Source organism: Arachis hypogaea, chromosome 13 (genome assembly GCF_003086295.3).
Source record: "Arachis hypogaea cultivar Tifrunner chromosome 13, arahy.Tifrunner.gnm2.J5K5, whole genome shotgun sequence".
Lineage (NCBI taxonomy): Eukaryota > Viridiplantae > Streptophyta > Magnoliopsida > Fabales > Fabaceae > Arachis > Arachis hypogaea.
Genome location: NC_092048.1, coordinates 118152225 through 118224313, shown reverse-complemented (window position 1 = coordinate 118224313; position 72089 = coordinate 118152225). Strand labels below are relative to the sequence as shown.

The window sequence follows — 72089 nt, the reverse complement described above, 5'->3', positions numbered from 1 at the left end:
TGAAGGAAATTGATCGAGAAGTGGATTCTATCATTAGTGGTTTTTTGCCCACATTGATCAATCCCCTAGACGATCTTGTTGAGCCTTCTCCTAGTGGACTAGAAAGCAAGGTTGAGGAGGATGTGCAACCTCCAAGACCCATTGTGAGTGAAGAATTGGAAGAAGTGTCCCAAGCAACAAGCCCCCTTATATACGATGATTCCGCATCAACATATGACCCTTTCGAGTTTGAAGAGTCCTTCCCCAATATGCTTAGACTTGATGATGAGGTAGACTTCACTATATAATTTTAATTATTTAAATTCAATAATTTTTAACCTAATACAATTTCACAATTTCACATAATATTTAACCAGACCACTAAACCTAGTATTATTAACAAAACTAAAAAAGTATTAACAGAATCTGAAAATCAGCAACTCAATATTATTAACAACAATACAAATTACAAAATAAGCAAAAATAATTCCAAGCAACAGTGCTTACCGGTAGCGAGGGAGGAAAGGATGTGACGGCGAGGGAGAAAAGAAATGACGACGACGACGTAGGAGTGGAAACTTCCAACAAAGACAGAAAGAGCTCGAACAGAGGAGAAGATGACTACAATAGAGCTTCCACACGCGACAAATCTTCCTACGACGATGATAGAGCTTCCACACGTGACGCTGAATTTGAAGAGGGATGGTGGCTACGGGGCTGCAGGCTGCGTTTGGGGACTAGATTTCTCCAATGTCGAATTGAATTTTCAGAGAGAAAGAGAGGGGTGGGACTGAGGGGCTATGCGCTGCAGGCTGCGTTTTGGGAATTAGGATTTTTTTTTTTTTTAAGTGAAACGGCACCGTTTTGAGGGTTTCTACCGAACCAAAAACCAACCAGTTCCCACAGTTCATTGGTAAACTTCCGGTTCGGCCGGTTATTTGACAGATTTTTTGCCAGGCAGCTTTTAAGGTCAAATGAGACCAGGTGACCAGTTCCTGGTTAACCAGGTTGAACCAGCTAGTCCGGTTCGATTTTCAAAACCATGATAATAAGGGAAGGAAAAAGAGTAAGGTTGACATCAACCCTTTTGGGTGAAGGCTCTTTTTCTACAAACTGAGTTTCTAAAAGGTCTCCTTTCTCTTACTTATCTATAGGGTCAGTTTTCCCAGCAGTTTGATTAATTTATTTTCATCATGCAAATAATGTGACATGACATGTCCACTCGATAAAGAAGATGACGAAGGTTCCTTTTCTTTTTTGATAGGAGATTTAGTTTCGATTGACATTGTGTTCAAACTCGGAGGTAATTCTTGAGAAGGTTTTTCGACCTATAGCATTTGGTTTATAAGCGTTGAAATTAGCTTTAAATTGTGACAATATGTTTTTGTAAACTGTAAAAGTCGGAGATCATTAGAATATCTTAGTTTCTCGAGGTTGAGAGCTCAATGAGTGCATTGAATTTGTCAAAGTTTTGAAGTCAAAATTTGAGGTGCTTGAATTAGTTAAAGATTCGCTAGAGTTGTTGGGAGTTTCTTTTGGGGTTGAGATGGTAGATCTATCAATAGTTTCTTGAATAGAAGAATCTCCCAGGATTAATGTTTGATGAAATAAGCACATAGTTATCAAAAGAGAGTAATAATAGAATCTTCATAAGAAAATAGATTCAAAATTGGGTAAGTTACCTTGTTGGTTTGGGAAACCTTTGAGACTTTTGGTATCTTTTTGTCTTTTTGGTGCTTCGATGGCTCAATTTTTCTTTTTGAAGTTTTTGAAGTCGGCATTTCAAGGGTATCTGGAAAAGACTTGACAAGTCCCTTGAAGATGTCCTCTAGTGATTGATCAGAGCGAGAATAATAGCTAGTTCACCACTCAATAAAAGATTTAGTAACATAACTACTACGGACAAAAGAGAGAGGATAGTAGTAACTTCGACGTTTCTCATTATGATCGAGACACTTGTCAATTCCTTTCTTCCTGTTGAAGTTTATTTTGCAGAGAGGAGGGTTTTGCTAGGAAATGGTGTTGCAAGAGCTTGACAGAAATCCATTTGTCTTGCAACATAATAGGGATCATAAAGAGTGACTCGGTATTGGTCTTTTTTGTATCGAGGAATTTATGTCGGTATCACTTGAATGGTGAGGAAGTTAGACAACATTTCATTATTCAGATGTTGTGCATCTTCATCTTTATCTTTTTGAACTATGAGGTGTCAAAACCAGGTTAGTCCACATTTATGGTTGACAAAATGGAGCAAAATTTAGGTCTTTGTTTTGAAAACATTTTCTTGAATGAAGTTTTGAAAAAACTTCCCAGAAAAGCTCATTGGTGGAATGTAAATGAGCAAAATTTGGTTGTAAAGTAACCAATCTGACTCCTTCAATACTTTTTCTTTCAGAAAGAGCCACCCCTTTATGCTTAATTTATTTCTCGAAAACCATATTTAGCCAAAGTTGTAATAGCCAAAAAGGTCCTCCAGTGCTAATCAAAGATTTGTTACGGAAGCTATTGACTATTTGTCCCAATTTATCATAAAGATTTCCTAAAAGTAACTTAGCCAAGTTAAGTTTGTGCTTCTCATGAATAAGAGCAGCCAAAGTGATATATAGTTTTTGCATTGAAACACTTCTTGAGCAAAAAACTATAGCATTTATCCAATGACATAGAATGGTTACATGCTCATCATCTGTGATTGGATTGTCTTTTCTCCCATGTTTTGCCTAATGAATTCTCCATAAGAGTTTTTTAAGACGATTTTGTAGTTGTTCTCTGGTATCATATCGAAAGTAATTATAAGCCGAATTGGTGAAAGTCCCGTGATAGCTGCTATGTCAAAAATTGTGGGTCCGACTATACCACATGAAAGATGAAAGTTATTGGTGGTTTTATTCCAAAAACAAAATGCAACCCCAATCATCCAATGATGTGTTGAAGGTGGAAATTGTGAGAGTTTGAGAAGGTCATACATCCCTCAAAATTTCTAATCATCTTTCTTAAAGGGTTCTATTCTCTTAAACTAAGTAAGAAAATTCGCATTTTTAAAAGAAACATTGGGGTTGTTGCGAAACTGTCGGGCATGATTGACGAAAGGGGCTACGAACAAATCTTGTTTGATTGGTAGGTCTTGGTTTTCACTACAAGAAAATAATAAAAGACCTTTTTGCTTTTTCTAGGGAGTTCAGGGGAGTGAGGGAACAATAAAGTTCGTTTTTAACAAAGAAAGGGAAGAAGACCTTCTTATCATTCATGGTATTGACTGGATCTTCAATGATGGTTTTTGTGATAATTTGCTCTTCTTCGTGCTTTGCCGATTGTTTTCCTTTAACCTTCGCTGGAAAAGTTATGAGGGGAGTTGAGGCATCCATTTCGATATAGCATGAATAAAGATGAATTTAATCCCCAATTTTTTAAACGTAGTCAAAATGAGAGATAAATATTGTTTAATATGTGTGAACCACGTAAGTATACTTTTTGGGGTTTATTGTTTAAGACTAGGTTTTACGAATAAAAAGTGACAGAAACTAGTGAAAGTGATAAGGTAGTTTTGAATGAAAAATGAGAATAGAACAGAGAAGAACTTAGCAGAAAAATGCAAAGAAGTTATAAAGCTTTGAACTTGGAGGTTATGTGACAACAATGGCATAGGAAGAGAAGGAAGAGTGTGAAAAAGGAGCCTGCTTTGTTGAATGTAACGGGTTTGGAAAATTTTTTTAATTTTGAAGATGAGAAGTTTTTGGGGTTTATATAAACCTTGGAAATTGAAATTCAAAAGAGAGAAAGGAAAAGCAATTAATTAGATATATGCTATATGCGCGTACTAAATGGGATCGTGATTATGAGGGCGATTATCAAGCATATTAAAAAGAAAAGGAATTCTTTATTCATATTAAATTAGAATTTAAAATGAATTTTGTTTAGGATCAGTCATTGGTTCTCGAAGATCTCGATGATAATAACGACCCTAGGGAATAATTTGTTAGTCAAAGAGTTGTTGTTTGAAATTTTCAAGAATGACGATTCAAAAAGAATTTTTTTTAACAGAAGGGATCTCGATTTGATTTTTCACATTGAAGAATGAACTTGACAGTTAGCATGTCAAGTTGAATGATGTAATGCATTAGACAATTATATATCTAACCTTGCATTAGGCAGGAATAAGTATTTTTTGGATTCTTTAGAGTTGACACTTGGAAGCACCAGATTGGTCTATAAATTAACAAGACTCAGAAGAAGCAGGATGAGAATTTTTTTTCAAAAAATGCTCTCACACACTCACATTCCAAGCAACTTTCTGAGTCTGTTATGAGCCTATTTTCTACAGGGTTCATTTCATATCTTTACTTTTCTTTCCAAATTCTTGTAATTTTCTTTCATGCAGTTTATTTCTCTTTGGCAAAGCCATGTTTCTTTTTCTTTAAGTTTCAAATTGTCATTTCAATTTCAAAGTCCTTTGACTTCATTGAGGGCTCTTGTTTACTTTTTTTTCTCACTTCAAACATTTACTTTTCTGTAATTTCTCTCTTTCTTACTTTTAAGATTGTTATAGTTTGCAATTTATTTCTTTTTTCTCTTTGTTTGTTCAAAGTAAAGTCTTTGGTAGATAAAAAAAATTTGATACTCCCTAAAAATAAAAGTATGTTTTGCTCTAAGTTAATAGATATCAAACCAACTAAAATTACGAAAAATTTGTATAACAGTAATATATAAATACGCATAGATCTCACTCCTTAGTCCCGTTCCAATCTCTCAGTCTTTCTCGCTCCACTCTAAACTTTGTTCTCTCTTTCTTGGTTTATCTCTAGGAGTCACTCTCTTTTGTTTTGCAAAGAAACCGGTACGAAGGATTTGCTCTATGGTTTTGACGAGAGAGGAATAACATTTAACTGATTGGTCTTTTTAACGTTCTGGTCATGAGTTAATAGTCAAAATTGTCCTTGAAAAATACTCTGATCTCCATTTTGATCCTCGAAATATAAAATTAATCAAAATCGTCCCCGAAAGATACACGACTTGGTCACGTTAGTCCTTCCGTCAGTTGGATGATGACGTGTCACGATAAGTGCCACGTGGCATGATGACATAGTGGGTTAATGCCACGTGTCACAAGATGATTGATTGACGTGTCAGATCAGTGACACATGGCACGTCACATGTCAGATCAGTGACACGTGGCATGCCACGTATCACTTGACATGTAAAAAAGTTATTTATAATCAAAAGTCCTTGAAAGTTCAGTTGTAAGTCATTTTCATCCCTAAAATTTAAAAAATTAATCAAATTAGTCCTTATATAATTTTTTTATTTTTTTTATAATATTAAATTTGAAATATTTTTTATACTACTAATTTTAATAGAAATGTAATTGACAAACAAAAAATTAGTAATTGTATCTTTTCTTCTTAAAAAATTTTTCAATAAAATTATCTCTCTCCTTTAATTTTTCTCAAAATCTCTCTTATTCTTCTCTATTCTAAAACTTGTTTCTTACATTATATATATATATATATATATATATATATATATATATATATATATATATATATATATATATATATATATATAATGTATGTATTTGTTAACCTAAACAAAGTTATATGCTCAAAATCAAAATTTATGTCTGTTAAGCTAAACAAAGTTATACCACTATTTTTTTTTACTACATCTTTTTTTTTTCATTACGGTATTACTTACATATAGGATGTAATGGTAGTGATATTAAAAGTCAAAATTTAAGAAGATCCACAAATTTTACTTCAATTTCAAACTTTACAAAATATTAAAAATTTGTTGCTTAATCATTATTATTATTATTATTATATATGTTAAACGAATTGCTTCTTAAGCGTACTACATGCAAAGATCATAATAAAGTTTTATATGTTTCATATTTTTGAGATAGATTATATAATTTTTCTTTTATTATATAACTTTGTTTAGGTTAACAAATATATACATTTCAATTTTGAGTGTATATATATATATATTCCAGCAAAATATAATAATATAAGAAAAAAGTTTTAGAATAGAAAAGGATAAGAGAGATTTTGAGAAGAATTAAAGGAGAGAGATAATTTTATTGAAAAAAATTTAAGAAAAAAAGATACAATTACTAATTTTTTGTTTGTCAATTACATTTCTATTAAAATTAATAGTATCAAAAAGTATTTCAAATTTAATATTATCAAGAAAAAATAAAAAAATTATATAAGGACTAATTTAATTAATTTTTAAAATTTTAGGAATGAAAATGACTTACGTCTATTTTTATTATAAATAACTTTTTTACATGTCAAGTGACACGTGGCGTGCCAGGTGCCACTAATCTGACACGTCATCATCCAGCTGACGGAAGGACTAACGTGACCAAGTCGTGTATCTTTCGTGGACGATTTCGATTAATTTTATTTTTCGAATACCAAAATAAAAATCGGAGTATCTTTTAGAGACGATTTTGACTATTAAATCGGCCAAACAATTATATTCTCCAATACATACATATCGACATTAGAATTAGGAATTATTGTAAGATTCAATGAAAATTTTATCTGTATTCTTTTTTTTATTAGAAAAGAAAAAAAATAATACATGTATTAGAGGTCAATAATCATCCTGGAACCATTCATTATATATATATATATATATATATATATATACTCATGGCTTATTCAAACTTTATCTTTTTATTGAAACTGAAATAAACAACATTTTTAGTAAGTACATTATCATTAGTGTAAGCAGATGACCTTAGTTCCTCTTATGCATTCTCTTTATAGATTTCTGAAAAGACAACTTTAATATTTTTTGTAATTTTTTCTATTAACAACAATAATAATAATCCCATAAAAAATATTAACATCAAACACAATAATAATAATAATAATAATAATAATAATTTAATATTAAGTACTCCAATTCAAACTACACTAATAATAATAATTTAAGTACAATCATCACATGATTATTTCAATGATAAAATCATTCTCTTATGACATGAACATATACTGTGTTTCTAAGTGTGAAGATAGAAGAGAAGAGGAATGGATTCAATTTTTTTAATGGTATGTCTAAAACCTACACTACAAAGACCGAAAGACTTTTGTTTGAGATTTTTAAAAAAATTATTTTTTAATTTTTTCTGCTCAAATTTTAAAATAAGTGATTTCAATCTTATGTCAATCTAAAAATTAATATGCCACCTAAGATTTTTGTGAATAACATTACCATTTTAATTTATAATTAAATGTCAAAAAATCAGTACTTTGTTAGTGCTTTATTAGGATTTTTAACAGAATCTTTGCTGCCGTCAAGGCTACACTGTCAACGTCAATTAAATTTCAACATAAATCTCTGACTACTAGTTTGACAAAGATAATCTACGTAATCTGCATGGCTGAGGCAAGGAGGGATGAAGATCGGACCGAGGAAGACAACCGAAAAGGAGGTAGGAATGTGATTCTGCTGGAAGAGGCAGACATATCAAAAGATATTAACGCTTGCTCCAATAGTCTCTATGGCAGACTCTTTGCTTCCAAAACCTTCTCAGTTGGAACCATCGGGAATACTTTAAAGGCTATATGGAGAAATCCAGAGGAATTTAACGTAAGTGACAAAGGGGACAATTACTTCCAATTCTTTTTTAATAAAGAGGTGGATGTCTTGCGTGTTGAACGTGGTTCTCCATGGCTATTCAAGGATTACGTGCTCCATGTCAAGAGATGGAAGGAAGATCAGAACGGTGATGAAGAGATTGTTTCCAATTTTCCAGTTTGGATTCAATTTTAGGGTTTGCCAGAATCGTTTAAAACCTTCGAAGTTGGACGTAAATTGGGAAAAAGGCTGGGCACAGTGTTGAAGGTAGGTAAATTTCAGATGAGAGGCAGAGAAACTAGGATTGTAAAGGCCAAGATCAATATTGAAGCTACCAAGAAAGTGAGGGATCAGTTAATTGTTGCAGGACCTAATAAAAAGGAGGTAGAGGTGGCATTGCGCTATGAGAGACTTGGAAAGTTCTATACCTACTGCGCAAAATTAGGACACGAGGTAAAAAGCTGCCACGATCTGCTGAAGGACATAGAGAGTGATAGGGTAAAAGAGGATAACATTGGCGAATGGGTTAAAGCCAGCCAAGTGGGAACACAAATTAACTCTAAAAGAGAAAGAACATTCAACAACTTAGCCTAAAATCAGAATAAGGCTACTCAACGTAAGAAAAAGCCGGTCTTAAACTACTTATTGGAGGAATTTGCAGGGATGTCAATGCAAGTGGAGGAACAAAGTTTGAAACCACAAAACTCTGGCAACAAGGCAGCACCTGAGTCACCTCAATCAGCCAACTCTAGAACAGAATGCATGGAGGTTATCATAGCTGGTCAGTCCAATGCCAAGGAGGATGAAGGACAACCTATGCAATTCACTATTGGGCAATGTCTCACAACAGAGGAAGGCAGGAAGTGAAAAAAATTAGCAAGACAAGGTACTGGAGGGTTGGAGACTAAAGCTGGATCCAAAAAAAAAGGTTGATGAGTGGTATAGTTGAAAGATCTACAAAGAAAGCAAGAACAGAGGATGAAAATGCAGTTGAACAGGGGGTGGAGGGTGCCAGCCTACAAATGGCACCCAAGGTGCCATGAGAACTATAGTTTGGAATTGTCGGGGTTTGGGGAGACCCCTGACAATTTACACCCTAAAAGGGATATGTAAATCCCACTCCCCCGACATTGTGTTCATAAGTGAAACAAAGAACCAATCTCGACAGGTGGAAGCAAAACTCCAGGCATGCAACTATGAAAACTGGCATATTGTTAACCCGTCAGGAATGGTAGGAGGACTTGCACTAGCTTGGAAAGACAGCATCAATGTTCAAATTATAAACAGCGGGGAATTCTTTGTAGTAGCTGAAGTTAAGGAGTTTGGAAACAATGGGGTATGGACGTTCATTGGTGTCCATTTGAGCTGTTCGGAATAAATTCGAGCTTTACAGTTTGAGGAGCTTACAACAATGAGTCAACAACTGGAAGGAAAAGTGGTAATAGTGGGAGATTTTAATGCTATAATAAGTCAAGCGAAAAAGGAGGGTGGAGGCCAAAAATCAGCAACTACCATTGCAACATTCATTAATTTTATTGATAGCAACAAATTAGTGGATATTGGATTGGTGGGGCGGCCTTTCACGTGGACAAACCGAAGACAATGAGAGGATTTGGTGAAGGAGAGGCTTGACTGCTATTTAGTAGGGATGGGATGGAAGCTAAAGTTTCCGAATACAGTGGTGCACAGGCTCACAGAATCAGGCTCGGATCATGCTCCTATCTTGATAGAAACTGAACCTCAATCCTGGCATAGTAAAAGGCGTTTTAAATACCAGGAACGTTGGTGTGGAGAAGATGATGTCAAAAGAATTGTCAGCGAAGTGTGGAAAATTGAAGTAGTAGGCTCGGCTATGTTCTCCTTGGCCCAAAAGTTGAAAGAATGTAGACATAGATTAGTTCAATGGCAGATAACTCACAAAGTAAACTCTCGGAAAGAAATTGAGGACCTTCAAGCTAGCCTAGAGGAGCTGCGGGTGGCTGGAATCAATAGGGTAGAGGAGATTACCAGATTGGAAGAGAAGTTGGAGCTAGCATATATGAAAGAAGAGAGCTATTGGAGAGAAAAATCTAGAGTCAAATGGCTAAAAGAAGGAGATCAGAACACCAGATTCTTTCACCAGAAATTTCAATCAAGGGTGCGAAGGAACAGAATTTGGAGATTAGTTAGGAGGAACAATGTGATTGCATCGAAACTGGAGGATATTGCAAAGGTAGTTGAAGACTACTTCTGCGATATTTTTACTTCTTCTTGTTCGGTTGATTGATGCGTGAGCATCTTTCCTATCTTTTCCTAGTGAATTTGTATTTAATTTGTTGAGTTTAATCAAAAATTAATAATCTTTTAGCCACTATAGATGTTACTTTGAGTCATGTGAAATTCTGTTTATTTTAGGTAGCATTTGGCTGGATTTGATGGAGTTTCCGCAGAAAAAGAGAAGAAGGCAAATGATGCTGTCAACCCTGACCTCTCTGCACTTAAACCTGAATAACTCAAGCTATAGAGATCCAATGGACATGATTCTAGTGGCGTTGGAAAGCTAACTTCCAGAGTTTTCCAAATATATATAATAGTCCACACTTCTCTCTCACCAATTTGGCCAAGGCTGCGCCTAACTTGAGATTTCTCAAGTTAGGCGCAAGACAGCAACAACAACACGCACCAATTAGTTCGAACCCAAGTAAGGCGCACCAAAGCTGGAGTTAGGCACAAGCTCACTCACTCGAACTCCAATCCATGCAGCCATGACCAAGTAAGGCGCATGAGAACTCAAGTTAGGCGCATGATCTTCCAATTCAAGTGGTCCTAGCGTCCAAATTGAGGTTGTTTGAAGATTTCAATTAATTCTGATTTAAACTTTATTTTATTTTAAAATAGGAAAAGATATTATTTTAGTTTTAGAAAATAGATTTTAAATTAATTAGAATTAGATATAAAAGAAAAAATAAACTTCTCTTCTGGATGATTCCACCTCATTCCAAATTTACAGTTTAAGAGAGAATCCTAGTTTTCACTCTGAACTATGAGTAACTAAACCTCCACTGTTAAGGTTAGGAGCTCTGTCTATTGTATGGATTGATTCTATTATTTTTCTATTTTAATTCATTTATTGATTCATCTAATTCAAGAATTATTTTCGTTCCTTATTTTATGAAATTGGGTGGAACGAAAGTAGGACCCTCTTTCTAATTGAGTTCTTGTATAACTTGGAAAAGCTCTTTACTTGAACAACAGCTTGAAAATACATTCTCCTAAATTTCTAATTATCTGCATTTAACGGGATACGTGACATATAATCCTCTTATATTTGGGTAATTAGAATTTCTGTGGCATATAACTAGAATTGAACTTCACCCTCTAATTGGAATTAATTGACCAAGGAATTGGCAGTTGATGAGAGTTAGAGGAGACTAAAAAGGTCAAAGGAATTAGGGTTTAGTCACATATAGTTTGCCATGAATTAAATCTTGCATGATTAAAATAGTTAGTAAGAAAAGTCAATCAGAAAAATAGATAACTTTGAAGCCTTAACTGTTTCTCCATATATTATTCTCAACTTATTTATTGCCTGCCTTCTGATATTCTGAATCTACTGTTTAATGCTTTTGAACTCTCAAACACCATTTTCTATTTGTCTGACTAAGCCAATCACTCAATCATTGTTGCTTGATCCATCAATCCTCGTGGGATCGAGCCTCACTCACCTGAGGTATTACTTGGTACGACCCGGTACACTTGCCGGTTAGTTTGTGGTTATAAATTCCGCACCATTGATTCGAATCCATATTTGGAGGATTTGAAGCCTAAGGTTACAGCTTCCATGAATCGTAGGCTCCAAAGGCCGGTAACTATGGACGATGTCAAAAGAGCTACGTTTAGTGTTTATGCTCAGAGTGCTCCTGGTGATGACGGGTTTACAACTAAGTTTTTTCACTTTTTCTGGGATATAGTTGGAGGTGACGTTTTTAAGACAGTGCGAAGTTTCTTTCATAGTGGCAGAATTCTAAAAAGCTTCAACCATAATCAAATTTGTTTGATTCCAAAGGTGTCAGATGCCAGTGACATGACTCAGGTGCGACCAATTAGTTTGTCCTCAGTTATGTATAAAATTATTTTTAAAGTTATGGTGCACCGACTACAAGGTATTATGAATAAAATCATAAGCCCAAATCAGAGTGCTTTTCTCAAAGGTAGACTTATTTCAGATAATATTCTAATTGCCCACGAATGTATGCACTATTTGAAAAATAAGAGAAGTGGAGCAGATCATGAGATGGCTATTAAACTAGATATGAGCAAGGCTTATGATAGGGTTGAATGGCACTTCTTATGGTACATCATGGAAAAGCTGGGCTTTGATACTAAATGGATTAACTGGACTAAGGAATTGGTAACGACTGTTTCTTACTCTGTTGTTGTGGAAGGACAACCTTTTGGCTACTTTAGGCCAAATAGGGGCATCCGACAAGGTGACCCCCAATCTCCATATCTATTTCTTTTTTGTGCGAAAGGGCTTTCTTTCTTGCTACACAAGGCAGAGCAAAACAGATTAATTCAAGGAGTTCAAGTTAATCGAAGATGCCAAACAGTTAATCACCTTTTGTTTGCTGATGACTCAATCCTTTTTTGCAAGAGATCACCTAATACAAGCCAAAGCATTTTGGAATTGCTAGAGATCTACGAGGGCTTTAGTGGACAAAAAGTCAACTTGAACAAGTCGTCCATCTTTTTCAGTCACAACACACCTCAGAACACAAGACTAGCAATTGCGCAGACACTAAATATTGAACATATCGGAGCCCAAGACAAATACTTGGGGCTGCCCTCCATAGTTCAAAAATCAAAGAAAGCAAAATCTGGAGCTATCAAGGATAAAGTTCAGAAGAGGATTATGGGTTGGAAAAGAAGTTTATTGTCCTCAGGTGGCAGGCACACGCTATTGAGAGCGGTGGGGGAAGCGATTCTATTTATACACTCTCTTGTTTCAAGCTCCCAGACACGCTGTTAACTGAGATTCATAGCATGCTCTCGCAATTTTGGTGGAGTCAAAAAGGCACAGAATGAAGAATTGTTTGGATTAAATGGGACATAATGACAAGACCGAAGAAAGATGGAGGGTTAGGGATCAAAGATCTAAGGGCACAAAATTTGGCCTTATTGGGCAAGCAATGTTGGCGTCTAATGAAATACCCTAATTCTACACTGTCAAGAATGTTCAAAGCTAAATATTTCAGATATACAGATTTCTTACATGCAGAGATAGGAAGCATACCATCGTGGGGCTGGAGAAGTGTTCTTGAAGGCCACAAGGTGATTGAGAAAGGCTTGTTATGGAAAATAGGCTCTGGTGCTAATGTTCGCATCTTTCATGATCCCTGGCTCCCACCACCATTTCCCTTTAATGTCCCTCAAGCTGCAGTGACAATCCCACCAAATCTGCAAGTGTATTTTGTTAGTGCGCTACTATATCCTGATAGAAGCTGGAACAGAAACCTGATTGAGTCAATTTTTCTAGTTGATATATGCAATAAAGTTTTTTCCATCAAACCAACAGAGGAGGAGAATGAAGTTAATTGGTACTGGACAAAATCTGGTATATACGAAGTTAGGTCAGGATATAAAGTTGCTTATGGGTTCTTTCATTCTCCTACTTCATTGATGCCTCAGAACATACAGAATCACAGAGTATGGAATAGCATTTGGAAATTGAAATTACCTCATAAAATTAAGATTTTTTTATGGAAGAGTCTTTATGAAAAGCTTCCAGTTTTGCAACAAATCCATAACCAGTTTGCATCCACCCCCGCTACTTGCCCAAGATGCATGCTGAAAGATAAATCAATTTCTCATGTCTTGTTCCAATACCCTCTCTATCTTCAATAATCTGGAGTCTAAACTTAATAACCCCTGACTTATGGCAGAGAGAAGAAGAGGCCTTCATCAATTGGTGGCAATGAGTCTTATCTTGGGCAGCGGCTCAAATCAAAGGTAGACAAAAGATCCTCTTCATCGCGGTGCTGTGTTGGAGCACTTGGAAAGCGAGAAATAGGTGTGTCTTTGAGAAGCTAATAAGTCCAGCGCCGGAGATAGTGCAAGAAGCCAGTAGTCTAGTGCGTGAACTCAATAGCCATACCTGATGAATGCTAATAATTTCTCTTTATTCTTACTTTACTCTTTTTTAAGCTATTTGTCTTCCAATCACATTTGGTGATAATTGGGAATACCCCCAACTTCTTTTGTACTTCTTTATAAAAATATTATTATTTTATAATAATAAAATAATATCTATCTTTGAGAAAATAAATAAATAAATAAATGTCGAAAAACCATTTTGATTATTGAACTATATGGTTAATTACCCCTTAAGGTTTGGAACTAAATTATTCTTGACAAAACAAAACCAAAAGAAACTCTCTCTTCTCATCTTTACCTAGAACAAATAGATCAGAAGAGATGAAGATGGAAGAGAAGGAAAACTTTTCTATCAACAGTTAATAATCAAGAGTAGCAATTATTTACATAGAACAAAACACTTTCATAAACAATAAACTGTAAAGATCGAGAAAGGGGAGAAGAAGATTGAGCAAAAAACGGGAAGAAGAATAACATATCATCGGTAGCTACACCTTAGCCGGGTGTACTTCCGATTCTCCTCTCTGCAGCTTCTCCAACAAGGAAAGGAAGAGGCAAATAGCTAGATGACTACCGAAATAACATTCGTTTTTTTTTTACTCTCCTTCTCTTTGTCAATTCCTCCTTCTCCTTAGCTTGCGACAATGACTTTCTTCAACACCTTTTCTTTTCTTTTTTTCTCTTTCAAGCTTTTCTCTTTTTCTCAACCAGATTTCTTTCTCTAATTCTCCCTTTCTTATTCAATTTGTTTCTCTCCATTAGTCTTTCTCCTTCTTCCTTTTTTTTTTCTCATTTCTTGATGGTATCAAAGTTTTTCTATCAGCTTTATTCGATGGTATCAAAGACTGACGGATAGAAAATAAAATTTTATATAAAATAAAATAATTAAAAAAATATATTTTAATAAAAGAATAATTTTTTAAAAATAATTTTAATTTTAAGGACAATTTTTACTATCCCAAATTTTAAAGACTAAGACAGTATTTATTTTTAATCTTTTGAATTAAATTAAAAATAAAAAACTATTTTAATTGTTATTTGAAAAATTACAATCATCTAATTTGCAAAACACTTTTACTTTAAATGCATGCTTAGAAGTAAAAAGTATATTTTTTTAACTTGTTCAAACTTTGTCTTTCAATTAAAGGTGGGATAAATAATATTTTTAGTAGGTGTATTCAGGGACGGATACATGGGGGGCAAGTAGAGGCCTGGGCCCCCAACTTTTTTTAAAAAAAAGTAGTAGTTAGAAGCCCAAGTGCCCAACCAGTGAACCAACCCAAATAGTTTTTAAAATTTTTTAAATCCTTAAAATTAGTTATCTTTCTTCACGTTTCGTGTTCCCTCTTTCTCAATCCTTTTGTTTCCTCACAAGTCACAAGTCACGCCGCGTCCTCGTTAGGTCATGTCACTGTAGGGAAGTCTTCAATCATATTCATATCAACTAAAGCAAGGTGCCAACTGCCAACTGCCAAGGTATTTATTTTATTTTTTACTTCTTTTATATAATTACATAAAATTATTAATTAATAAAATCATTTTTTTATTATGAAATAATATAATTTTATTTCTTTGTATTTACATAGTAACATAGACAAGTTGATATTTAATTAATAAAATATACTTAGACTTTGTTTATTTATATAAGTATATAATTATTTGAGTTTTTTTTTTTCAGGTAAAAAGAAACTAGAATATTTTATGATGAGAAAGCAAAGTAAAATTGATGCAATTTTTAAGAGAAAGGTTACTGATGATGTTGGAGTTCAAACAAGTCAACCCTCTAATCTTATTTCACAAGAAGGTCAAGTAAGTGAGCTCTCTAATCTTACTCAAAATACACATCAACATGAAACCAAAGTACCAAGATTAGAAAGAGATGTTGATATCTATTTACTAGAAAGGGATCCTGGAAAGCGACGTCCAATTTGGCAATATAATATCAATGAACGTGATAAGATTCGTAGAGCATACATAATAGCTGGGCCATACCAACCAACAAATATTAGCTATCCAGCTTCTGGTAATAATAATCACCGTCGATATTTTTAATCTTCTTGGTTTAAGAAATTTTCAAGTTGGTTAGAATATTCACCAGAAAAAGATGCTGCTTATTGTTTGCCTTGCTACTTGTTTGGTAAATATTATGGTGCTCGCAATGATGGAAAAAATATATTTTCAGAGTTAGGATTTAGTAATTGGAAGAAAGTAAACAATGGGGTAAATTGTGCATTTGTATGTCACGAGGGTTCTATTCCTAATTCTTCCCATAATTTATGTGTGAAATCTTGTGATGATTTAATGGCTCAATCTAAGCATATAGACAAAGTTCTTGATAGGCATCGTGATGAAACTATTACAAATAACCGTTTAAGGTTGAAGACATCTATTAATACTATTCGATGGCTTGCATTTCAAGTATGTGCATTTAGAGGTGATGATGAAAGTCCTGGATCTTTGAATAGGGGGAATTTTATTGAGTTAATTAAGCTTTTAGCTTCCTGTAATCAGAATGTTAATAATGTTGTCCTTGAAAATGCTTCTGAAAATGCTCAATATATATCTCCCGTTGTTCAAAAAGATATATTGCATATCTTTGCTAGAAAAGTGCGTGCAACAATTCGAGAAGAAATTGGTGATTCTAAATTTTGTATAATTATTGATGAAGCAAGAGATGAGTCAAAGCGAGAACAAATGTCTGTGGTTTTGAGATTTGTAGACAAGCACGGTTGTGTTCAAGAAAGATTTTTTGATCTTATACATGTTTCTGATACATGTTCTTTGACATTGAAAACAGAAATTTTATCAGTTCTTTCTCGTCATAATCTTGATGTCCAAAATCTTAGGGGACAAGGGTACGATGGAGCTAGTAATATGCGTGGTGAATGGAATGGATTGCAAGCTCTATTTTTGAAAGATTGCCCTTTTGCTTATTACATTCATTGTCTTGCTCATCGATTACAATTAGCACTTGTTTCTGCAGCCAAAGAAGTTTGTTATGTTCATCAATTCTTTTCAAAATTTACACTAATTGTGAATGTTGTGACTATTTCTCCTAAACGTCATGATCAGTTAAGGGTTGCTCAAGCAAATAATGTTGCAAACTTAATTGCCAATGATCAAATTGTGACAGGTAGTGGACTTAATCAAATTGGTACTTTGCAAAGAGCTAGGGATACTAGATGGGGGTCTCATTTGAATTCTGTACGTAACTTGTTATGCATGTTTGATGCTACTTGTGAAGTTCTTGAAAAAAGCACCGAAGAAGACAATTTCTCCACACGTGGTGATGCTAGTGCTGCTTATGATGCTATCACATCCTTTGAATTTGTCTTTGTTTTGCATTTGATGAGAAATATTTTGGAAGTTAGTCATGATCTTTGTCAAGCTTTGCAACGAAAAAATCAAGATATATTGAATGCTTTAACTCTGGTTTCTACTACGAAAACTTTAATCCAAAGAATGAGAGAATCAAGTTGGGAGGCTTTCATAAAAGAAGTTATATTATTTTGTGAGAAACATGAAGTTGAAGTTCCTGATATGAATGCATTGCATATTCCTAGAAGAGGCCGAACTCGCAAAATTGTTGATCAAATTTCAGTGGAGCATCATTACCGAGTTAATTTATTTCTTGCTGTAATTGATACACAATTGCAAGAGCTTAATGGAAGATTCAATGATAATATGGTGGAATTGCTTACTTTAAGTTCAACTTTAGATCCCAGAGATAATTATAAGTTCTTCAGTGTCAACAAAGTATGTGAATTAGTAGAACGATTTTATCCATGTCACTTCAGTGACCAAGAGAAATTTCACATTAGAATGCAAGCTCAACATTATGAACTTGATGTTCCTAATCATGTTGAATTAACTAACTTGTGCACAATTTCGGAGTTATGTCAAGGATTAACGAAGACAGGAAAGTCTTTAACATATCCTTTGATTGATCATTTGATTCGCTTGGTATTAACTCTTCCTGTTTCAACTGCTACAACTGAGAGATCTTTTTCAGCTATGAATATTGTGAAGAATAGACTCAGAAACAAAATGGAAGATGAATTGCTTGCTAATTATCTTTTGATTTACATTGAGAAGAAGATTGCTGAAAGATTTGACACAGATTCTATTATCGATGAATTTTATGATATGAAGAATCGACGTGTACCACTTCGTTAGTAAAAAGTACACATTTTTTTTGTATTTTAAATATATATTATCTATCAGTATATTTTTATAATGCATCTTACATTATAATTTATTTGCATATATTTTTTTATATTATATATATTATTGGCCCCTATGATAACATTTCTGAATCCGTCCCTGAGTGTACTATCATCCAATCTTGATTCCTCTGATACATCCTCTCTAAATATGTTTTGAAAAGACAACCTCATTACTTTTTTCAACTTCTCACATTAACGATGATAAAAAAAAATATTAACATCAAACACAACAATAATAATAATAATCATAATAATTTATCATTAAATATTCAAAGAACTACACAACAATAATAGTTTAACATAATTAAAACAACACTAATAATAATAATTTAAGTACTCCCATAATGATAATAATTTAATTTCAAGTACTCCAATGTTTAAATTTAAGTACAACCATAATACGATTATTTTATTCAAAATATATGTTAAATTTGTTAGTGGCAAAATTATATTCTATGACATGAACATACACTATTTTTAAATGTTAAATTAGAAAAAAGAGGAATAGATTCAATTTTTTTATTGATACAAGTAAGAATGATATTACAAGAATTTTTTTTTTTGAATTTTTAAAAAATATTTTTTAATTTTTTTCCGTCCAAACTTTAAAATGAATTATTTCAATCTTAGACTAATTTTCACATAAAATTTTGATTAATAGCGTTATCATTTTAATTTATAATTTAATATGAAAGATCATTTTAACTATTGAATACGCGCTGTTCGAAATTATTAGTTTAAAAAAAAATCCTAGCAGAGAAAGAGTACGTACTCCGTACTCAAGGAGAATGAGAGAAGGAGAGAGCGGGGGTGAACGGTTGAGGGTGAATCACAGTGAGGAAGATGGCCATGCCATCGGAAGAGATAAGGGAGAGAGCGTGGGTGGGTGTGTATCCGATGTTAAGGAGGGTTCTTCTCGAGAGGGGTTAGAAAAGCCATCCAAGGTCTCTTTTAGAGATAAAGTCATTGGTGCAGAAAAGTCTAAGGCCTTTACGGTGACAGGTAAGCAGGGTGATTCTCGTCCACCAAGTGTCAATTTTACCAAGGAGGCAAAGAGTTGTCTAGCTGAACCTTATAAGGAAGCCATCGTGATCAAGGTGCTGGATAAGCATTATAGCTACATGGCTCTCATGCATAAGCTTCGGATAGTATGGCGCATCAAAGGAGGGTTTGATTTGTTGGATGTGGGATTTGGATATTTTTTGGTTAAATTTGATATTGCTGCGGATCATGAGAAAGTCATTCTTGGTGGCCCGTGGTTGATAGACGGTCACTATGTTGTAGTAAAGCCATGGGATGTGGATTTTAGGCCATGCGAAAAATCCTTTGGATCAACGCTGGTATGGATTCGAGTCTCGGGACTTCCAATTTGGTGCTACCAGGAACAAGCAATGCTACGAATTGCTTCTGCAATAGGGATTCCGGTGAAAGTAGATTTGGCTACTAAGCTTGCAGAAAGAGGAAAATAAGCCCGAGCTTGTGTTCAAATTAATCTTGAATTGCCTGTAATCAAACATATTATAGTGGAGGGTGTGACTTATGAAGTGGAGTACGAGAGTTTACCGTTGATTTGTGCTACTTGTGCACGATATGGGCATGATAAATCGTTGTGCATGGAGAAGGAGTCCTTGGAAGGAAACGGGAATTCCTTTGGTGATGAAAAAAATAATGAAGCCCCGACACTAGTGCCACACAACAATCATGAGATTCAACAAGAGGCTGAATCAGAAGCTCGTGATTTGGGTGAGAATCCTCGTAATTTGGGTGAGAAATTAGGAGTTGTTAAAGGGAAGGATGTGGTTACGAAATCATTGGCTCCTCACGTGCCTGATGGTCATGTTAATGAGGCATGCATGGATGATGGAAAGGGCTGGCAACAAGTGCTCCGTAAGGGAAAATTCACAATGGGCCAGTCATCAGGTTTGAAGGACCAAGATGGAAAGCAGCACAAGTTTGGTTCGAGAAGGGTTCCAAGACCCAATTTTCATGGTGATGGAGGTAAATCAATTGGCATTAGGATGGGGAAGCGAGAAAAACATGAAATTGCGCCATCTCCATCACGCAGAACTCCTGCACGTCGTGGAATTTCTCTATGGAAGCGTCCTCGGCCTTCCTCCTTGCAGAACTCGCCAGTTGATAAAAATGGTGGCACAATGGAGGAAACCTTAGTAGATGGAAGCATGCCAGGTGCAGTGTCAGGAGGTCCGAAGGTGGCAATTATTGAGGATCAGAGTGTGCCAGTACCGCAGGACAAACCACCTATTGAGGTTGGTGATTCTGTTTAGAGTTTTATGTTTTTATTTATTCTGTCCCTATTATCTATGGATAGTTTAAATATGATTGTTTGGAATATTAGGGGTGCTTCTAATAAGTTAGCCCGTGTGCATTGCAAGGAACTTGTTAGGAAATTTAGACCTGTTTTCTTTATTGTGGTTGAAACTCACTCCCCTTTTCAGCATTTAAAATTATTCTGGGAAAGATTAGGGTATCACTCTGTTGGTATAGTAGAAGCAGAGGGGCATAAGGGAGGTATTTGGTTTCTATCCTCTATGAAGGGTGTTTGTTGTAAGTTCATTGATGCTTTTGATCAGGGTGTTACTGTTGAGGTTCACTTTGATAATTTAATTTGGAGGTGTAGTGGTATTTATGGCAGTCCTCAATTTAATAAAAGGGTTCTCCTTTGGGATTATCTTGTTGCACAATCCATAGTTTTTCAAGGACCTTGGATTGTTCTTGGTGATTTTAATGAAGTCAAATTTTCTCATGAATCTAAGGGCTGTCAGTTTTCTCATCAAAGAGCAGACATGTTTGCTACTTCATTAGGGGATAGTGGTTTGTTTGATCTGAAGACTATTGGGAGGCAGTTTTCTTGGTACAGGAGGGTGAAAAATTATGTTGACGTGGCAAAAAAATTTGATCGAGTCTGTATAAATAATAGTTGGTTATCTATCTTTCCAGAGGCTTATGCAGAAGTTTTAAATAGGCTTCAGTCTGATCATTGCCCTATTCTGGTGCGTTGTAAAGGTCGTCCTCAGCCTAAAGGGAATCGACCTTTCCGATTTGTTGCTACTTGGGCTACTCATCTTGGGTATAGGGATATTGTGAACCAGTCATGGTGGTCTGGTAATAGAGGAATTCATGGCAAGCTTTCGGAAGTACAGAAGAATTCACTAGAGTTTAACTCGAAGGTATTTGGTAACATTTTTGTTAAGAAATGTGAATTAGAGCAGCAGATTAATTATTTACAAAAGCGTTTGGAAGTGGTGGATAGTATTTATTTGCGTCAGAAAGAGCGACAGTTGCTTGATGATTATAATAATACTCTAGTGCAAGAAGAGCTCCTATGGTTCCAAAAGTCCAGAGAGCAGTGGGTAAGGTTCGGGGATAGGAATACAAGATTCTTTCATATTCAAACTCTTGCGCGAAGGAAGCATAATAAGATTCATGGCCTTTTTCTCAAGGATGGAGTGTGGGAAACTGATCCAGAGGTTCTGAGTCAAGAAGCAGAGTCTTTCTATAAAAGCTTATTCTGTCATTTGGATGATGTTGGTTTAGGTTGCCTTGGTGATGTGCCTCTTCCTTCTCTAAATGAGGAAGCTTGCAATAACTGATGAGCGGATATTTTATACGCTTTTTGGGGTTAATTTCATATAATTTTTAGTATGTTTTAGTTAGTTTTTAGTTTATTTTCATTAGTTTTTAGGAAAAATTCATATTTCTGGACTTTACTATGAGTTGTGTGTTTTTCTGTAATTTCAGGTATTTTTCTGGCTGAAATTGAAGGAGCTGAGCAAAAATCTGATTCAGGCTGAAAAAGGACTGCTGATGCTGTTGGATTCTGACCTCCCTGCACTCAAAGTGGATTTTCTGGAGCTACAGAACTCGAAATGGCATGCTTCCAATTGCGTTGGAAAGTAGACATCCAGGGCTTTCCAGCAATATATAATAGTTCATACTTTTCACAAGGATAGACGACGTAAACTGGCGTTCAACGCCAGTTCTCTGCCCAATTCTGGCGTCCAGCGCCAGAAAAGGATCAAAAGCTGGAGTTGAACGCCCAAACTGGCACAAAAACTGGCGTTCAACTCCACAAATGGCCTCTGCACGTGAATTGCTTAAATCTCAGCCCAGCACACACCAAGTGGGCCCCAGAAGTGGATCTCTGCATCATCCATCATAGTTTACTCATTTTTTATAAACCTAGGCTACTAGTTTAGTATTTAAACAACTTTTAGAGACTTATTTTATACATCATGACATTTTTAGATCTGAACTTTGTATTCTCTGACGGCATGAGTCTCTAAACCCCATTGTTGGGGTGAGGAGCTCTGCTGTGTCTCGATGAATTAATGCAAGTATTTCTGTTTTCCATTCAAGCACGCGTGTTCCTATCTAAGATGTTCATTCGCGCTTAACTGTTATGAAGGTGATGATCCGTGACATTCATCACCTTCCTCAAACTATGAACGTGTGCCTGACAACCACCTCCGTTCTATATCCGATTGAATGAGTATCTCTTAGATTCCTTAATCAGAATCTCCGTGGTATAAGGTAGAACTGATGGCGGCATTCATGAGAATCCGGAAAGTCTAAACCTTGTCTGTGGTATTCCGAGTAGGATTCAGGGATTGAATGACTGTGACGTGCTTCAAACTCGCGAGTGCTGGGCGTAGTGACAGACGCAAAAGGAGGGTGAATCCTATTCCAGCATGATCGAGAACCGACAGATGATTAGCCGTGCTGTGACAGAGCATGTGAGCATATTCTTCACTGAGAGGATGGGATGTAGCCATTGACGACGGTGATCCCCTACATACAGCTTGCCATAGGAGGACGTGCGTGCGTGAATTAGAAGACAGAGGAAAGCAGAGATTCAGAAGACAAAGCATCTCCAAAACTCCAACATATTCTCCATTACTGCATAACAAGTAACCTTTAATTTATGCTCTCTTGGTTATTCGCAATTCAACTGATAAACATAATTGACTTCCTGACTAAGATTTACAAGATAACCATAGATTGCTTCAAACCAACAATCTCTGTGGGATTCGACCCTTACTCACGTAAGGTATTACTTGGACGACCCAGTGCACTTGCTGGTTAGTGGTACGAGTTGTGAAAAGTGTGATTCATAATTCGTGCACCAATAACCTTACGGCACCAGTTACTATGGAGGAAGTCAAAGCAACGGTTTTTCACATGAACTCTTTTAAAGCTCCGGGTCCTAATGGGTTTCAAGTTTTCTTCTTCAAAGAATATTGGGAGATCATTGGTCTTGATGTTTGGAAGATGGTTAAGCAGGCATTCTCCGGTGTTCCTCTTGATCCGAGAATGTTGGAGACTTTACTAGTTCTCATTCCAAAGGTTGAATCACCGGTATCTATGAAAGATTTCAGGCCGATTAGTCTCTGCAATGTAGTTTACAAGATCATCACGAAGGTCCTTGTTAATAGGCTTCGTCCTCATCTTGCGGAGATTGTTGGCCCGCTTCAAGGAGGATTTATTCCGGGACGAGGAACTCCTGACAACATCATTATTGCCCAAGAAGTCCTCCACTTTATGAAGAAGACTAAATCAAAGAAAGGCATACTGGCATTTAAGATTGATCTGGAGAAAGCTTATGATAGAGTTGACTAGAGGTTTTTAGCTCATACCCTTAAAAGCTTTGGTTTTCCTATTCCTACACTTAATTTGATTATGAATTGTGTCACTGCTTCTTCCTTATCTATTCTTTGGAATGGGAGTCGTCTGAATGGCTTTACTCCTAGCCGAGGTCTTAGACAAGGAGACCTTATGTCACCCTATCTTTTTGTGTTGTGTATGGAGTGATTGGCATGCTTTATTAGTCATCAGGTTGATTTCGGCTTGTGGGAACCGGTTGCTATTTCTAGAGGAGGACCAAGAATATCCCACTTAATGTTTGCGGATGACTTGCTTCTATTCTGTAAAGCTACAAAGAGACAAGTGCAAAATGTGATGTTGGTTTTAGAGACTTTTTGTAAAGCATCTGGGATGAAGATTAATGTGGAGAAGTCTAAAGCGCTTTGCTCTAAGAATGTCTCTGCAACAAGGAAAGAGGTTTTCACTGGGGTATCCTCTATCAGATTTGTCCAGGACTTGGGCAAGTATCTTGGAGTTACCCTTAGCCATTCTAGGGTGACTCGTTCAGCTTTCAATGGTGTCCTGGATAAGATTCGGAGTAGGCTAGCAAGCTGGAAAGGAAGTTTACTCAATCGGGCTGGTAGACTTTGCTTGGTTAATTCTGTTGTCGCTGCTATTCCCACGTACCAGATGCAGGTCTCTATTTTTCCCAAAGGAATCATTAGTAAATTGGAGTCTATGATGAGGAATTTTCTTTGGAAAGGACAAGTTGATGGAAGAGGATTGAATCTTGTTAGTTGGAAGGTACTGGTTACTCCAAAAAAAATATGGAGGTTTAGGGATTAGAGATCCTTATTGTGTAAATATTGCTCTTCTTGGGAAGCTAGTTTGGACTTTCTTCCAGCAGCCAAACAAGCTATGGGTCCAATTGTTGGATGCCAAATACCGATCATCTCTATTTGACTGTTTTAGTTATCCTAAGAACAAGGACTCTCCCATTTGGAGGTGTCTTTGCAAGGCTTGGGAAGTGTTGAAGGATGGGTTTGCTTGGTGTATTGGAGATTTGAACCAGAATTTTTGGTTTTCTAGCTGGAGGAAAGAAGGACGGTTATCTAATGAGATCGATTATGTTCACATTTCTGATTCGAATCTCCGGATACAGGATATTTGGTCGGTTGGTAGGTGGCATTTGGATACTCTTTATTCTCCTTTATCTCAAAATCTGAAAGATAATATTCTTTCTTACAATCCAGATGAACAAGCAGGTCCGGAAGTGGGTTGGTATTGGAGTGGGTCTGCTGCCAAAGTCTATAACTCTCACAATGGTTACTTGTGGTTGTGTAAGCAGCTGTTTGGTTGGGAGGAGCGGGAGAATTGGCTTTGGCTTTGGGGCCAGCTTGTTCCGGAAAAGCATAAATTTTTTGCTTGGTTGTGTCTTAAGGAGGCTCTTCCTACTGCAAGTTTTTGCTTTAGAAGAGGGATGTCGTCGTCGGATAAGTGTCCAAGATGTCTTTCTAGCCAGGAATCGGTTTTACATTGTATTCGGGATTGTCCCAAAGCTCAGCTTGTCTGGCATAGGTTGGATATTTCTTGTCATCCTTTGGATTTGAAGAACTGGTTCTTGTATCATAGCAGAGAGCATCCGTTCAAGTTCTTTTCGGGACTTTGGTGGATATGGCGAGCAAGGAATAATGACATCTTTAATCCCGATGAAACTTGGCCTCCAAAAAAAGTGATTTGTCTGGCATTAACTTCAGAAAATGAGCTTAGGAATATCTTTGAATTACAATGTATGTCCCTTCCCTCTACTCTAAATGGTTTTTGGAATCCCCCATCCATTGGTACTTTTAAGATTAATTGTGATGCTAGTTATTTTGGTTTAGGTGATAGTGTTGGTTTTGCTTGTGTTATTAGAGATTGTAATGGGAGCTGGCAAAGGGGGTGTTTGGGAATGATTGAGAGTAATAGTATTCTTCATGGAGAATTATTTGCTATTTGGAGAGGATATCTCTTAGCTTGGGATGTGGGTCAACGAGATGTTATTTGTGAGACGGATTGTGTGGAAGCATTTAATCTTGTTACTCAAGATGGTTTTGGGTTTATTGATCCACTGGTGCTCAAAATAAGAGATATCATACATTGGAATTGGCGGGTTAACTTTCGTTTGATTATGAGAGATGCAAACACGGTGGCAGATACTATGGCAAAGATGGCGATGAAGTTACAACTTTCGCATGTGGAGCTTCTTTCACCTTGGGAGGAGTTTAAGAGTAGTCTTAAACGGGACTGTCCCTCTATTTAGGCAGTTCCTTGTTTTGTTTGTTTTGTTTTTCTTTGTTTAATTTATTTCAGTCACCAAAAAAAAATTTTAACTATTGAATTAAAAGAATAAACACTCTTATGTAAAATTTGGGATTAGATTGTTCATGACAAAATAATATATATATAAATCAAATAGACGAAATGAATATTTGAAAAAAAATCTTACATCAATAGTTAATAATTAACAATAACAATTATTTATGTACATAACACTTTTGTAAACAGTAAAACAAAACAGACGAAATGAAAATGGAAGAGAAAAATGAAAAAAAGAAGATTGAGAAGAGGAAAGGGAAGAAGAATCACACATTATCGACAACTACTCTTTCCTCTCTACTCTTAGCCCTCCTCCTTATCCTGTGGCGGCAAGGGAGGTATCAGTGGCAACAATGGAGGTATCAGTGGCTTCTCTATCAATACCTCCTTCTCCTTATCCTGTGGCAGCAATGGGGCAACAGTAACTTCTCGTGTAGTCGCCTTTTCTTTCTCTTTTCTTCTCCTTCAACTTTTCTTTCCTCTTCCAACAAGTTCTCTTTCTTTATCTTTCCCTTTCTTTTTCTCTCCATTGGCGTCTCTTCCTCTCTTTTTCTCTCTGTCAATCCCTCTTTCTTATTCTGCGGTGGCAATGGCGGTAATCGTGACTTTTTGGGTGGTCACCACTTCCTTCTTTTTTCTTCTTCTTCAACTTTTTTTTTCACTTCCTTTTCTTTCTTTATCTCTTCCTTTCTTTTTCGTTCTTCTCTCTCTATTAGTGTTTCTTTTTGCTCCCTTCTCTTCTTTTTTTTTTTTTGGTTTTTTCTTTCTGTATATTAACTGCAATGGTGTTCCAAAAATATTTATAGACGATTTTAATTTTATTCTAAATTTAAAAAAATACTTATTTTAATTTTTTAAATTAAATTAAAAATAAAAAATCATTTTAATTGTCATCTAAAAAATTATATTGATACATGAGAGCGGCAAATTTTGTCTTTTTATTATAATTTCTAATTCTTTCCATGTATAACCTTTTATTATTGCATTTAGCTAAATTTAATTGGACCACGTTTTTAATGTCGCAATTTAGTATTCTCATATAATTTGTACAACATCATGTACAATAAATTTTTGAGTCATAAAAAAGCTCAAACAAAAAGAGAGACAGTATTGATTTTGGGATAAAAAATTTTTAAAATAAAAAATAATAAAATGATAAAATAAAAATTAATCATTCTTAAATTAAAATAATAGAGTACATATTTTATATAAATTACAAAATTAATAATAATTAATTTTTTATTTTATTATTTTGTTAATTTTTTATATTAAAATATCTAAATTTATGATTTTGATGATTGATAAATGAAATAGAATAATAAACCGCATTACTTGATACTATAAATACATAATTAATACACATTAATAACGTCTTAGTAAGATTTATTTATTGTGTTTTCAAATTTTTAAAGCAATTTGCATACATGACAGGTAACGAGGCATGCATGGAGTTTACGTGAACATTACAAAATAATCCCGATACAAAGACAGAGCGGAATAAATTGTAAAATTTGAGTCACGGCTTTTTTATGAAATATTGGCAGCGTTCTAAGAATGGCTGTATACGCCGATCGGCACTCCTTGTTTAGTTTCACAACTTCTCCCTCTATTTATTATCAGAGTTCTAGCCTACACCTGACCAAATGATGAGCCAGTTGGAATGCCTTGCACTTTTCGCATTGTTGTCAATCCAAACTTCAAACACGTGGTGTGTGCTCAGTTTCAAGGGAGTGGCATGTGGTGGATATTTTGACCGTCAAACAGGTTTATAAGGTGTTATAAATATTGTAGTTTGTGTCTGGCTTTTGGGGAAATATATATGGAAAAAGTATAGGTACACAATTAAAATATTAAATTGATGGTTTCAGTGGCTAAGAGAAGGGGGGTTGAATCTTAGCCTCCTTTTGCTTGATAACCCTTACTAACTTGTGAGACCAATTCAGGAAGCTTTTTGTCTTTTTATCTCGTTACTGGACACGAGACTTTTTCTTTTGTCTCGTTCCAATCCACGAGACTTTTCTTTTTGTCTCGTCCCTAGCCACGAGACTTTTCGTTTTGTCTCGTCGCTTGGCACGAGATATTTTTGGTTTTTGCTCCTGTGCAGTAGAGACAGAAATGGAGTAGAGAAGAAAGAGAAATTACACCCAGATATATCCTGGTTCAGATGCTAAGTGCAGTGCAACCTACATCCAGTCTCCATCACAAACATGATAGAATTTCACTATAATCAATCTGATTATAACCTATAAAGTGCTAACCCAACTTACAAGGGAATTCCTACAGAATCATGAAACACAACATAGATGAACAAAGGAACTCTAAGACATCTATGGCTTTTTCTTTTAATTTTGCACTCTCTGCCTTTTTCCGCTCTATGGCTTTTTCATACAAACCTCACTGTTTGCCTTTTTCCATGAGACTCAAGACATGACAAAATTAAACAAAAAAATACTAAACAGAATATATTGAAGGAGAAGAGAAAACTGTTAGCTCAGGTAGCTCTGAGAACTCTGTGCCTTGCACTCTCAAATTTTTCTCCTTGCTCCAAACAGTGGCTGTTCTCTCTTTTTAAAGAAGAGGGAAGCCTCCACACTTGAAGCCAACACCCAAATCAACTTCTTCCTCCTTCAACAAACATAACCGGTTCGGCCACATAGAGAGAGAAGAGATAACCATGCAAAACCCAACATGCAATTACCTCTAGTCCTTTCTTGATCATCACTCTTCATCAATCCGAGCTCTCCATCCTTGGCTTGCTCTCTAAGATGGATTTCTGGCCCTTGATGCTTCATGATGATGATGACTTCATCTGCTTCCATCTTTGCCTCAACCATCACTTCGCCACTCTAGCTACTTCCTGTGGTGGTTGAGCAGAATCAAAGACAAGCCATGCTTCAAGAATCTCACCTTGCTAGCCGAAACTTCATCCTCCATTTTTGGTATGGAGAGGCTAAGATATCATCACCATATCTTACCATATGTGATAAGAATCTTAGCCACAGCTCCTTTTTATTTTAGTATATTTTCTTGCCATCATTTTGATGGACTTTGGACTTGCTCTCCCTTCCTTTCGGTAGCTTATTTTTGCTTCCATGGCTACCAATGTTTCTTGGACAATGTCCGAAAGAGAGAAAGAAAGAGATGAGAGAGAATATAACTTTGGAAAGAAAGTGATTAAATGAGTTGATCAATTCAAATGAAAAAGTGCTTTCACTTCCCTTAGAGTGGTGTGTAGCTTTGAGCACATCAATCATGTCACTTCATTTTCTCTCTCATAGTTCCCATGCTATTAATGATAATTGAGTGCATTTGAAATCCATCATGTGGCAAACATTGAGATCCGTTGGAAGCAATGGAACATTGCTTTCTATGCTTAGTGGATTCGGATCATGTATTGGGAACTTTCATCAAATGTGAAGTTGGGCTTAGTTGCAATAACTTTTAATTTCTGGCCCAATTAGTAACATTTGCTTTCCTGATGTATATTTTTCGGATCATTCATTGAGCACATAAGAAAGCATTTATTTGGACTTGCAGCAATAATATTCATTCTGGCCCAATTAATAACTCAGCCTTATAGCATGAGAAACATGTAACAAGGCTTATTATTTGACACAATTTGGGCTTAAACCAGAGTTTCATTCTCGGCCCAACACAAAATCTGCACAACAAAATTATTAATTAAGCAACTATGAATTAAGATCAAATTAATAATTTTGTAACTAAATATTTCAATAATGTTTGTTCATCATCAAAAATTAAGTAGGAGTTTTCCAAACTCATCATAAATAATAAATATATTGGTGTTTAATTTATTAAGTGTGTAGATAATTATTTTAATATTAAGATTTAAGTGAATAATTTAAGAGTATAGTGTATTTTTATTTTATTAAACTAATTTTAGAATTTATTATTCACATTGTTCACAAAACCCATCATTTATGATTTATCTAGCAAAGCTCATATATATTATATATGGCATATGTGTAAATTTAGTTTTGTTTTAGACTGGGCCACGTAGTGGGCCATTTAATTGGATTCGCTGATGTTCAATTGTTTTCTTTAATCCCACATGCAGGCTCTTAAAAATAATCAATGCTATAGATTTATATGATGAATTGTGGATAAAAAATAAGTTATAAGAGGATTTAAACTTTGGTCCTTTTTTATAAAATGAATTGAATTTTTATTCAACCGATCTGTGTTTTATTACAAAATTAAAAAAAAAAAGTTTGTAGTGAGCTTTTAAATAAATTAAATAAACCCAGGTTGCTATTTTTGAATTGTAAAAATTTAATTATAAAGGTTTATTTTTAGTGGTGTTGTTTTAGGGAGAGGGTGAGAGACACTTTTTAATTTGAATATGGAAGAAAAAATGGTGTTGGACTCAGATGTGGGGAATACAGGTACTTCACAGCCATGTGGTGTCAGTGAATAGAACTCGGACCATGCGAGTTCTTCCTTTCATACAAAAATTGATAATAACAAACAACTCGGAGGGTCCGTTTTCTAGCTTCCGAAATTCATATTTGCCTAACCACAAGTCGGACCATGCGATTTATTAAGCAAAATTTTAAAATCAAACAACTCGCATGGTCCGATTTGTGTACTCTGAATTTTTTCAAATTTTTTAACACAAATCGGACCTTCCGATTTGTGTACTTTGAATTTTTTTAACTTTTTAAACACAGATCGGAGGGTCCGATTTGTGTAATCCCACAATTTTAAAAAATACCAAAAATTGACATGTTAAAGTATATCATTCATTTTATTTCCATATCAAAATTTTTTACCCGGTGAGAGACTGTTGATAATAAAAAAAAGTTCTTGGGTTTTGTGGTTATGGGCTGTTCTTAACCAGCTTTGGGTTTTTTTACTTTTTACCCATGGTTCTAATCCATGGTTAAGTTGTTGACTCAACTTTGATGTTAGAAGTAACCCCTTGTTGTATTGAAATTTACAGTGTATGCGCTTGAACGATGTACAAAAAAATATCTATTTTTTAATATTTATATATGAAATATACTTCTAAGATAAATTATTCATGAATATATTTATGTTATATAAAATAACTTTATATACTCTTTTGTTACTTATAATAATACCAAATAATCTATAAAAAAAATCACAAAGTACTTATATTTAATAAAAAAAAAATATCATATGTAGAACAAATAACTCAATGTCTATAAAAAAATAAACTAAAATATTTTAAAGGTGGATCTTAAATATATTCAATAAATATTATCAAATTAATAATAATAATAATAATAATAATAATAATAATAATAATAATAATAATAATAATAATAATAATAATAATAATAGAAAAAGTATAGGGTACCAATATACTATCTGTCAACTTATTGTCAGTAATAATTAATTATTATATTCTAAACACATGTATAAGGAGACACATTCAAGAAATACATATATAAAGACACTTCCATTAGACACAGCCATAAAAAATATTTTTATTAGACACATCTACAAAGACACTTCCATTAAACACAGTCATAAACAAGAGTTGGCAGAAATTGATAGAAATGTTGTTGGTAACGTAGCGGAATTTATAATAATAATAATAATAATAATAATAATAATAATAATAATAATAATAATAATAATAATAATATATTGATTTGAGTAGTAGAAAATAATAATATATTATTAAAACATATTAACAAATAATATTCTAACTATTTAGATAAATTTAATATAAAGAAATAAAAATATACTATATTCAAAATATTGTATAAGAAAGAATTAAGAATTATTTAAAAGATATACATAATATTTATAGAGATACAAAAAAGAATCAAGGTAATTATTAAAAAATATTATAGTTATTGATAAATTTTACCGTAATTAATCATTAAAGTTAATAAATCTAATTATTTAATACATAGTTATTTTTCAAAAATAGCATCAACATGTAGACTGATACCTTTACGTGCTATGTTAGTATACTTGGTTCTAAAATTTACGCTAGTGAATAATAAAATGAAACGCTATATATGACATTTACAAAAATACAAGAAAAAAGTATGATAATTTTTAAAAGATTATAAAATAAGATATTAAAATTATTGATTCATAAAAATATAAGAAAGAATAATAAAAATTACTAAAAAAATATAAAATAAAATATTAGAATTATTAATAAATTTTAACATAATCAATCATTAAAGGTTAATTTGCATAACATAATATTTTTCTAAAAAATAGTTGAAAAGAGAGAGGCGTTCAAAATGGTATCAGAAAGTGAAATATTAGCATGCTTGATCTGATAATATAACTTATTGTAGAATTAGAATTCTTAAATTATTGATTATTGATGGTTGACTCGTTAAAATATAAAAAAAAATCATAATAATAATTACTAATAAAATATAAAATAGAATATTAGAATTATTGATAAATTTTAACATAAATAATTATTAAATATTAATTTATGTATAATGAATTATATAATACTTTTTTTATAAATTGTTAAGAAGAAAAACATATACAAACTGACATCTACATTAGTATGCAGACGTTAGAATGTAACCTGTTATAGAATAATATAATGATTATTGATTATTAATGATTGAGTCACTGAAATATAAGAAAGAAGGGTAAAGTATATTTTTTATCTTTGAAGTTTAGCAAGAATTTCAAAAATATTGCTAAGTTTTATTTTGTTTCAATTTTGTCCCAAAAAATTTTTATTTGCATCAACTATAACCCTAGTCGCTAATTTTTTAAAAAATTTAGGACCAATTTAACAACAATTTCATAAGAACAACCTTCAATACAAGCAAATCAAGCATAATTTTCATGCATCTTTGTTGGATTTGTCTTAAATTTTTTGAAAATTTAGCTATCAAGGGTATATTCGATACAAATCGAAAATTTTTAGGACAAAATTGAAATAAAATAAAATAATTATAATAATAATACCTAAAAAGATATAAAATATAATATTAAAATTATTGATAAATTTTAATATAAATAATTATTAAATATTAATTTATGTATGACTGATTATAAATATTTTTTATAATAAATAAATAAGAAAGAGAAAATAAATATAAAATAAAGAAGTGAAAATAGAGAACTCTAATATTAATATTCACTAATATTATTATCTCAATATAACTGAGATAATTCATATATATTTACTAACATTATATGAGTGTCGTAGCGTACATCTATATAAAAAGAGAGAATATTTTATATTGATCTTGTGTGTGTATTTTGTTTGAGGCTTGCTCCTTATTTATACACCTACCAAGTTCACCTTTTCAAACTTTATTAAATTCAATCTTTTTTGATAACATGAGTCTCCCAATCTTGAAAAATTCAGCCGCCTATGGATATCCATATCACAACACTCCTTTTTGGATGTCCATTTAGAATTATGCTTCATTAAAACTTTACTAAAAAAAACTCTAATGGAAAAAAACTTTAGTTAAGGAAAAACAGTACAATATCCTTTGTGATGGAGACTGCCTAGTTAAAAATATTGTCAAAAAAAACTTAATAGGGAGAAAACCTGACCAAGAAAAAAAGAGTATAGCCTCCACCTCTTGTCAACATTATTTAATATATCAAAATTGGCACATCCTAATCTGATGTACCAATCTTTCAAAGAAGGATTTTAGAAGTGATCTTGTAAATAAATCTGCTAGATTATCGCTTGAACGGATCTATTGGATATCAATTATTCCTTCATTTTGAAGGTCATGAGTGAAGAAAAATTTGGGAGAAATATGTTTTGTTCTATCACCTTTAATATATCCACCCTTAAGTTGAGCAATGCATGCTGTATTATCTTCAAACAGAACAGTTGAAGCTATTTTTCTATCAATCAATCCACATGATGATAAAATATATTGGATTAAACTCTTGAGCCAAAAACACTCGCGACTTGCTTAATGTATTGCAAGTATTTCAGCATGATTAGAGGATGTTGCTACTATCGTTTGTTTCGTGGACCTCCATGATATATCTGTATCACTGGTGCACGAAATTGTGATCATCAACAATGGCGCCAAAGACTTGGAGCTCTCAAACGTGAATCACACTTTGTCACAATTCCGCACAACTAACCAGCAAGTGCACTGGGTCGTCCAAGTAATAAACCTTACGTGAGTAAGGGTCGATCCCACGGAGATTGTCGGCTTGAAGCAAGCTATGGTCATCTTGTAAATCTCAGTCAGGCGGACTCAAATGGTTATGGAGTTTAAGGTGATGAAAATAAACATAAAATAAAGATAAAGATACTTATGTAATTCATTGGTGGATTTCAGATAAGCGTATGAAGATGCTTTATTCCCCTTGAACCTCTGCTTTCCTATTGCCTTCTTCCAATCATTCATACTCCTTTCCATGGCAAGCTTTATGTTGGGCATCACCGTTGTCAATGGCTACATCCCGTCCTCTCAGTGAAAATAGTCCTGATGCTCTGTCACAACATCGGCTAATCAGCTGTCGGTTCTCGATCATGTCGGAATAGGATCCATTGATCCTTTTGCGTCTGTCACACGCCCCACAATCACGAGTTTGAAGCTCGTCACAGTCATCCCTTCCCAGATCCTACTCAAAATACCACAGACAAGGTTTAGACGTTCCGGATCTCAGGAATGGCTGCCATTAACTCTAGCCTATACCACGAAGGTTCCAATCTTAGATCAGAAACCCAAGAGATACGCATTCAAGCCATTGCTAGTAGAACAGAGGTGGTTGTCAGGCACATGTTCATAGGTGAGAATGATGATGAGTGTCACGGATCATCACATTCATCAGGTTGAAGAACGAATGAATATCTTGGAGAAGAAATAGACTTGAGTTGAATAGAAAAACAATAGCACTTTGTATTAATTCATGAAGAACAGCAGAGTTCCACACCTTAATCTATGGTGTGTAGAAACTCCACCGTTGAAAATACATAAGAACAAGGTCTAGGCATGGCCGTGAGGCCAGCCTCCAGACGTGTATAAGACTCTCAAAGATCAAAAGTATATCCAGTGTGTAAAAGAGATCAAAATACAATAGCAAAGGGTCCTATTTATAGAACTAGTAGCCTAGGGTTTATAGAAATCAGTAATTAATGCAGAAATCTTCTTCCGGGCCCACTTGGTGTGTGCTTGGGCTGAGCATTGAAGTATTTTCGTGTAGAGATTTTTCTTGGAGTTAAACGCCAGCTTTTGTGCCAGTTTGGGCGTTTAACTCCAGCTTTTGTGCCAGTTTTGGAGTTAAACGCCAGAATTCTTGAGCTGACTTGGAACGCCTGTTTGGGCCATCAAATCTCAGGAAAAGTATAGACTATTATATATTGCTGGAAAGTCCAGGATGTCTACTCTCCAACGCAATTGAGAACGCGCCAATTGGGCTTCTGTAGCTCCAGAAAATTCACTTTGAGTGCAGGGAGGTCAGAATTCAACAGCATCTGCAGTCCTTTTTCAGCCTCTGAATCAGATTTTTGCTCAGGTCCCTCAATTTCAGACAAAAAATACCTGAAATCACAGAAAAACACACAAACTCATAGTAAAGTCCAGAAGAGTGATTTTTATTTAAAAACTAATAAAAACATAATAAAAACTAACTAAAATATACTAAAAACATACTAAAAACAATACCAAAAAGCGTATAAATTATCCGCTCATCACAACACCAAACTTAAATTGTTGCTTGTCCCCAAGCAACTGAAAATCAAATAGGATAAAAATAAGAGAATGTACAATGAATTCCAAAAACATCTATGAAGATCAGTATTAATTAGATGAGCGGGGCTTTTAGTTTTTTGCTTCTGAACAGTTTTGGCATCTCACTTTATCCCTTGAAGTTCAGAATGATTGGCATCTATAGGAACTCAGAATCCAGATAGTGTTATTGATTCTCCTAGTTAAGTATGTTGATTCTTGAACACAGCTACTTTATGAGTCTTGGCCGTGGCCCTAAGCACTTTATTTTCCAGTATTACCACCGGATACATAAATGCCACAGACACATAACTGGGTGAACCTTTTTAGATTGTGACTCAGCTTTGCTAGAGTCCCCAATTAGAGGTGTCCAGGGTTCTTAATCACACTCTTATTTTTGCTTTGGACCTCGACTTTAACCGCTCAGTCTCAAGTTTTCACTTGACACCTTCACGCCACAAGCACATGGTTAGGGACAGCTTGGTTTAGCCGCTTAGGCCAGGATTTTATTCCTGTGGGCTCTCCTATCCACTGATACTCAAAGCCTTGGATCCTTTTTATCACCCTTGCCTTTTGGTTTAAAGGGGTATTGGCTTTTTCTGCTTGCTTTTCTTTTTCTCTCTCTTTTTTTTTCGCAAGCTTTTCACTGCTTTTTCTTGCTTCAAGAATCAATTTTATGATTTTTCAAATCATCAAATAACATTTCTCCTTTTCCTTTCATTCCTTCAAGAGCCAACAATTTTAACATTCATAAACAATCAAATTCAAAAATATGCACTGTTCAAGCATTCATTCAGAAAAACAATAGTATTGCCACCACATCAAAATAATTAAACTGTTTTAAAATTTGAAATTCATGCACTTCTTTTTCTTTTTCAATTAAAAACATTTTTCATTTAAGAAAGGTGATGGATTTATTTTCATAGCTTTAAGGCATAGACACTAAGACACTAATGATCATGTAATAAAGACACAAACATAAATAACATAAGCATAAAAATTCGGAAAAACAGGAAAATAAAGAACAATGAAATTAAAGAACGGGTCCACCTTAGTGATGGCGGCTTGTTCTTCCTCTTGAAGATCTTATGGAGAGCTTTAGCTCCTCAATGTCTCTTCCTTGCCTTTGTTGCTCCTCTCTCATGATTCTTTGATCTTCTCTAATTTCATGGAGGAGGATGGAATGCTCTTGGTGCTCCACCCTTAGTTGTCCCATGTTGGAACTTAATTCTCCTAGGGAGGTGTTGATTTTCTCCCAATAGTTTTGTGGGGGAAGATGCATCCCTTGAGGTATCTCAGGAATTTCATGATGAGGAAATTCCTCATGCTCTTGTCCATGAGTGGGATCTCTTGTTTGCTCCATCCTTTTCTTAGTGATGGGTTTGTCCTCATCAATGAGGATGTCTTCCTCTATGTCAATTCTAGCCGAATTGCAGAGGTGACAAATGAGATGAGAGAAGGCTAACCTTGCCACAGTGGACGACTTGTCCGCCACCTTGTAGAGTTCATGGGATATAACCTCATGAACTTCCACTTCCTCTCCAATCATGATGCTATGTATCATGATAGCCCGGTCTATAGTAGCTTCGGACCGGTTGCTAGTGGGAATGATTGAGCGTTGGATGAACTCCAACCATCCCCTAGCCACGGGCTTGAGGTCATGCCTTCTTAGTTGAACCGGCTTCCCTCTTGAATATCTCTTCCATTGAGCGCCCTCTTCACATATGTCCATGAGGACTTGGTCCAACCTTTGATCAAAGTTGACCCTTCTAGTGTACGAGTGTGCATCTCCTTGCATCATGGGCAAGTTGAATGCCAACCTTACATTTTTTGGACTAAAATCCAAGTATTTCCCTCGGACCATTGTAAGCCAATTCTTGGGGTCCGGGTTCACACTTTGATCATGGTTCTTGGTGATCCATGCATTGGCATAGAACTCTTGAACCATTAAGATTTCGACTTGTTGAATGGGGTTGGTAAGAACTTCCCAACCTCTTCTTCGGATCTCATGTCGGATCTCCGGATATTCGCCCTTTTTGAGCTTAAAAGGGACCTCGGGGATCACCTTCTTCTTGGCCATAACTTCATAGAAGTGGTCTTGATGCACCCTTGAGAGGGATCTCTCCATCTCCCATGACTCGGAGGTGGAAGCTTTTGCCTTCCCTTTCCTCTTTCTAGAGGTTTCTCCGGCCTTTGGTGCCATAAATGGTTATGGAAAAATAAAAAACTTTAGCTTTTACCACACCAAACTTAGAAGGTTGCTCGTCCTCGAGCAAAAGAAGAAAGAAGAGAGTAGAAGAAGAAGAAATAGAGGAGATGGAGTGGGCTTTGTGATTCGGCCAAGGGGGAGAAGTGTTGGTTAGGTTGTGTGAAAATGAAGGAGTGAAGATGGGTTTATATAGGGGTGAGAGGGTTGTGTATGATTCGGGTATAGAGGGTGGGTTTGGAAGGGAAAGTGGTTTGAATTTGAATGGTGAGGTAGGTGGGATTTTATGAAGGATGGATGTGAGTGGTGAAGAGAATGGTGGGATTTGATAGGTGAGAGATTTTTGGGGAAGAGGTATTGAGGTGATTAGTGAATAGGTGAAGAAGAAAGAGAGTGGTGGGGTAGGTGGGAATCCTGTGGGGTCCACGGATCCTGAGGTGTCAAGGATATCTCATCCCTGCACTAAGTGGCGTGCAAAACACCCCTTTCTGCCAATCCTGGCGTTAAACGCCAGGCTGCTACCCATTTCTGGCGTTTAACACCAGCTTCTTGCCCTTTCCTGGCGTTAAACGCCAGTCTGGTGCCCTTTTCTGGCGTTAAAAGCCCAAAATGGTTCCAGACTGGGCGTTTAACGCCCATTCTGCTACCTTTACTGGCGTTTAAACGCCAGTAACTATCTCCTCCAGGGTGTTCTATTTTTCATTCTGTTTTTCACTTTGTTTTTGCTTTTTCAATTATTTTTGTGACTTCACATGATCATCAACCTACAGAAAACATAAAATAACAATAGAAATTTAACATAGATAAGTAAAAATTGGGTTGCCTCCCAACAAGCGCTTCTTTAATGTCAATAGCTTGACAGTGGCTCTCATGGAGCCTCACAGATGTTCAGAGCAATGTTGGAACCTCCCAACACCAAACTTAGAGTTTGAATATGGGGGTTCAATAACAAACTTAAAGTTTGGTTGTGGCCTCCCAATACCAAACTTAGAGTTTGACTGTGGGGGCTCTATTTGACTCTGTATTGAGAGAAGCTCTTCATGCTTCCTCTCCATGGTGACAGAGGGATATCCTTGAGCTTTAAACACAAGGGAGTCTTCATTCTCTTGAATGATCAATTCTCCTCTGTCAACATCAATCACAGCTTTTGCTGTGGCTAGGAAGGGTCTGCCAAGGATGATGGATTCATCCACACACTTCCCAGTCTCTAGAATTATGAAATCAACAGGGATGTAATGGTCTTCAACCTTTACCAAGACATCCTCTACAAGTCCATAAGCCTGTTTCTTTGAATTGTCTGCCATCTCCAGTGAGATTCTTGCAGCTTGTACCTCAATGATCCATAGCTTCTCCATTACAGAGAGAGGCATAAGGTTTATGCTTGACCCTAGGTCACACAGAGCCTTCTCAAAGGTCATAGTGCCCAGGGTCCTGTCTCTTTTGAGGTAATCTTTGCCTACTCAAGTCATCCAGTTCTTTGATGAGCAATGGAGGTTCATTCTCCCAAGTCTCATTACCAAATAACTTGGCATTTAGCTTCATGATTGCTCCAAGGTACTTAGCAACTTGCTCTTCAGTAATATCTTCATCCTCTTCAAAGGAAGAATACTCATCAGAGCTTATGAATGGCAGAAGTAAATTCAATGGAATCTCTATGGTCTCTGTGTGAGCCTCAGATTCCCATGGTTCCTCATTAGGGAACTCCATGGAGGTCAGTGGGCGTCCATTGAGGTCTTCCTCAGTGGGAATCACTGCCTCTTCCTCCTCTCCATGTTTGGCCATGTGAGATGTGGTTATGGCCTTGCACTTTCTTTTTGGATTTTCTTCTGTATTGCTTGGGAGAGTGCTAGGAGGGAGTTCAGTAATTTTCTTACTCAGCTGTCCCACTTGTGCCTCCAAATTTCTAATGGAGGACCTTATTTCAGCCATGAAACTTTGAGTGGTTTTGATTAGATCAGAGACAATGGTTGTTAAGTCAGAGTGGCTTTGCTTAGAATTCTCTGTTTGTTGCTGAGAAGATGATGGAAAAGCTTGCTATTGCTAAACCTGTTTCTTCCACCATTATTGTTGTTGAAACTTTATTGAGGTCTCTGTTGATCCTTCCATGAGAGATTTGGATGATTTCTCCATGAAGGATTATAGGTGTTTCCATAGGGTTCTCCTATGTAATTTACCTCTTCCATTGCTGGGTTCTCAAGATCAAGAGCTTCTTCTTCAGAGGAAGCTTCCTTAGTACTGCCTGTTGCTGCTTGCATTTCAGACAGATTCTGAGAAATCATATTGACTTGTTGGGTCAATATTTTATTCTAAGCCAATATGGCATTCAGAGTATCAATCTCAAGAACTCCTTTCTTCTGAGTTGACCCATTATTCACAGGATTCCTTTCAGAGGTGCACATGAATTGGTTATTTGCAACCATTTCAATGAGTTCTTGAGCTTCTACAGGCGTCTTCTTCAGATGAAGAGATCCTCCAGCAGAGCTATCCATTGACATCTTGGATAGTTCAGACAGACCATCATAGAAGATTCCTATGATGCTCCATTCTGAAAGCATGTCAGAAGGGCACCTTTTGATCAATTGCTTGTATCTTTCCCAAGCTTCATAGAGGGACTCACCATCCTTCTGTCTAAAGGTTTGGACTTCCACTCTAAGCTTACTCAATTTTTGAGGTGGAAAGAACTTTGCCAAGAAGGCATTGACTAGCTTTTCCCAAGAGTTCAGGCTTTCCTTAGGTTGTGAATCCAACCATGTTCTAGTGCTATCTCTTACAGCAAAAGGAAAGAGCATAAGTCTGTAGACTTCAAGGTCAACCCCATTGGTCTTGACAGTGTCACAGATTTGCAAGAACTGATGAGGATCTTCCAATGGAAGTCCATGAAACTTGCAATTCTGTTGCATTAGAGAAACTAATTGAGGCTTAAGCTCAAAGTTGTTTGCTCCAATGGCAGGGATAGAGATGCTTCTCCCATAGAAATCAGGAGTAGGTGCAGTAAAGTCACCAAGCACCTTCCTTGCATTGTTGGCATTGTTGTTGTTTTCGGCTGCCATGGTTTCTTCTTCCTTGAAGAGCTCTGTTAGGCCCTCTAAAGAGAATTGTTCTTTAGCTTCTCTTTGCTTTCTCTTCAAGGTCTTTTCAGGTTCAGGATCAGCTTGAACAAGTATGCCTTTATCTTTGTTCCTGCTCATATGAAAGAGAAGAGAACAAGAAAGTAGGGAATCCTCTATGTCACAGTATAGAGATTTCTTTGAGATGTTAGAGGAAAAGAAGAATAGAAGGAGGAGGTAGATAGAAGAGAATTCGAACTTATTAAGAGGAATAGAGTTCGAATTGTACCTTGAGGAGGAGTGTTAGTCCCTTAAATAGAAGGATGTGAGAAGAGGGGAAGAATTTTCGAAAATTAATTAAAAGATTTTTAAAAGATTTTCATCTTGTTGCTTAGATTAGGTACTTTTCCTTTTTATTTTTTGAAAATTTTTTTTTTCAAAAATACAAAAAGATTTTCTATTTTGTTCTTCAGAGTTTTTGATGATTTATTGAAGTCTGGCTGGCTGAGAAGCCATGTCTAATCTTTTGGACCGAGGTTTCAACTTATCATCACAAGAGCTTGTTGATTTCTATCAATTATGCTGTTGAAAGCAATGATCTGCTAAAGCTTGGCTAGCCATTGGCCATGTCTAGTGTTTTGGACCGGAGCTTTCACTGAAAGCTTGGCTGACTAGTAAGCCATGTCTAATTCCTGGACCGGAGTCTTAGACTAACATTGCAATGATTCCTGGAATTCTTATTAAAAATTTTGAATCTCTTCTATTTTCATTTCCACTCAAGTTTCGAAAGTCACAAAAAAATGTATAAAACCATAAAAATAAAAAATATTTTATGTTTCTTGTTTGAGTCCAGTATCAATTTTTAAGTTTGGTGTCAATTGCATGTTTTTATTTTTCTTGCATTTTTCGAATACATGCATTATGTTCTTCATTAATCTTCAAGTTGTTCTTGATGATTTACTTGTTCTGATCTTTAAATACTCTTGTTTTGTGTGTTTTGTTATTTTTAATAGGCATCTTCAATTTGTTAGTGTCTCTAGTATGAAAATTTCTAAGTTTGGTGTCTTGCATGCGTTGTTTACTTGATCTTAGTTGCATTTTTATTGTTTCTCATCATCAAAAATTCAAAAAATATTTTCAAAATTGTGTCTTTTCAAGTCAATAATACAGAGAATTGAAGATTTAGAACATTCAGCAGAGGAATCAAACAGAAAAAGCTAGGCGTTCAAAACACCCAGTGAAGAAGGAAAACTGGCGTTTAAACGCAAGCCAGGGTACCTGGCTGGGCGTTTAACGCCCAAAAAGGTAGAGTTTTGGGCATTTAACGCCAGGATGACACTAGAGGGAAGATTTTGTTTTTAATTCACATTTTTTTCAAGTTTTCATAACTTTTTAAAATCAAATCTTTTTCAAATCATATCTTTTCAATCATATCTCTTTCAAAATCAATTTCTTTCCATTTTATATTTATTTTCAAAAATCCTTGCTTCAATTAAAGATTTACTTCAAAATTTTTAAGTTGTTACTTGCCTATTAAGAAAGGATCAAACTTTAAATTTTAAAATCATATCTTTTAATTTCTTGATAGTCAAGTAATCAACTTTAATTTTAAAAATTTTCTTTTTCTAAATTGATTTTCAATCATATCTTTTCAAACATATCTTTTCAATCACATCTTTTTCAAAATTAATTTTTTCAATCATATCTTTTTCTAATTTCAAAATCTTTTTCAAAAATCACTTTATTTCTTTCCCAATCTTAGTTTTCGAAAATCTCAATCAATTTTTCAAATTTCTTTTTAAAATCTTTTAATTAATTTTCAAAAATTCTTCCCCTCTTCTCACATCCTTCTATTTAAGGGACTAAGACTCCTCCTCAAGGAACAAAGATAAAGGCATACTTGTTCAAGCTGATCCTGAACCTGAAAGGACCTTGAAGAGAAAACTAAGAGAAGCTAAAGAACAATTCTTTTTAGAGGGCCTAACAGAGCTTTTCAAAGAAGAAGAAACCATGGCAGCCGAAAACAACAATGCCAACAATGCAAGGAAGGTGCTTGGTGACTTTACTGCACCTACTCCTGATTTCTATGGGAGAAGCATCTCTATCCCTGCCATTGGAGCAAACAACTTTGAGCTTAAGCCTCAATTAGTTTCTCTAATGCAACAGAATTGCAAGTTTCATGGACTTACATTGGAAGATCCTCATCAGTTCTTAGCTGAGTTCTTGCAAATCTGTGACACTGTCAAGACCAATGGGGTTGACCCTGAAGTCTACAGACTTATGCTTTTTTCTTTTGCTGTAAGAGACAGAGCTAGGACATGGTTGGATTCACAACCTAAAGAAAGCCTGAACTCTTGGGAAAAGCTAGTCAATGCCTTCTTGGCAAAATTCTTTCCACCTCAAAAATTGAGTAAGCTTAGAGTGGAAGTCCAAACCTTTAGACAGAAGGATGGCGAGTCCCTCTATGAAGCTTGGGAAAGATACAAGCAACTAATCAGAAGGTGCCCTTCTGACATGCTTTCAGAATGGAGCATCATAGGAATTTTCTATGATGGTCTGTCTGAACTATCCAAGATGTCATTGGATAGCTCTGCTGGAGGATCTCTTCATCTGAAGAAGACGCCTGCAGAAGCTCAGGAACTCATTGAAATGGTTGCAAATAACCAATTCATGTGCACTTCTGAAAGGAATCCTGTGAATAATGGGACAAATCAGAAGAAAGGAGTTCTTGAGATTGATACTCTGAATGCCATATTGGCTCAGAATAAAATATTAGCCCAACAAGTTAATATGATTTCTCAGAGTCTGTCTGAAATGCAAGCAGCAACAGGCAGTACTAAGGAAGCTTCCTCTGAAGAAGAAGCTTATGATCCTGAGAACCCAGCAATGGGAGAGGTGAATTACATGGGAGAACCCTATGAAAACACCTATAATCCTTCATGGAGAAATCATCCAAATCTCTCATGGAAGGATCAACAGAGACCTCAACAAGGTTTCAACAACAATAATGGTGGAAGAAACAGGTTTAGCAATAGCAAGCCTTTTCCATCATCTTCTCAACAACAGATAGAGAATTCTAAGCAAAACCCCTCTGACTTAACAACCATTGTCTCTGATCTAATCAAAACCACTCAAAGTTTCATGACTGAAACAAGGTCCTCCATTAGAAATTTGGAGGCAAAATTGGGTCAGCTGAGTAAGAAAATTACTGAACTCCCTCCTAGCACTCTCCCAAGCAATACAGAAGAGAATCCAAAAAGAGAGTGCAAGGCCATAACCACATCTCACATGGCCGAACATGGAGAGGAGGAAGAGGCAGTGATTCTCACTGAGGAAGACCTCAATGGACGCCTACTGACCTCCATGGAGTTCCCTAATGAGGAACCATGAGAATCTGAGGCTCATTCTGAGACCATGGAGATTCCATTAAATTTACTTTTTCCATTCATGAGCTTTGATGAGTATTCTTCCTCTGAAGAGGATGAAGATGTCACTGAAGAGCAAGTTGCTAAGTACCTTGGAGCAATCATGAAGCTAAATGCCAAGTTATTTGGTAATGAGACTTGGGAGAATGAACCCCCATTGCTCATCAAAGAACTGGATGACTTGACTAGGCAGAGATTACCTCAAAAGAGACAGGACCCTGGAAAGTTCTCAATCCCTTGTACCATAGGCACCATGACCTTTGAGAAGGCTCTGTGTGACCTAGGGTCAAGCATAAACCTTATGCCTCTCTCTGTAATGGAGAAGCTAGGGATCATTGAGGTACAAGCTGCAAGAATCTCACTAGAGATGGCAGACAATTCAAAGAAACAGGCTTATGGACTTGTAGAGGATGTCTTGGTAAAAGTTGAAGACCATTACATCCCTGCTGATTTCATAGTCCTAGAGACTGGGAAGTGTATGGATGAATCCATCATCCTTGGCAGACCCTTCCTAGCCACAGCAAAAGCTGTGATTGATGTTGACAGAGGAGAATTGATCATTTAAGTGAATGGAGACTCCCTTGTGTTTAAAGCTCAAGGATATCCCTCTGTCACCATGGAGAGGAAGCACGAAGAGCTTCTCTCAATACAAAGTCAAACAGAGCCCCCACAGTCAAACTCTAAGTTTGGTGTTGGGAGGCCATAACCAAACTTTAAGTTTGGTGTTGAATTCCCATATTCAAACTCTAAGTTTGGTGTTGGGAGGTTCCAACATTGCTCTGAACATCTGTGAGGCTCCATGAGAGCCACTGTCAAGCTATTGACATTAAAGAAGCGCTTATTGGGAGGCAACCCAATTGTTACTATTCTATGATAATTTTCAATTTTCTATTGTTATTTTATGTTTTCTGTAGGTTGATGATCATGTGAAGTCACAAAAATAATTGAAAAAGTAAAAACAAAGTGAAAAACAGAACACCCTGGAGGAGATAGTTACTGGCATTTAGGAGATAGTTACTGGCGTTTAAACGCCAGTAAAGGTAGCAGAATGGGCGTTAAACGCCCAGTCTGGCACCATTATGGGTGTTTAACGCCAGAAAAGGGCACCAGAATGGCGTTTAATGTCAGGAATGGGCAAGAAGCTGGCGTTAAACGCCAGAAATGGGCAGCAGCCTGGCGTTTAACGCCAGGATTGGCAGAAAGGGACATTTTGCACGCCACTTGGTGCAGGGATGAGATATCCTTGATACCTCAGGATCTGTGGACCCCACAGGATCCCCAACTACCCCACCACTCTCTCTCTTCTTCACCCATTCACCAATCACCTCAATACCTCTTCCCCAAAAAAACCCCTCACCTATCAAATCCCACCATTCTCTTCACCACTCACATCCATCCTTTATAAAACCCCACCTACCTCACCATTCAAATTCAAACCACTTTCCCTCCCAAACCCACCCTCTATAGCCGAACCATACACACCTCTCTCACCCCTATATAAACCCATCTTCACTCCTTCATTTTCACACAACCTAAACACCACTTCTCCCCCTTGGCCGAAACACAAAGCCCACTCCATCTCCTCTATTTCTTCTTCTTCTACTCTCTTCTTTCTTCTTTTGCTCGAGGACGAGCAACCTTCTAAGTTTGGTGTGGTAAAAGCTAGAGCTTTTTGTTTTTCCATAACCATTTATGGCACCAAAGGCCGGAGAAACCTCTAGAAAGAGGAAAGGGAAGGCAAAAGCTTCCACCTCCGAGTCATGGGAGATGGAGAGATTCCTCTCAAAGGTGCATCAAGACCACTTCTATGAAGTTGTGGCCAAGAAGAAAGTGATCCCCAAGGTCCCTTTCAAACTCAAAAAGAATGAGTATCCAGAGATCCGACATGAGATCCGAAGAAGAGGTTGGGAAGTTCTTACCAACCCCATTCAACAAGTCGAAATCTTAATGGTTCAAGAGTTCTATGCCAATGCATGGATCACCAAGAACCATGATCAAAGTGTGAACCCGGACCCCAAGAATTGGCTTACAATGGTCCGAGGGAAATACTTGGATTTTAGTCCAAAAAATGTAAGGTTGGCATTCAACTTGCCCATGATGCAAGGAGATGCACACTCGTACACTAGAAGGGTCAACTTTGATCAAAGGTTGGACCAAGTCCTCATGGACATATGTGAAGAGGGCGCTCAATGGAAGAGATATTCAAGAGGGAAGCCGGTTCAACTAAGAAGGCATGACCTCAAGCCCGTGGCTAGGGGATGGTTGGAGTTCATCCAACGCTCAATCATTCCCACTAGCAACCGGTCCGAAGCTACTATAGACCGGGCTATCATGATACATAGCATCATGATTGGAGAGGAAGTGGAAGTTTATGAGGTTATATCCCAAGAACTCTATAAGGTGGCGGACAAGTCCTCTCCTTTGGCAAGGTTAGCCTTCCCTCGTCTCATTTGTCACCTTCACAATTCGGTTGGAATTGACATAGAGGGAAACATTCTCATTGATGAGGACAAACCCATCACTAAGAAAAGGATGGAGAAAACAAGAGAACCTCATCAAGAACATGAGAAAACTCCTCATCATGAAATCCCTGAGATGCCTCAAGGGATGCATCTTCCTCCACAAAACTATTGGGAGCAAATCAACACCTCCCTAGGAGAATTAAGTTCCAATATGGGATAACTAAGGGTGGAGCACCAAGAGCATTCCATCCTCCTCCATGAAATTAGCGAAGATCAAAGAACCATGAGAGAGGAGCAACAAAGGCAAGGAAGAGACATTGAGGAGCTCAAGCACTCCATAAGATCTTCAAGAGGAAGCACAAGCCGCCATCACTAAGGTAGACCCGTTCTTTAACTTCCTTGTTTTTTATTTTCCTGTTTTTCGAAAATTATGCTTTATGTTTATCTATATTTGTGTCTTTATTACATGATCATTAGTGTCTATGCCTTAAAGCTATGAAAATGAATCCATCACCTTTCTTAAATGAAAAATGTTTTTAATTGAAAAAGAAAAAGAAGTGCATGAATTTCGAATTTTAAAACAGTTTAATTATTTTGATGTGGTGGCAATACTATTGTCTTTCTGAATGAATGCTTGAACAGTGCATATTTTTGAATTTGATTGTTCATGAATGTTAAAATTGTTGGCTCTTGAAAGAATGAAAGGAAAAGGAGAAATATTATCTAATGATCTGAAAAATCATAAAATTGATTCTTGAAGCAAGAAAAAGCAGTGAAAAGCTTGCAAAAAAAAAAGAAGCAAGCAGAAAAAGCCAATACCCCTTTAAACCAAAAGGCAAGGGTGATAAAAAGGATCCAAGGCTTTGAGCATCAGTGGATAGGAGGGCCCACAGGAATAAAATCCTGGCCTAAGCGGCTAAACCAAGCTGTCCCTAACCATGTGCTTGTGGCGTGAAGGTGTCAAGTGAAAACTTGAGACTGAGCGGTTAAAGTCGAGGTCCAAAGCAAAAAGAAGAGTGTGCTTAAGAACCCTGGACACCTCTAATTGGGGACTCTAGCAAAGCTGAGTCACAATCTAAAAAGGTTCACCCAGTTATGTGTCTGTGGCATTTATGTATCCGGTGGTAATACTGGAAAACAAAGTGCTTAGGGCCACGGCCAAGACTCATAAAGTAGCTGTGTTCAAGAATCAACATACTTAACTAGGAGAATCAATAACACTATCTGGATTCTGAGTTCTTATAGATGCCAATCATTCTGAACTTCAAGGGATAAAGTGAGATGCCAAAACTGTTCAGAAGCAAAAAGCTAAAAGCCCCGCTCATCTAATTAATACTGATCTTCATAGATGTTTTTGGAATTCATTGTGCATTCTCTTCTTTTTATCCTATTTGATTTTCAGTTGCTTGGGGACAAGCAACAATTTAAGTTTGGTGTTGTGATGAGCAGATAATTTATACACTTTTTGGCATTGTTTTTAGTATGTTTTTAGTATATTTTAATTAGTTTTTATTATATTTTTATTAGTTTTTATTTAAAAATTACTCTTCTGGACTTTACTATGAGTTTGTGTATTTTTCTGTGATTTCAGGTATTTTCTGGCTGAAATTGAGGGACTTGAGCAAAAATCTGATTCAGAGGCTGAAAAAGGACTGCAGATGCTGTTGTATTCTGACCTCCCTGCACTCAAAGTAGATTTTCTGGAGCTATAGAAGCCCAATTGTCGCGCTCTCAATTGCGTTGGAAAGTAGACATCTTGGGCTTTCCAGCAATATATAATAGTTTATACTTTTCCTGAGATTTGATGGCCCAAACAGGCGTTCCAAGTCAGCTCAAGAATTCTGGCGTTTAACTCCAAAACTGGCACAAAAGCTGGAGTTAAACGCCCAAACTGGCACAAAAGCTGGCGTTTAATTCCAAGAAAAGTCTCTACACATGAAAGCTTCAATGTTCAGCCCAAGCACACACCAAGTGGGCCCGGAAGAATATTTCTGCATTAATTACCTATTTCTGTAACCCTAGGCTACTAGTTCTCTATAAATAGGACCTTTTGCTATTGTATTTCACACACTTGATATACTTTTGATCTTTGAGAGTCTTATACACGTTTGGGGGCTGGCCTCACGGCCATGCCTGGACCTTGTTCTTATGTATTCTCAACGGTGGAGTTTCTACACACCATAGATTAAGGTGTGGAGCTCTGCTGTTCCTCATGAATTAATGCAATTACTACTATTTTTCTATTCAATTCACGCCTACTTCTTCTCTAAGATATCACTTGTTCTTCAACTTGATGAATGTGATGATCTGTGACACTCATCATCATTCTCACCTATGAACGTGTGCCTGACAACCACCTCCGTTCTACCTTCGATTAAGTGTGTATCTCTTGGGTTTCTAATCTAAGATTGGAACCTTCGTGGTATAGGCTAGAATTAATGGCAGCCATTCCTGAGATCCAAAAAGTCTAAACCTTGTCTGTGGTATTCCGAGTAGGATCTGGAAAGGGATGACTGTGACGAGCTTCAAACTCACGATTGTGGGGCGTGTGACTGACGCAAAAGGATCAATGGATCCTATTCCGACATGATCGAAAACCGACAGCTGATTAGCCGATGTTGTGACAGAGCATCAGGACCATTTTCACTGAGAGGACGGGATGTATCCATTGACAACGGTGATGCCCAACATAAAGCTTGCCATGGAAAGGAGTATGAATGATTGGAAGAAGGCAATAGGAAAGCAGAGGTTCAAGGGGAACAAAGCATCTTCATACGCTTATCTGAAATCCACCAATGAATTACATAAGTATCTCTATCTTTATTTTATGTTTATTTTCATCACCTTAAACTCCATAACCATTTGAATCCGCCTGACTGAGATTTACAAGATGACCATAGCTTGCTTCAAGCCGACAATCTCCGTGGGATCGACCCTTACTCACGTAAGGTTTATTACTTGGACGACCCAGTGCACTTGCTGGTTAGTTGTGCGGAATTGTGACAAAGTGTGATTCACGTTTGTGACCATCAACAATGGCGCCAAGGACTTGGAGCTCTCAAACGTGAATCACACTTTGTCACAATTCCGCACAACTAACCACCAAGTGCACTGGGTCGTCCAAGTAATAAACCTTACGTGAGTAAGGGTCGATCCCACGGAGATTGTCGGCTTGAAGCAAGCTATGGTCATCTTGTAAATCTCAGTCAGGCAGACTCAAATGGTTATGGAGTTTAAGGTGATGAAAATAAACATAAAATAAAGATAAAGATACTTATGTAATTCATTGGTGGATTTCAGATAAGCGTATGAAGATGCTTTGTTCCCCTTGAACCTCTGCTTTCCTATTGCCTTCTTCCAATCATTCATACTCCTTTCCATGGCAAGCTTTATGTTGGGCATCACCATTGTCAATGGCTACATCCCGTCCTCTCAGTGAAAATGGTCCTGATGCTCTGTCACAACATCGGCTAATCAGCTATCGGTTTTCGATCATGTCGGAATAGGATCCATTGATCCTTTTGCGTCTGTCACACGCCCCACAATCACGAGTTTGAAGCTCGTCACAGTCATCCCTTCCCAGATCCTACTCAGAATACCACAGACAAGGTTTAGACGTTCCGGATCTCAGGAATGGCTACCATTAATTCTAGCCTATACCACGAAGGTTCCAATCTTAGATCAGAAACCCAAGAGATACGCATTCAAGCCATTGCTAGTAGAACAGAGGTGGTTGTCAGGCACATGTTCATAGGTGAGAATGATGATGAGTGTCATGGATCATCACATTCATCAGGTTGAAGAACGAATGAATATCTTGGAGAAGAAATAGACTCGAGTTGAATAGAAAAATAATAGTACTTTGTATTAATTCATGAAGAATAGCAGAGCTCCACACCTTAATCTATGGTGTGTAGAAACTCCACCGTTGAAAATACATAAGAACAAGGTCTAGGCATGGCCGTGAGGCCAGCCCCCAAACGTGTATAAGACTCTCAAAGATCAAAAGTATATCCAGTGTGTAAAAGAGATCAAAATACAATAGCAAAGGGTCCTATTTATAGAACTAGTAGCCTAGGGTTTACAGAAATCAGTAATTAATGTAGAAATCTTCTTCTGGGCCCACTTGGTATGTGCTTGGGCTGAGCATTGAAGCATTTTCGTGTAGAGACTTTTCTTGGAGTTAAACGCCAGCTTTTGTGCTAGTTTGGGCGTTTAACTCCAGCTTTTGTGCCAGTTTTGGAGTTAAACGCCAAAATTCTTGAGCTGACTTGGAACGCCTGTTTGGGCCATCAAATTTCAAGCAAAGTATGAACTATTATATATTGCTGGAAAGTCCAGGATGTCTACTTTCCAACGAAATTGAGAGCGCGCCAATTGGGCTTCTGTAGCTCCAGAAAATCCACTTTGAGTGCAGGGAGGTCAGAATCCAATAGCATCTGCAGTCCTTTTTCAGCATCTGAATCAGATTTTTGCTAAGGTCCCTCAATTTCAGCCAGAAAATACCTGAAATCACAGAAAAATACACAAACTCATAGTAAAGTCCAGAAGAGTGATTTTTATTTAAAAACTAATAAAAACATAATAAAAACTAACTAAAATATACTAAAAACAATGCCAAAAAGCGTATAAATTATCCGCTCATCAATCACCATATGTGAATAGGTATCCTGTTTGAGATCTTTCTTTATGTGGATTAGACAAGTAACATGCATCTGCATAGCCAATTAATTGTGACTTTGATTCATATGGATAAAACAATCTCATATCAAGTGTTCCATGAAGATATCGAAAGATTTATTTGATTCCATTCCAATGTCTTCTAGTTGGAGAGAAACTATAACTTGCTAGTAAATTCACAACAAATAATATATCATATCGTGTATTATTAGCAAAATACATTTGTGCTCCATTGGCACTGAAATATGGTACTTCAAAACCAAGGATATCTTCATTTTCTTCTTTAGGACGGAATTGATTCTTTTCCACATCCAAAAATCTTACAATCATTGGGTACTTAATGGATGTGACTTATCAATATAAAATCTCTTCAAGATATTTTCTGTGTATGTTATTTGATGAATAAAGATCCTATTTTTTGTATGCTCGATCTGTAGATCGAGACAAAATTTAGTCTTTTCAAGATCTTCTTCTAGACTATAGGTCAGTTTGCCAGATTGATTGCAAGTTTGTGGCAGATGACATTTAGATCAATTCCTGGCATGTCTACTGGGGTCCAAGAGAATAGGTTAATATTTTGTTGTAGTAGTGTGATAACTTGTTCTTTTTCTGGTCCTTGCAATGTGTCTCCAATGTAGGTATGCTTGTCTTCGCCATCTGTCTGTTTTATTCTGGTCAAGGTGTCTGTAGGCATAAGTTAGTCTTGCAAGTATGTCCGGGGGTCTAGGTCTAGGTCCGAGTTATAAACTGCATGAACGTACTGCTAGTCAACTTGTTTTGGAAGATTTGCATTAAGGCTCGCATTATAGCATTGTTTGGCAGCCTCTTTCTAGTAAGCACGGATGGTGACAATTCTATTATCCTGTGAGTAAAACTTAACATACAAGTGTATAATGGAGATAATAGCACCAAAATTATTTAAAGAGGGTCTACCTAAAATGATATTGTATGGGCTTTTACAGTCCACAACTAAATATTAAATATCTAGAGTTTTGCAATTAGAGTAATTGCCTAGTGTCGTTTGTAACCATATATAACCTCGGATTGGAATGCGCTCACCTGAGAAACCTACTAGTTCTCCAATAGATGGTTGTAGGACTTTGTCACTTAGCTTTATTTTTTGGTATGTGGAATAAAACAGTACATCTGTGCTACTTCCTGGGTCCATAAGGACTTTTTTACTAATGGTTCGCATACTTGAAGTGATATAACTACAGGGTCATCAAGGTTTTTGTCCATTGCTTTGCAGTTTGAAGAGTTGAATATGATCTTTGGCATGTTAACATTGGTGGTTAAGGTCGGCTCAGAACCACTGACATCATTGTTCTATAGACCTCTTTCTGGCCGAGTTACTACATCTTCCACTTGCGAAACCACCAAAGATACAATGAATAATGCCACAAGGTTGATTGGGATTTTCATTTACCATTTTTCCTTTGTCTCTATGATTGTCATTTGGTTTAGAGTGTTGCCCGAGGTCTTCTGTGTTTCGTCTTTGTCCTCGACTGTCGATGTACTTGTCTAACAGACCTTGGCGAGCTAGTTTCTCAAGAAGGTCCGTCGCTATAACACAGTCATCTCTATTGTGCCCATATTTCTGATGAAAAGTACAATATTTAGATTTGTCCACATATTTTTAGTCTTGATAGGTCCCAGTCTTGTTTGGTGGCTTGATCAATTTGGAGTGTAGGATGTCTTAGATGATATCCTCCCTTTTAGTGTTGAAGAAGGTGTATGTGTCGAATTTTGGTGTGAGTTTGAAGAATTTTTTGTCTGTCTTATTGTTCGGGTATTTGTTCCGTTTGTTTCCTTTCTGCTAAGGTTAGCCTTTCTACTTTTCGAATCTATTGGAGTTCTTCTATTTCAGTTTGGCTTATTGCTTTTTCTCGAAACTCAGCTAATGTCTTCGATTTTGACACAATTATAGTTTTCTGGAACCTCCCAGGGTAGAGCCCACTTTTTAGTGCATGTAGGTGGATTTCTAGGTTGAGGTTAGGTATCTCTGTGGTTGTCTTTGTGAACTTTGTCATGTAATCTTTAAGCCTTTCATGCTGTCCTTACTTTATGATGCTAAGGTAGTCTGAGTCGTGCACATAGATCTTTGATGCAGCAAAGTTGTTGACAAAAAGGTCGGCCAGCTCATCAAAACTTGATATAGAACTTATAGGCAAACTAGAAAATCAGATCAAGACAGCACCATCTAAAAATATAGAAAATGTACGACAGAGTATTGGATTGGATGCACCATTCATGAACATCATTGTATAGAACTTGGTGATATGTATATTAGGGTCCTTGATTACTTCATAAGGTTTCAGCGTCATTGGTAGGGTGAAATTTTTAGGCATCTGAAAGTCCATGATGTCTTTTAAAAATGGATTAGTCCTCTTCACCGTTGGTTTTGTGGTAGTTATCACTATGGTCTTAGCCTCTGACGTGCAATCGTCTTCATCATCTTTGTTTTCAGGATCCTTGTGCTCTCCCCCCTTACTTCGACTGTTTTACCTTTGATGTAATAAGTCGGTCATTCGTTGATTTTCTGCTCATAGGGACTCATTGATGGCCATTAGCTCAACTTGAGTGGGGAAGAAGGAGGGTTGCTTGGCTTGTCTGTCATAGGTTGTGATATGCAAAAAATAGGTAAAAATAGGGTAGAAGAGGTGAAGGTGGGTTAGGTTAAAACTTCGACCCCATGGTGGACGTTAAATGTTCCCATGTAGTTAGCCGGATTCGAGGCATAGCTCGTCCTGCTCAATGCTGAACTCGCTTTTGCCTAGGCTAGATGAGGTATACATTGGCTTTCCAAGAACGGCAGCGGTGGTCACTTACAAAGGCACTCCAATACTCAAGTTAGAAAGAGAGTCTGAGTATAGTGCAATTTAGAGTGAATAGCATATCTCCTTTCTTGTTTAGGTCTACTTATTTCTAAGGCTGTTATGCTTATAAAATAGTTATCTTGCTGACCTAGGATCTTGTTTATCCACGTTCAACCATTTCCGTAAATAGTTCCATTGTAGTTCTGACTTCGTGCGGCTTACTGGGCACGTTTTAATTACCTTTATTTTAGTTTTGATTTATAGGTAGGTTCGGTTCGAGTTATAAGTAACGGATCAAGAAGTAACTTTAAAGCATAGTAAAGTGTTCCGTTCTGATTCGGCCGAGGTATATGGCTCCCGATGAAACTGTTTGGCTTTGAGTGAGCTATAAGTCGTCCGGGAGACAGCCTTCAAGATTAACCTCGGCACTGCGAAATATGGCAGCGGGAGCACCTGCAAAAAGCATTCCGACGCTCAAGTCATAAGAGTATTCAGAATAATATAAATAAGTATAAACGAGAGTGTATTTGTGACCTGTTTCCCCTCGGCTATTGGGTTTGGCTTTATAGATGAATGAAGTGCTACCTGCTGCCTGTTTGTTCCGATATTAATGGCTTAGATAGTGAGTTTCGTTGCTATTGGTAACGGGTAAGAGATAGTGTTTGACTTGTGCACTATTTCGGTCAAGTTGTTGCTTTAGATATGATTGTTTGTTTCCAGACATTATGGTTGGTTTCGGTTTTGATCTTATCTCCGAGTTGATGGGGTACACGTCATAGCCCCCAAGCTCGGCTGGCTTTATATTAAAATGGTAGCCGAGTTTTAATGAAATAGGTGTTTTTTTTGTGAATATATTTTTTGGTAATATTGGGCTCTTTCAAGGATTTGAAGAGATTTTGAAAGGAAATTTGGAATATCCCTCCACTCTTTTACTTCTTGCAAGACATGTCGTGTTAAATGCGTTTTACTGTTGTTTGGGTTTTCTACGCTGTGAGTGGTTATGAGTTGAATTACCCACTAAGTTAGTAGGCTTGCAATAATATCTCTTTGCTGTTTTGGGACTTACACTCTGTTGTTTCAAATTCTTTTCTACCGGCTGACTCCAAGTATAACTTCTAAAGGTTTGTCTTTTCTTGCTTAACGTTGTTCCTTTCTTCTATTTTCCTGTTTGAAATGGCGAGGGAGAAAGAAAAAGAGAAAGTGGTTGAGGAGAATAAGGATGATCCGTACTACTGGGTACATGATGATATGAGGACGTGTTCCTCATCGTTTGTTAGTGCTGACTCAATGAGTGAACTTTGGGGCTTGGGGTTGGTAAAAGAGGGTTCGGGTGCGGTTGTTGAACTTCTCCCTTGTTCTGGTGAGGATAGGGTTTGCGAGAGGAGAGGGAATTGGCAATACTTTTATTTTTATACACCTTGTTTTATTGAGCTTCGTGTTAAATTTCTGTTTTCTGCGTTCGAGTGCGACGTTCTGACTCATCTAAATTGCGCGCCCTCTCAGTTACATCCAAACTCATGGGCGTTTCTGTGTGCTTTCCAGTGTTTGATGAGCTTCCTTTCTGTTCCTTGTTCTCTTGCTGTGTTTTTTTTCTCTGTTTCAATCTAAGGGGGTTCGGAAAGGGCTGTGGGTGTGCTTGAGTAGTTTTTCTGGGCGTTCCCTCTTTTTGCTTTATAAATCTTCTTTTAAAAATTTTAAGTCTTTGTTTGTAAAAGTGCGGTCGGTGGAGGCTGAGTATCCTTTCTATCTGGACGATGAGTTGATAGAAAAGTTTTCCTTGTATTGGTGTTCGGAGCCGTGCCAGATTCTCGAGGCTGTTGAGCGGAATGAGGAGGAGGAGTGGTTGTTAGATTATTTAGTAGAGAGTTTTGTTGGTGGGGAGTGCTTGTCTATCTCTGAGGTTCTTCGTTATCATGATTCGGGTGATATGGAGGGTTTGAAAACATATATAGGTAATGTTTTGCATGCTATTGATTGTGTTGATGTTGTTGTATTTTCTAATATTTGTTGTCTGCAGGTGGACGGGTTCCCCATCTCGATCCTTCTCGGTTCCAGTCATTTTTGAAAAAGAAAAAAGAGAGAGATGTTGGTGGTTCAGGGACTCCGAAGGAGGGGGTTGGGCAGGCTGCTCAATCTACTGCTCAGCTAGCCTCTTCGGAGGGCGGTCAGGAGGCTGTTGGCGGCGGTAAGCCGATATTTGATCGGCAGAAGAGGCTTCATGGTTTCATCCCTGGTACCAATTCACACTCCTTGTGGAGCGACCAGTTTTCTTATGCCAAGCTTTCTGACAAAAAACACGGCGGCGGGAGTACCTGCAAAAAGTACTCCGACGCTTAAGTCAGAAGAGTATTCAGAATAATATAAACAAGTATAAACGAGAGTGTATTTGTGACCTATTTTCCCTCGGCTATTGGGTTTGGCTTTCTAGATGAATGAAGTGCTACCTGCTGCCTGTTTGTTCCGATATTAATGGCTTAGATAGTGAGTTCCATTGCTGTTGGTAACGGCTAAGAGATAGTGTTTGACTTGTGCACTATTTCGGTCAAGTTGTTACTTCAGATATGATTGTTTGTTTCCGGACATTATGGTTGGTTTTAGTTCTGAATCTTATCTCCGAGTTGATAGGGTACACGTCATAAAGGCTGCGTTTGTTTTTGGAGACAGGGCAGGACATGACACTAAGACAGAGACAATAAAACGGAGACACTAAAAATTATTTTTTGTGTATTGTGTTTGGATACGATGGACAAGATACTAATGTAATGTCCTGTATTATATTTGGATAGACATGGACAAAATTAAGATATTATGCGAAATGACTAAAATAGTAATGTGATTTCAAATTTTTTACATTAAATACAAATTAATTTAATAAAAAATAAGAGTATGTAGGAATACAGAAAATTACAAAAAGAATTTGTCCATGAACCAATAAGATAAAAATGGTATTAAAGTAATAAAATTAAGAATAAATAAAGAAACATAAAGTAAAAAAGTGAATTAAGTTTTCATTAATACAGCATGTTATAGAGAAGAGAATGAACAATAAAAAGGAATAAATTAATTATAAAAAAATTTACCAAAAAAGAGAGTATCTGAAAAAAAGAACGACAAAAAAAAAGAACTACGATATAGAGAAGAAGCTAAAATTAGGAAAAAATAAAAAGAGATAATAGTAAAATAATAAAAAATACTTATGGATAGAAAGGGAAAAAATTTTGATAAAAAAGTCCGTATCCACTATTTTAAATTCCGTGTCTATCATTGTCCTTCGTAAAAGAATGGACACAAAAATATAAAATAGTGTCCTATAGATAATGTTTGTGTCCATGTCTCTGCCTTCAAACACGTTTTAAACCTTCATTGTTCATGTCTCTGTGTCCTGTCTCTGAAAACAAACGCTATCAAAATATTTAAATTACTTCATTTACTTGCATTGAAAGACAACACAGATATAGGAGATTTAGATGGAAGAAAAAGAGGGAATGAACCTTCTTATTTAAATTGAGAGTACGCAGTCAATTGTATCATTTGTGTGGATGTTCAATGATATTGATATGTATATAAAGAAATGTTTGCAATTAGACGAAGTATTATTTTGGTAGAAAGTCAACTCAATCTGATTTTCAATTTTTGAAAGAAAAAGTATTGGATACTAACATATTATCTTTCAATTTATTGCTAACAATAATTAATTATTATATTTTAAATACATATATAAAGAGACACATTCAGAAAATATATCTATAAAGACACTTCTATTAAACATAGCCATAATAAAAACATTTTTATTAGACACATCTACGAAGACACTTTTATTAAATATAATTATAAATAAGAGTTAGCATAAGTTGGCAAAAATGCTATTTGTAACGTAGTAGAACCGTTTTTGAAAATATGGCTCGCAAGATAAGGCTATATATGTTTTTGCCGTAGTTTCGGTGTCTCCATTTAGTATTGGAAGAAATGTACTCGATACATATTACACGGTTCTTTATCACCTAAACTAGTGTAGGTCTTAGTGTGCACATGAGATCTTTTCTCGATTTAAATGGCGATAATGGTGAAGTTCTTTAAAAAGTTAATTAAGATATAAAATTTTATTCATATTTCTTTTTATTTTATTTTATTTTTATATTTTTGCTGTCTTATTTTTTTAGAAGTTAAATATTAATTATCAATTAAAAGTTGTTAATTATCGACTTGCACAAAATTGTGTTTGATACTTATTTCGTACCTTTTGGCAAATATATTTGAACATATATAATTTAAAAAAATTTTAGTATTAATTTTAGTTTTAAAAAATATTAGATTTTAAAATTTGCAGCCAAAACTAGTTTTAAAACTAGATTTATGGTAAAAAAAAAATCGGATAAAAAATTGAATGAAAAATAAAACTGGATTCAAAACTCAATTTTTGATATAAAAAAATCTAATTTGAAAACTGAATTTACAAAAAATCGAATTTAAAACTAAAATTTTTTTATATATATAAAAGTCTGATTTGAAATTGAATTTAAAAAAAAAATATTTAGAATCGATTTTTAACAGGAACTTGTTTTAAAATTTTAAAGCAGCGCAAGCCGTGAAAAAACGATTTTTATTTTTCTAAACCAATTTACCTTTTAAAATTCAGTTTCAATTTGATTTTTGAATCACAAAAGTGATTTTAGATTAGATGCAGTTTAGATTTTTATAAAATGCAATTCATGATTCCATGTCCACCTTATCGCTTAAATGAATTTGGCACCTAAAATTATAGTACCCATCCTCATTCGACGGTCAGTGGACTCTAGCAGCTAATACGTTTGGCAATGTATAATGTATTATGTATATTATGAGACTACGGAAAATTTTGATTGATAGCTGCAAAATTCAGCTCCAAGTCCTTCTGTCGATGTCATTATTCATTTATATAAGACAGAAGATATCAGGATGCCCAGCACAAAAAGAAAAGGATATAAAGAAGAAAACATTAATATACATGTGTCAAGAATGAATAAAAAATTAAAGTGCTCCCACAATCAGGACGATTCATCCGACTTGACGGAAAGCTTATCACTATCAACTGCTAATCCTGGTGGCTGATGGCTATCAACGGCCAATCTTGGTGGCTGATCGATTTCCTTCCGAGAAGCTTCCCATAGTTGTTGTTCTATACCCAGCTTCCTCAACTCCAGCAAACCTCGCTCAACTGTAATGAAGCAGAATGCGTGAGTTTCATATGAAATATCATCACGTTGTTCTTTCAAGACTACTTAATTATTAACTTGAGAACATTATTAACATGTTTAGCCTCTTCAGACATCAGAACCACATAAGATCACAAGAACGACAAGAGCTTACCATCGACGGCATCATGTGAAGTTGGTGCCTGCCCGCTACGGCTAATCCAAGATTGAAGACGCTCTTCTGCTATATCATCTTCCACACCATAGAATAAAGCTCTTCTCCAGAAATACGTTAGCCAGGCCTGTAAAAGTTGGAGTTATACGTGCATACCACATGCTTTAACAAATCCATCTTGAACAAAAAGGAAATTAAACAAGGGCAAAACATGTATATTGATATAACTCATTAATTTTGTCAAACGAATTAGCCAAAACAGAGGGCTTTAACATCAAATGAGGACAGATACTATGATTTCAGATAACCAAGACAGATTGGCAAGTATCTTAATCTTATAAGTACAAGCAACAAACCTCTTTGAAAAGAACATCCTCTGCTTCCTCATCACTTAATTCTGGAGGTTAAAAGGAAAACGTAAAAACAACAAAGAACCGTCAGGTCATCTACTAGACATATCATCTTTGAGTGAAGAAGCAGTAAATGCAAGCACATCTGTGCCACATATATTAAACCTGTCCCACATACCATAGTCCATATAATAACCTTTTTTTTTTATGGCCTACAAGTATGCCTAATAACCAGTTCAAATACAGCCAGCCAAGAAAATTTTTCTTCTAGTTTGTAGATGCCATGGGTGGACTCATATTTCTCACTAATAGTCAAAATGAGAATATACCATGCAATCTCAATATAAAAGTACCAAATTCTACGTCTGTATTGTCAACAATTCAACATAACTACATCAAATTCAAAATACAACAAAGGCTGATAACTTTCTTACCAAATGCTTCCACAAATTTGGGATCACCTGGTGATTTGGAATCTGAGAAAAATAGAAACGTGAACATTAATACAACACTTATCTTCTAACAGAGATGATTTTTCAGTACCAGCAGGTCTAAGAAAATTTTAAAAATTGTTTACAAGTCAAAACTAAGGCATAACCCTCTTAAGCTAAAAAACATCAAGAACAATGCAAGATTAAGACATGCCAGATTTATGCCTGTAATAGGGAAACAACAAGAACAACTACTCAATTAATATGGCACAACTATGTCCCATTTGAGACAATAGAATAGGAAAGTGATGTTTGCGGACAAGATCATATGATGATGTAATACATATATACCTAAAATGGAATGTCGGACAATATTTGGACGTTTGTGTTGGCCTAATGCAAGCACAACAGCATCTTCAACCTACAAAATCAAATTCTGTCAAAATCAGAAGTCCAGAAGAAGGGAAAAGAATTAATCATTAATAGAACATCAGAAAAACCAGTTATGAAAAGGGATGTCTCATTTCAACATAACATAGGATGGAAGGGAAAGGGAAAGGGTATGGGTTATTGGCATCCCCATTTCTTGACAAAATAATAGGCATCAAAATAGACTTCATCTTTATTAGAATGTCCAAGAGAAAACGTGATATTAAAGAACAGAGCAAGGAAAGCAAAAGTCTTTATAACATCAATGAAGAACCTTAAGTGAAGCAAGCTCCCTCAAACCCATCTCCACCGAAAGCATGCTCTCAATGTTTCCTTCCCCAGCAAGATCGCTCAAATCCCGAACAGGTTTACTTCTATCTGGATCTGGATCATCAGAACCTGATATATTCCCTTTCTGTTAGACTTCATTGTAGCAAATTTAAGATAGGATTGAAACTAAAATTTAGACCACCAACACACTCACTTTTGTTCCAAGATTCCTCCTTAGCTTTTTGTCCAGCAGAGATGACAATTTCAAAAGGAAGAGGAGCTAGAGAAGACCAATATTCATGCTTGGATATTGCTACATCTGCACATATGCCTATAAAGCATGGGGGAATATGCCGCCAGAATTACAAGAACAGGAAAGTTAATATGTGAGGGAGATTTTGAAAAATATCCTTTTGTCTAAGTATTCTTCTGTAGACAATAGATATCAATACTGGCTTTGTTACCATGTTTTACAGCAAGACCCCAGTAGCGAGCAAGCCAGCATCTTTTCAGAACTACTTCCTCCTAAAGACAGACAAAAGAATGAATAGAGTTGGAGATTGATAGGAAATAGAAGGCCGTTAATTCTAATTCTCGTAATAAAACAAACCATTTCTTCTTGGGTCAAAATCATTCTCTGTGTCATTGTGCGGAGTGCTTTTGCCTCCACTTCAGCTTCTTTCTGTTGTTCTGCAGCAGCTGCAGTATCATCTTTCAGGTTCTGATAAAAGAAAAATAAGAAGGCATTAAATAAACAAAGCACGAATAACAATTTAAAGAAAAATACTTCCTTCAAGATCACCTGAATTTCAACACGAAGAGCATTCATTTCCTCCTCTCTCCCACCCTGCACTTGTTGGGCAGCCTTTAGAGCAGCCTGCAACAAGAATAATGAAATGACTCAGTCTAAGAAAAGAATTTCCAATGAAACAGCACTGATGAGCTCATTGCTAAACGCCCGAAATTGAAGTAGTAAACTATTAGAATCAGAGCTAGGGAATAAAAATATCAAGGATTATATAGATGGCTGCATGATTCCATAACTGCCTCTCAGATGCATTCGTTTACACAAAAAGCAACCATGCAAGATCCTCCATATAGCAGGAAGCCTTTCTTGATAATATAATAGAGCACGTCAAACTTTCAATCTCATTTATTTGATATTTTTGTCACATTCAATATTTTATTCTTTTGCACACACCTCTCTTTGACGCAGAGCAGCTTCCTTCCTGCAAATATACCATGCAATTAAAAAAGAAAAAATTAAAACTAACCAAAACAAAAGCTCTAAAGTCTAACCAAAACTTATTTAAAGAATTTTAGACCAAGTTTACCTAGCCACCCATTTGGTTTCCATGGATACACCTTCTCCAAGAGAAGCAACCTGCCGAAAACAAAAGGAACAAGGACATAGATGTCAGCATATGAAAAGTACAGATATGGAGAACATATTAACTTCTATTTGTTGAATGTAGACCAAAACTAAGATTGCTTATAAAAAAATACTAATCCAGAATCCTATATTAAAATTGTGGTGTTAAAACAAACTTGTTAGCTTTGCAAATCGGATTAATTATCTAGCAAAATTTACCTGTTTCTCAAGCTCCCTGGCTCTAGCTTCTACCTCCTCTCGTTTTTGCTCTGTATATCTTAGCTGTAAACATAATGAGGGATATGTACTCAATATTGCATAAAATGATCATAAAATCAATTTTGCTTGGGTGTGAAGGAGCATACCTTCTCTAATATGGTCTCATTCTCTTCTTGTAGCATATCGAGCTGCAATATCAATATAATCAACTTCAAAAACAGTCCTTCAGGGATTCCAATACAAAATTCACATAAATAGAGAGTAACAGTAAGCATAGCCAATATATGAGTTTAAACTTTTATACAGAAATTTACTCATGTGAATACTATATAACTATACTTCATCACGGAGTGCAGAAGCTTCACGTTGATTCCCGCTATCTGTTGGCTTATGTTGCCTGATATCTAATGGAAACCTGAAATTGTTAACCACCAGTTAAAAATCAAAGCAGCATGAAATGTCAATATTAACCATATGGCCAATAAACTATTAATAAACCCATCATTTCACACACATGCACCCACAAAACTGTAGATATATATATGTAGTTATATGACTTCAGTGAATAAAATAAGGGTTTGAGTTCATACATACATCAAAGCATAAATTCCATGAAAATGCAAAAGGTATTATTAAAAAAAAAAAAAAAGAATCTGTATGTTCAATATTACGACATCCACATGAAACTAACTAGAAAATATTGGACATTACGAGATTTTTTTATATAATTTCCTCTTACTATTTCTCTCAATAAGTTTATGAGTAGAGAACAAAAGGTTTCAAAAACTTGTTCTTTTAAACATCCAACAATTTAGCTTTATACTATTATTAGCTGAACCTGAAAATGCCAGAAGGAATATCACTCAGTAAATTACTTTAGCATCAAGAATATGAGGAGTTGGAAAGTTCAGCTACCTTTTGTCTCTAGTTCTATTGGGAGGATCAATTGGAGGTACAGCCATCGGAGTTTGAATTGTGGATTTACTTGGTGGCACTATCGATGTTGAACGTACGGACACTGCCGGCCTTCCAGCTGATGTTGAACGTACTGAAACATTATGGTCCCAGAAATTCCGACCTAACTAAAAAATCAAAAATAAAAAATCCAACCTGTTACTAGCTTAACTATGAAACCTCCAGATTATGACTAGAAACCAGCTTAACTGAATTCAAGTTTCACGATATCAGCAAAATTCAATTTCAAAATAAAAAAATAAAAAAATAGAGACATCGGACACCATCAGTTCGATATTACAGCTAATAAATTCAAAACACTTGCCAACTTTCATGCCATAATTCAACAAACGAGTTCAAATAAGCACAGTAAATGAAATAGCATGCGAAGCAACCATTAAAGGAATTACCGCAGGAGATGGAGATCTATTAGGCCTAGAGGCAGAAATCGGAGGGATGGCCATGGAACTGAAGCCGTTCTTACTGCTGGTACCGTTGTTGGAGTGAGAAGAGAGAGAAGGACGCCTCGGAGCACGGAACACGAGATCATCGTCGTCTTCGTCGTCGTCGTCGTCGTCGTCGTCGTCAAAGGCCGTCCTGGAAGCCATGACCTGAGCAAGACGTTGTGCGGCCGCTTTCGCGGCAACGTTACGATGCTTCATGGTGGCGGAGGGACCGAGACGCGAGTTAGGATGAGCCGGGGACATGACCGGCGACGAGGAGCCAGTGCTACTGGAATCGACGCTCCACTGGCGCGCATAAACCGGACTATCAGTTCTTCTCCGATCCATCACCAGTCGCAGTGAGAAAACGTATGGTATCGTTGACGAACGACAAAGACGGAATTCCTGGGAGCTAGATTTTGTGGGGAAAATTTTGGGAGGGAGAGGTGGTGGAGCTGAAGCTTGTTCGAGTCATTGTTGACTCGCTGGTCTGACTCGGACGGGGTCCGCGTAACGTTGGTGAAGTCGTTTTGTGCAGTTGTGCTGTGTCGCGTGCGTTGAATTAAACGACGGCGTTTCACCTGTGAGAGGGGATTGCGAATTTGCGATGACGTGTAATGAAAGTACACCTGTTTTCTGCTCTTTCTGGGAGGACAATGTATTTTGGCGGCGTCTTAAACGGTGTCGTTTCACACATAAGTTCACCTAAATAAGTTCTTGCCATTTGCCAAACCGCAATATTTACCCACAATAGTAAAAGTGGATTTCCCCGCTTTATTTAATTATTTCTCGATTATGTCAGAAATTAATTTATAAATAAAAAAAGTGTAATTTAATTGGCTAATTTTATAGTGTCTATAAGTTAATGTCTAATTTTTTTAATTTATTTTTGGTAGTAAATTTTGATTTTTTTAAAAGTATTTATTTTTATATCTTTTAAATTAAATATTAATTTTAACCTTTTTTAGTAAATAGGTATTATCTTTTAGTCACCATAGTATCTACCTTGAATAATATTGTATCATAGTGTTTTATGCAGAAATGTGTATTTGCAAAAATTTAAAACTACAAAATGTAATATGCTTTTATTAGTAACGACTATTTAAAAAAAAATAAAGTATTGTTTTTGTCCTCAATTTTTAGATAAGTCCTAAAGTTGTCTCTAATATTTCAATCGTCTTATTTAAATCCCTAACGTTTTAAAATTGGCTCAATATTGTCTTACCGTTAGGGATCCGTTAACAGAATTGACGACGAGACAAAATTGAGACGATTTTAAAACGTTAGGGATTTAAATAGAACAAAAATATTGGGGACAAAAACGATACATAGAAATAATTTTTAATTTTATCCTTCAATAATATCAATCTTTTACTGTACATAGTATTTAATTATTTTTTAATCACATCTAAGTAAATTACACTTAATCATATTACTTTTATTTTGAATAAATTTATTTTTTTTATAATTTTACACTTAAAGATTTTTAATCATCATAAAATATTTGTAGAATGACTAGTACATAAACTTACAAAAAAAATTTATATATATACAATAAAGTATAAATTATACCTTTTATCTTTAATGTATCAAAATTTTTTAATATTTAATTTAGTTAAATTTTATTTTTAATTTTATTCTTCAAGAATATCAAATTTTTACGGTAAATAATTATTCAATTATTTTTTAATTTTATTCTTAAACACATTATTTTTTAAGTAAATTTATTTTTTATTAAGAGCATAATTAAAAGATAAATTAAGTAATTATTTATCGTAAAAAATTAAAATTATCAAAAAAAATTAAAATTTATTAAAAATTATAATTATTGAAATTATTATCTCACATATATTATATAGTTAAATAAGATAAAGTTTAATTTATATAATATTTTATTAAATTTAAAATTGACAATTTGATCAATATTTTATCGGTTGAATTAAATCTATCACTTCTCACTAACTGCAAGAGGTATGTAAGTTATAATATTACAATATAATATAGCAATCAAATCATAATAATTACACGTCGTAATGTAATTAATTGTTATTATTATCGTAATTATTTTTCCTAAGTTTATTAAAAATTAAAATTATTGAAATTATTTAATTTTACTCTTAATAAAAAATAAATTCACTTAAAAATGTGATTAAAAATGAAATTTAAAAAATAATTAAATAATTATCTACCATAAAAATTTTATATTATTGAAGAATAAAATTAAAAATAAAGTTTAACTAAATTAAACATTAAAGAATTTTGATACAATAGAAACAAATGGTACAATTTATATTTTATTGTATATATATATTATTTTTTTTCTTTTCTGTAAGTTTATATACTTGTCATTCTACAAACATTTTATGATAACTAAAAATCTTTAAGAGTAAAATTATTAAAAAAAATTAATTTATTTAGAATGAAAGTAACGTGATTAAGTGTAATTTACTTAGATGTAATTAAAAAATAATTGAATACTATGTACAGTAAAAAATTGATATTATTGAAGGATAAAATTAAAATTGATTTCTATGTATCGTTTTTGTCCCCAACGTTTTCGTCCTATTTAAGTCCTTAACGTTTCAAAATCGTCTCAATTTTGTCCCACCGTCAATTCTGTTAACGGATCCCTAACGGCAGGACAACATTGAATCTTTTGAAATGTTAGGGATTTAAATAGGACGATTGAAACGTTATGGACAACTTTGAGACTTAAAACTGCATGCTCGAAACGTGTTCTTAAGCCCTGCTCGTTTGACTAGTTTTTCATGCGAGGAAGCAAAATACAATTTGTGTTTTGCAGGTGTGCAGACAAAAATGCAACCTGCGTTTTGTAGGTACAACGCGTTGAACGCCCATGCATGTGCAACATGTGTATTCTCTTTTGACTACTTTTCTCCTTTTCTCCTTTATACGCTTGTTGCTCCATTTGCGTTTTGTACAACATTATGTTGAGCTTTTTCGTGTGTGTGAGAGAAGGTGAAGAATTTGAACTTCTTCTCTTCTCATCATCAGCACAAGTTTTTTTCTTCTTTTTTTTTTAATTTAAAGTTAATTAAAATGGTTCGTGATTTTACATTAGTTGTGGAGTATGTTATTAAACATCTGGATAATTCTTAGTATATAAGTTTGAGGCAAATACTAACTTGGTAACTAAAATATTCTAATACTAACAAATAGTACCTGACTTTTGTTATTGACAAAATAGTCCCTCAATGATGTTAAAAATTAACAAGTGCGCCCATGAGCTCTATATGTACGATGAGAATGATGCTGAGGTTGAATTTTTAATTAATTAACTCAATCCACCTTGAAAAATCCCCCTAACCATAATCTCTCCCCTCCCCAACAATCCCCACTAACGGTAATCTCCACCATTTCCCAAACGCACTTTCTATTGCCGACACCGCACGGTCGCCATCTCATCGCTAGATCCTGTGGTTGCCAGCTCTTACGTCGTCTGTTGCTTCCGTCTGTGTCGAGTCATCCCTACACCTCATCTCCGCACCTCCTTTTTCCATGTTAAAGCTGTCGTCTTGACTCTGTCGTGGGTTGCCTTTTCTGCCTCTGTATCTACTTTGTATGTCGTCTCTCTGCCACCTTGAGTTCATCTTTGCAGGTTGATCTGCCTCCGTGACTTCATCTCTCTCACTAAATCAATCTGCCTTCTCCTTAGGTTCGTTGCTTTCGTCTAGCTAGTATTTTCACCATCCTTTTCTTAAAGCTCTATTATGGTGTCTAATTCATAGATTTTCATTATTTATTCATTTTGTTTTTCTCTTATTTTCATTCGCTTAGGGAATTAATTTGTCTTTCTCTAATTTTTTTAATGAATGTGGTGGTTTTGATACTAAGATTGATTGCATGATTGGATTTGAATTTGAATATAAATTTTGATATTGTTATGTTTGTGTTTATTAGTATGGTTCTGTTCGTTGGGGAGAAAAATTTGAAAAAATTTTAGAAAAATTTGGGTAAACTTAGTGTGTTAGGAAGGAGGAATCTTTCGTTGGATTAGGATTCATGGGGGATTTTGCATGTTTGGAGCAATTCATAGTCGAGAGAGCGCGTTGGGGAGGGAGGGGATTAGGGTTCAGAGAGGGGGGAGAGGGGTTTGGTGTTTTGATTTTTTCAGGTTGGATTGGGTTATTTAATTAAAAATTACAATTAAGTATATACATTAACAAGGCTGCCATTTCAACAAAATATGGTGGCCAACTCAGCAGTATTCTCGCTGGAGATGTGCTCCGGCAAACTCAAGGGTACGCTTGTCAAATTTTAAGTTCTTTCAAAGACCATTTTATTAATAACAAAAGTCAAGTACTATTTTGTCAGGACTAAAATCTTTCAGTTACCAATTTAATATTTACTTCTATAAATTTTTTATTTTTTTATTAGTATATTATACTATTATTGTTGTTGTTATTATTACTGTTATTATTATAATTATTATTATTGTTATTATTATTATTATTATTATTATTATTATTTCAGATTTTAAAATAAAAAATTTTAAATGTAACCTGTGTTTTGTAATATTCAAAATGAAAAAAAAAAGGAAAAGTAAAACACAATCTGCTCTTGCAGGTTGCATATTTAAAAAATATTAAACTCCTAATCGTAACATGTATTTTGCAAGATTTAAATTAAAAAAAAAATCAAATCGTAAGCCATATTTTGTATTGACATTATATTAATGTATATATTTTATCTACCTCTATTTCATTGTGTAACACTAATTTTTTCTCATATCTGAAAAAATCAGTCGAATTATGTTTACATTCATAAAACAATACTTCAAATGACAATGAATATTGTCATAATAATATAATGAATATTGTCATTATATTATTTTAGTGCTATATATACTGACATGACACATTTTAATGTTAATATGTATATTTTTCTTTTTTTTTTTCAATTTTTTTCAAAAAATATCTTTCATTCAAATATACATAAATTAATTTTTAATTGTTAAAATATTATTAATTGTCAATCATTATTCTTCTAATCATCTTAATTTATATATTTTTATTTTAATACATGATTTAATATTTAAATATCTATTCTCATGAATGATTAAATTATTTTCACACAAATATATAAAATAAATGTTTAATATACACTTTTAATGATTAAATCATGACAAAAATAGATATTTTAATAATTATTATAATTTTTATTATATTTTTGGTAATTAATAATTCTAATAATTTTAATATAGACATTATGAAAATTATGTATTAAATAATTAATTTTTTTAATATTTAAATAAGAAAAAAATAATTATGTGATGTAATTTAAATATAATAACATTAATAAGAAAGAATCAAGTATCCATAATAAGATTCGATATATTATTTTATTAAAAAAATCAATCACATGATATAAATTAAAAGAATAATAAATTAGATAGAGATATTATATATAAAAAAGAATCAATTATGGCAGTTATTAAGTAGGTAGAATTGAGAAGAAAATTTAATAACATTTTGCTGCAAATATTTAAATTAATTATCTCTATAGATTTATTAAAATGAAGAATCAATCATAGTATATAAATTAAAAGAATAATAAATTAGATAGAGATCTTATATATAAAAAAGAATCAATTATGGCAGTTATTAAGTAGGTAGAATTGAGAAGAAAATTTAATAACATTTTGCTGCAAATATTTAAATTAATTATCTCTATAGATTTATTAAAATGAAGAATCAATCATAGTATATAATTGAAAAATTATAATATAATTAATTTGTTTTTTTTTTAAAAAAAAAAGCAAAAAGAAGGAACTAAAGATGTAAACGATATACAATAAAAATCAATAATAGATATATACATTTGAAGAAGTAGAATTTGACAAAAGAATTTGAGGACACACTCAGAAAATTTGTGGCGGTTTTGTAAAACCGCCGCGAATCGACAACCTGCGGTGCATATAGCGGCGGTTAGGGGTTGGGGTTGTAATCAGGCCGTGGCGGTTTTTCTCGAACCGCCGCTGTATTTCAATCAGGTATGCATTTAGCGGCGTATTTTCGAAAACCGCCGCTATATATATCGCCAGGTGAGTTGTTGTTTTACATTTTGCGGCGGTTTCGTTTAAACCGCCGCAAAATACGTTTTACCACATATTGCAATGTTTTCTTTAGTAATAAACCATCTGGGTATAATCTAGTTAAGTAAAGACTACTATCTTAAACTACATATGTTTAAATCATTGTTACTTAAACTCGTAATACTTTTTCTACATTTGTTTTACGTAAAAAAATTCACAAGTTAAATAAGCTATATATGTTAACTCATGTGAACAAATTTACCAACAAGATTTTCTTGATTACGTTATTGGCATTTAAATTTGCTTTCAAACATGGATGTAAAAGAAGAAAATAAATTCATACTCTGAATTTAGTTAAAATAAAGTTCTAGAGAGCATAAATCAAAGTTACTCCTCTGCCTTACTAAACCTAAATCAAGAAACTCTAAAAGTAGATAAACATGTACAACTGCGACCCAAATCATTAAACTAAGGGAATCAGCGTAACTGTTATAATAAAAGATCAAAATTTCTCTCCAACATCGTATTGACCTGGAAAAAAATACTCTATTATGAATCTATGGGCTTCAAGTTTTAGAAGATCTGATATTTCATCTCCATACCATGGCATTTTATTCAGATCAAAGCACCTTTTCTTAACATGTATATCATCTTGTTTATCTTGTTGGTCTTCTAAAGTTTCATTGTCTTCTTCCGAAACCTTATTGAGATCAAACTGCATGGATCTGTCGACTGCGACAAAGGAGATATCATCTAAATTGTCTTCTGAATCAGACTCTTCTCCATCTAGACTGTCAGGAACTATTTCTCCAGAATATTCAGGTAAGACTGAAAATATCAACATGCACATAACAGAATGAGTATACATAGAAGAAACTGAGAACTCCGGAGTCATTAAATACTGACTTAGAAAAAAAAACCAAACTACAAGATGCTAAGACAATTTTAAAACTAAACGCAAATTTTCGACAATTACCATCACCCTTGTTAGTAGTTTGGGCAAATTTCTTAAATAGAAGCTCTGTAGCAATTGTTGTGCTTGCAGAGGATGACGAATAGTCCTCAATTTTCATTGGTCCTGCTCCACTATCATGTTATGTTCACTATTATTTTCAAAACGTAACACTAGTGAAATTATATTGCGTAATAGATAGCAAGATTATAAAAAATGCAACCCTAAGAAAAACAACAATTGTAAAAGGAATAAAGATTTAACGTAAACTAACTTTTCCGTATTAAAATCGTTGAAAGAAACGAAAAATCTGCTTTTACTCGTGAAAATTCACAATAACATAAATATTTAACTGCAAATAAAAACTACACAAGTATAAAGTAACCAAAAAAAACAACGTATAACGTTGAGTTTATTTAACTTAGTTTATGAAAGAAAGATCATTTTTAAATTACATCAAAATGCTTCATATAAGCATTACGCGATATCATCGAAATTCTCTGAAGTATTTTCTATGAGGTCTTCTATATCTTCCTCCCTTGTCAACAGTAAATCTCCAATGTCACCTTCCGCTGACATGTTCAACCTTGGCTATGGAGAAAAACCAACTTCAGCTTCTTCGTTCTCTTCTCCCATGTCATACAAATCCCTTGGTTTCACATGAACCACAACACTCTAATCCTTAGCTACTTCATCATCCACATAGTACACAAGTTGAGCTTCCGATGTCAATATGTACGGTTCATCTTCTTCTCGATTACTAGTGTGTATCGGACGAGAGAAATTAACGCTGGTAAGCCCCAAATGGTCTTGTTTGATGCCTCTACTAGTAGTGGTATCAGCCCAAACACATTTGAACAATACCACTATGAAGGAATAGCTATAATTCAATTCAATTATGTCTACAATTTTTCCGTAATACGGAATACCACCAATAGCTACTATATTATCACGCATGCTTGCATAACTTCTTATATTAGATGATATATATACTCCACTATTTTTTGTTTTCATCCCGTTTTCCTTTGTGATAGTTCTAAACTTGTACCCGTTAACATTGTAC

General features: G+C 35.3%; 1 protein-coding gene and 2 non-coding genes across 3 annotated transcripts; 1 reads left to right on the top strand and 2 right to left on the bottom strand.

Moving 5' to 3' along the window:
- The first annotated feature begins 40324 nt into the window (after positions 1–40324).
- LOC112739992 (small nucleolar RNA R71) lies at positions 40325–40432 on the top strand. Its single transcript, XR_003170925.1, has one exon. It is a non-coding gene; the product is annotated as a small nucleolar RNA R71 (small nucleolar RNA).
- A 2802-nt stretch (positions 40433–43234) lies between these two features.
- On the bottom strand, positions 43235–43342 carry LOC112739646 (small nucleolar RNA R71). Its single transcript, XR_003170577.1, has one exon. It is a non-coding gene; the product is annotated as a small nucleolar RNA R71 (small nucleolar RNA).
- A 15670-nt stretch (positions 43343–59012) lies between these two features.
- Positions 59013–64699, bottom strand: LOC112732903 (coiled-coil domain-containing protein SCD2). The gene is made up of 17 exons (XM_025781721.3): positions 63987–64699; positions 63538–63704; positions 62962–63037; positions 62769–62810; positions 62623–62685; positions 62366–62415; positions 62233–62260; positions 61834–61908; positions 61642–61752; positions 61496–61556; positions 61246–61362; positions 61036–61160; positions 60684–60753; positions 60336–60377; positions 59908–59948; positions 59552–59678; positions 59013–59399 (listed from the first exon to the last, which is right to left on the bottom strand). Exons 1-17 carry the CDS (start codon positions 64365–64367, stop codon positions 59230–59232), a joined length of 1746 nt encoding a protein of 581 aa, XP_025637506.1. The 5' UTR covers positions 64368–64699; the 3' UTR covers positions 59013–59229.
- Between the last annotated feature and the right edge of the window lie 7390 nt (positions 64700–72089).

Coding starts and splice junctions, on each gene's coding strand:
- LOC112732903 (XM_025781721.3), bottom strand. CDS start 64,367: ATGGATCGGAGAAGAACTGATAGTCCGGTTTATGCGCGCCAGTGGAGC. Junction 61,363..61,495: donor GGGTCTTGCTGTAAAACATG/GTAACAAAGCCA, acceptor CATGCTTTATAG/GCATATGTGCAGATGTAGCA. Junction 60,754..61,035: donor GGGAGCTTGCTTCACTTAAG/GTTCTTCATTGA, acceptor TTGATTTTGTAG/GTTGAAGATGCTGTTGTGCT.